Source organism: Euprymna scolopes, chromosome 45 (assembly GCF_053919585.1).
Source record: "Euprymna scolopes isolate OS-2025 chromosome 45, ASM5391958v1, whole genome shotgun sequence".
Lineage (NCBI taxonomy): Eukaryota > Metazoa > Mollusca > Cephalopoda > Sepiida > Sepiolidae > Euprymna > Euprymna scolopes.
This window is the reverse complement of record NC_136526.1, coordinates 30,837,309-30,909,397: the sequence shown is the minus strand read 5'-3', so window position 1 is coordinate 30,909,397 and position 72,089 is coordinate 30,837,309. Positions and strand designations below refer to the sequence as shown.

At 29.7% G+C, this 72,089-nt stretch overlaps 2 protein-coding genes and 1 long non-coding RNA gene across 5 annotated transcripts in view; all 3 read right to left on the bottom strand.

Moving 5' to 3' along the window:
* LOC145269350 (uncharacterized) overlaps window positions 1-2,894 on the bottom strand; it is a 20,376-nt gene extending 17,482 nt beyond the window's left edge. Inside the window, exon 1 of the long non-coding RNA XR_013864999.1 lies at window positions 2,579-2,894. This is a non-coding gene — a long non-coding RNA (uncharacterized LOC145269350). The remainder of the gene's footprint in view (window positions 1-2,578) is intronic.
* Window positions 2,895-21,333: 18,439 nt separating this feature from the next.
* LOC145269348 (uncharacterized) lies at window positions 21,334-28,154 on the bottom strand. The gene is made up of 2 exons (XM_080125049.1): window positions 27,690-28,154; window positions 21,334-23,466 (listed from the first exon to the last, which is right to left on the bottom strand). Exon 2 carries the CDS (start codon window positions 22,462-22,464, stop codon window positions 21,670-21,672), a length of 795 nt encoding a protein of 264 aa, XP_079981175.1. The 5' UTR covers window positions 22,465-23,466; window positions 27,690-28,154; the 3' UTR covers window positions 21,334-21,669.
* Window positions 28,155-30,117: 1,963 nt separating this feature from the next.
* Window positions 30,118-71,358, bottom strand: LOC145269347 (uncharacterized). 3 transcript variants are annotated; one of them, XR_013864996.1, is made up of 3 exons: window positions 71,266-71,358; window positions 63,057-63,139; window positions 30,118-31,256 (listed from the first exon to the last, which is right to left on the bottom strand). XR_013864996.1 is itself a non-coding variant. In XM_080125048.1 (3 exons), the coding sequence occupies exon 3, from the start codon at window positions 40,504-40,506 to the stop codon at window positions 39,592-39,594; it is 915 nt and encodes a 304-aa protein (XP_079981174.1). In that variant the 5' UTR covers window positions 40,507-40,732; window positions 63,057-63,139; window positions 71,266-71,358; the 3' UTR covers window positions 38,951-39,591. The 3 variants fall into 3 exon arrangements, 1 of the variants encoding a protein (XP_079981174.1); XM_080125048.1 differs by lacking the exon at window positions 30,118-31,256 and adding an exon at window positions 38,951-40,732; XR_013864997.1 differs by lacking the exon at window positions 30,118-31,256 and adding an exon at window positions 49,847-49,972.
* Window positions 71,359-72,089: the final 731 nt, after the last annotated feature.

The window sequence follows — 72,089 nt, the reverse complement described above, 5'->3', positions numbered from 1 at the left end:
TTTTTTATATAAAAAAAAAAACAAACAGAAATACATGCGTCTTTTTTTAGTACTTGAAACTTTAACTTTAACAAATGTATTTTTCATGATACATTTTCACTAAAATTTAAAAAATAATGAGTTCATTATATTTTATGATGGTAAATTAATAAACACTGAAAATGTTATTAAAATTGCCTGATTTCTTGAATTTAGGTCAAAATATTTATGTATTTCACGGATCAGCCATTCAGTTTGCACGTACCTTCTTTATAGCAACCATAGTTAGATTTATTTAGGCTTTTGCCACCCTAAAATAATAATGGAATCACTTTGTGAAATATACAAAATTAGAGCTAAACTTTTAAAACTTGCTATATTTTCTTTGAATTATTTGTTGGCAATTTTTCACTACTTTCAATTATATTTAGTATTAAATGATTAAAAGTTTATGAATTAAAATAAGAAATTGGTAAATTGCCCATTGAGAGATGTATCGTCATCTGTTGTTATTGTAGTTTTCATTTATTGTGTTTTCAAGCTATTTGGAATATATATATATATATATATATATATATATATATATATATATATATATATATATATAAACTTGAAAATTGTGATATTTTCTTCAAATTATTTATTTGCATTTTTTTTTTTCAATATTAAACGATTGAACTTTTAGGAAATAAACAATTTATCAGCTTTCAAATTGATAATACATGAAATATATATATATATTTTTTTTAATGGTGGACCTGCACAAGAGTGTCCAGCCCCTAAAAATGCACGTTCTTCACCTTTTTTAAGTTTTTCTTTTCTGGCGATTATCATAGTTTATAGACTTAAGTATCATATTAGCAGACAAAATCTTTTACCAATGTGTATAGTAGGTACGGGCAAAATGAATGCCGATGCTGAAAATGTATAAACATTTTGACCCTTCCCTTTAATTAAAAAAAAAAGTCTAAAAATCAGGATATTAACCATTTTTAATGAAATTTGCAGTATTTATCAAATAATGATCGTGGAATATAATAAACGAATTATTTTTTATTTAAATCTGAGTGGAAATGTATTATTTTGTTTAAACAAAAAATACCTTTACTAAAGTTATGGTTTTCAGTAGTAAATAAAAAACACAAGAATTTATTTTTGCTTTTTTTATGTAAATAAAGCATCGTAATTTGTAACAATAAAAAAAAAAATGTTTACAGGAACATTACGAAAAATGCCCCTAAAATCCGTATCAATGAAGTCAATATAGCTCGAAGAAAAATGAATTTCTCAAACTACCGATATTACCATTGAATCAAGCATTGTTTATTTAATATTTTCACAAAAAAAAATTATAATATCAAAAATATTTTTACTTTTTTTTTTTTACATTACAGGTTTCACATAATTTTTATACGCAAGATTTTAATAATTTAATTGCTCGCAAGAATGTGAAGCTTTCGGCATAAGATATTTAAAAAAAAAAATAATTTAAAAACAGGAACATAGAAAAATAATTTAAAAAATGGAAAACTTATACAAACGTTCAGAATAGAAATATACGGATGCACGCCTGGGGGAAAAAAAAGAAAACTATCACACCCCTTCCTCCCTTTTAATTATATGACGTCATTTTCACAGTCTTTCGACGTCCTGAAATTTTGGGCTTTCATATATTCCGTGTTTACAAAATTTTAGTTTGTTGCATTTTGCGAATGGCAGAATCACTCAGTTTTGGGCTAATTAATTTGTTTTGTACAAACAGGGTGTTTTTTTTTAATTCAATATCTTAGGACTTTACTTTACTAATTATCTTTGAAATAGACACAGAAAACAACTATTTATCTTTTAAAGGATTTTTACAATGAATTTATTTAACTTGTGAAAACATTTTCATAACTTTTTTTTTCACGTGTACAAATATTTTTTTTCCTTTTGGAAATTAATTTTAGTTTCTAATTTTTCAAATACAATCAAAAAGTAGTCGGAAACCTACAAAAAATGATGATAAATCGGCTTTCAAAACTAAGTTCCCTCTATTTTTGTCCGCCCATTTTTGCCCGTACCTAGTAGAAGATTATAACGAGAAAGTGAACCGAACGCCTCCTTAAAAGTCATGAAAGTTATTTTTTTCAATATTTTTTTTTCTGTTAATGTGATACTTACGTCTGTAATATATGATTTTTTTTTTTTTTAAGGTAAAAATACGCATTTTTAGGGGGTGGGCACTCTCGCATAGGTTCACCAAAATAAATAATAAATAATAAATAATAATAATAATAATAATAATAATAAAAAAAATGTTTTTCCAAATATTACCTTAATTGCATTTCCAGTTTTCTGATAAAACATTTTACATTTGTCTATTGTTTAACCAGAAACTTCCAAGACAACCACGAAAATGTCATCCGTTTAACGTGACCATCAGTAACGGGAAATAAAAATTAAAAATGATAAAACACATCAATTATTAGTATTATTTCTTATGGAAACGATCAAGTGTTGCCAGAAAATAAAATAGATTGGAATTTAATTTAGGAAAATACGAAATGTAAGCGATAAAAAAAAAAAAAACATATTTATAAATGGAAATTATACTTACATCGTGTTACGTACTTTTATCATTGAAATATTTGCATAAGAAAAACGGGGTGTTATTAAATAAACTAAAGACTTGAAATTTTGATTAATTTTCTTGTGTTGTTATTTGTAATATTTTGAAACCTTATTATGGTTACAGATTGTCATGGCGGACATAATCGTTATTACCCACAATGCAATGTTTACTTCCGCCAGTTTAATTAAGGGTATTTACTATTTATTTATTTGGCCCTGGCCTTCGGGACAACTGAGGATTTATTAGTTAGATTACGATCCATAGAGTGAATGAGATATTTTGGTAAATGTTGCGAGTCAAGAATAAGACTCCAAAGTCTACATTTATTACTTTTAATCACTGTAGTCACAAAGACCCTGAACCCCCCCCCCAATTTCTTGTAGGGCCTTGTGCCTAATTTTGTTGTTTAAAGATCTTTTGTTTTTTTACTTAATTGTATTTTCAAAATGTTTAAAAGCAATAAAATATATAAACAAGATCAAAGTGTAGTATCTGTTCTTCAGATGCTGCACTTAAGATAATTTGTACCAGTCAATGGAGGGGAAACCCTCTATACTGGGACAATTAATATTTTTGGTAACCAGAGTGCCCCCTTTTTGCCTACTTTTAGGGGAGCTGGTTTTTACCTCACATTAAAAACGGCCTTGTGCCTAATTTGCTCAGTGGGGGAGCAAATAAATACCATCTGTTCTTCAGATGCTGCAGTAGTGCTGGCACTGCACTTCAATTTGTTGTTCTCTGTCAGTGGAGGAGAAATCCTTCACGACTGAGACAATTTTTATTTTTGTTCCTTTTCTCCACGTTAAAAAACGACCCTGGTGTCTAACTGTCCCGTGGGGAGGCATTGTAAATAGGAACAACAATACTGGCACAGATTTTCACCCGTTATACTAGGAAATTAAAATCCAACATTGAAAACTTTAAAGTAGTACCACATGTTGGATTTGTGAATATTTAAAAAAAAAATAAAGAAACAAATAAATAAAAAAGTGCTTATTCAGATTGGCACTTATAGCGGCATTTAAAAATAACGAAAATACAGAAATATGTATCAGTCACGGAAAGAAGAGAAACATTTCCAAAAATTACGTAATTTGATCAAGTATTTTTTCTTTTTTTGCTTTGTTTTTCTTCTTTTGTTTTTTGTTTGTTTTTGTTGTTTTTTTGGCGCTTCTACATAATTGGGAGGAAATTTTCAGAAATTGTAAAACTGAATTTTACATGAAACAATGATATCAACGTATTCCTCGTATTTTTAAGGTCATTATATCCAAAAATTACGAAAATTGATTTGGTAGAAAATTATTTATTAAAGAAAATACAAAATAGAATTTGATGAAAACGATCGTAAAACACAGGAGAATTCCAAAGGAAGGTAATTTTCCGTTCGAATTAAACAAAGATGGCGGCAATTTTTCACCTGCTAACACAATTAAAGTTGTTTTTTTTGTGTGTGTTTTTAAATAATTCAGTAATATTCAGGTAATTTCGACTGCATAATTTGTAAGCTACCATTGTAATTTATTAGAATTGACAAAAAAATCAGTTGAAACCTTTGTTTTTGGATTTTTTTATCTGAAAACTTCATTTATGAACTACAAAATCTCGTCCCAATAATGTAGAAGCACTTTTATTTTTATTATTATTCAAGAAAATAAAATTTTACTCTGCTTTGATGTAAGTGAAAAAAGCATCAAAGCGTAGTATCTGTTCTTCAGATGCAGCAGCACTTCTATTTCTCGTTCTCTTTCAGTGGGGGAGAAATCCTTCACGACTGAGACAATTTTTATTTTTGTACCTTTTCTCCACGTTAAAAAACGACCCTGGTGTCCAACTCTGTCCCGTGGGGAAGCATTGTAAATAGGTGCAATCAACGAATCGGTGGACAAAGTGCAGACAACCTTAATACACGTGGAACTCAGGAACTGTAATCACTGATTGCCTCCCCTATATTATATTCTCCAGAAAAAAACAAAAAACAAAAAAAAACATTGCTTTGTTTCTCACTTATCGGTGAAAATCGGCAAATAAGTTTTTCGAAAATAAAAGGTAAAATACTTGATCAATTTTGTGGCATTTGGGTAACGCTTCAATAGGTGTGTCAGAATTTTGGGGGAATTTTTGACACCCCTAACAAAAAACTGCGAATAAAATATTAAAAAAAAACTCGTAATTTCTTTTAAAAATAGGTTGTTTATTTTCTTTATGGAATATACTTCCAAAATAAACTATTAAAGTCGTTTAAAAAATAATAAAAATATTATTTTTTATTTTTTAAAAAACAGTGTTCACAAAGTGCCTGTGCGCCTTCATGCAGCCATTTTGTTTACGTAATGAAAACAATTGAATTTTACGAGTTAATTTTCAATTTTTTCACTTTAAGAATCTATCAAAATTTTTCTATTGGTTCAATGTTTACGATATTTTCAGGATCAATGTGAAACGTTATGCTCTTTCGAATAAACCGAATATAATATTTTAGACAAGGGTTGTTTTTTTTAAATTCATCCCCCCCCATTTTGAAATGTCTATTAAAATGAAAATAATTAATTTTCTCACCTTAAATTTATACATCACAAATTGAAGATAAAAGATCAATAAATAAAATAAGCTTATTTAAGACAAACAAAAAATACAGTTATTTGCAAATTTACCTGTAAAGTCCAAAGTTTAAAACGTTTTTTTAAAAAAACACTGTTATGGAGTACGTAGCTGTGGCTATAACAAAGTATGTAGCTGCGACTACAACCTCCTGTGAAACTGTGCGTATGAAAACATGACTAGCTTTGCGAGCGACCATTGATTCAGCCAATAAAGCTGCGGCATATTCTTAACTCAATATCGGCTTTGTGTTCTCTCTGCTTCTCGCTACTTAACATGGTGTCAGCGGGATTTCTCTCTTCGGAATAACCCATATACACTCGTGAACACTTCCAACACATGATCGGCAAAACCCACGCAGTATAATACTCTAAACTCTAGTCTTACATACACCCTCGTCTCTGTACGAAAGAGACATTTATCGAACCACGTGGATTTAAACAAGCTTGGAATTTTGACAAAGCCTATTCATCAATAAACATGGCGTATGCAATTCCACCACCAGAAAAAATGGAAATCGATGGCGATTTGTGAGAAAACTGGGCGCTTTTCAAACTAACATGGGAGAACTATGCAGCCGCAATGGAAATTGGGACAAAAAAACAGAAAACGTACAGGTGGGCACACTTCTTTCACTAATTGGCAAGGATTGTCTGCAAATATACAAAAACCTGCCGATGTCGGCAGAGGAACAAGCAAACACAAAAAAATTTTGGAAAGACTGACAAATTACTTTGAACCCAAACAAAACATCATATACCAATGGTATACATTTAATTCCTGTATACAGGAACAGGGAAAAAACTTTGACGTGAATTTGATCAAACTAAGATACTTAATCAAGAAGAGACCAGTGATGACACAACACTACAGACACTAATAAAGATTACAAAAAAGCCTGAGGACAAAAACGGCACACCACTAAACATTAGAGAATACTGGCCATACTGTGACGAGCTGTGTTCTGAAAATGGTCTAGCATACTGAGGCACACGGCTTATCATTCCAACCAAACTCAGACCTGAGATGATCACTAGAGCACACAGATCTCATCTGGGCATTCAGTACACACTGAACACAGCTCGCGACATAATGTTCTGGCGACGAATGCATGTAGAGATTACTGAGGCAGTCAACCTCAACAACAGCGACAACCGCTGATGACCAGTACACCCATGGTAGTGTGTAGCCAGTGACTGTTTTGAACTAGACGGTAAATACTTTGTGGTATTGGTTGACATATACTCTAATTTTGTGGAGGTCGGCCTGCTCCCAGACCTAAGTGGGAACTACCTCGAGAAAGTGCTCAAACCCATCTTTGCTGCACATGGAGCACCAGCAGCAATGATAACTGACAACGCAACCAACTACACGAGCAGTGATTTCCGTAGATTTCTGGAATCATGGGACATTGAACCATACTAGAATGGCGCAATGCTACAAAACCTGGTATGCACAGCTCACCAGCACAAAAATTCTTTTCCAGGCGCATTCGCTCCATGCTACCCTGCAAAACCACAGATTACACTGCACAAGTGCAAGCAGAGGTACAAGATAGCCTCATAAACAAATGACAAATGGCGAAAACATATTATGACTGTCATACCAAGCCACTACCCAATTTCACCATAGGACAGCCTGTAAGGGTGAAATGCCACCCACAAATCCCTAACAGCAACTGGGAATTGGGCACAATCATTAGTAAAGTTGCTCCTCGCAGTTATGGGGTCGAAGTAAACAGAAGATGTTAGAGAAGAAACAGAATCCACATCTGCCAACCAACCACTCTCCCAACGAGTGTAGACTCCATACAACAACATGCCTCCACGCCACAGCATCTGAAACAAAGATTATCAGGCAAACCCAGGACTACAATGATCCCCAATACATAAGAAACAACTTCGTAGGTTTAAGCGGGTGATCAAACCCCCTGCATGATTGAGAGACTACACACCCTAACACACACACACACACACACACACACACACACACACACACATACACACAATCTATAATACACCACACATCTCGTTCAATCAAACCAAGAACCAATTAGGAAGAAGGGGGATTTTATGGAGTACGTAGCTGCGACTACAACCTCCTGCGAAACTGTGCATATGAAAACACGACTAGCTTTGTGAGCCACCATTGATTCAGGCAATAAAGCTTCAGCATATTCATAACTCAATATCGGCTTTGTGTTCTCTCTGCTTCTCGCTACTTTACAACCATGTTGATTTTTTTTTTTAAAGTGAAACCTTATAATCTTTTTATATTGCACAGAAAGTTTCATTTTATTGCAAGAATTATTTCTGTTTCATTCAATTTTTTTTTTTGGGGGGGGGGGATATTTAAAAAAAAAATTCACTCCATAAAGTGGAAATACAATATATTAAATCAAAAACTCATGTATTTCTTTGAGAAAAGAAAAAAAAAATCTTCGACTGTTTTTTTTTTAAAGGCAAAAACTTATTAAGTAAAATGTGACTAGTTTTCAGGTATGGAGACACAAATTTCTTCACGCACAGGCTAGACAGCTAACGTGAACTTGTGGTTTTTACATCCTTATGTTCATCCGTAGTTCAAAACAAAAAGAAACATGTTCGGCATTTGGCTAACACCATAATAATGCTTACGTAATGGTGGGGTTTTCAAATAGGGGTTTAAAAAAATTCTTTTATTTAAAAAATACATGAAATTTAAAATATAAATATGGATAAATCCTTAACAATGAAGAATGGAAGTACCCATTGAATAGTATTGTTTTATAAGTAAGTGATTTTTTGGCATTTATATATACATATATTTTATCGAAGCAAGTTAAAATATGTTGATTTCTTTAAATCCTTTTTAAAGAAAACCGATTTAAAAAAACAAATATTGCATAATTTGCTATTAAACCTGTTATTTTTTTTTAATTTGGCCTTTGCTCCTTTAATTGAAAAAAAATTAGGGTTTGAATTACATTTTTCAAGTAGTTATAAGCTTGGAAATATAGGAGGTTGAATTATTCAATTTTTATGACACATTTTTAATATCAGTTTCTTACACTGCTAACGCTTCAACGGAACACTGACCATTCATAGTTGCTTTTTTTAAAAAGGTATTCAAGGTCGCTGACAACGAATCTGATAATCAAACCCGTCACAAATTTACCGTTTGCATGGTATTAAACCCTGAACCCAGGGACTATTTTCCACCATTTTACAGCTTATGTTTACACTATGCGCGTGCGCGTGGTAGCATAAACGCTGGCTGTTAAATGTGCCTTCGCGTAGCAAACAGCCTTCTCACATGGCATACGAATCTTTTCGCCGTAACAAGTAGGTACAAAAAGGTTTTCTTCATTTTTGTTTGTCGCTATGAGTGCTAATCTAAATAAGCACTCTCCACCCACCCTCAGAAATAATAAAAGAAAATTTAAAAAAAGATTTGAGATTCGGTTTTGATGAAACATTTAAAGCTAATAATCATAGTTTGACTATTGTATAAAAGGAAAATAAAATGCAATTATTAGTGAATGTATTCTTAAAACATGCTGCAAATAACTTCATTAGTATTATTAAACCTTTTTGATAATATAGTATATATATTTGGTAGATTTGTATTAACATCAATAAATATGAAATTCTACTTTTTTAGGCGATTACATATGAACGCACTGAAAAAAAATTGGTGGAAAAGGGAGAAAACAAAATGTGAAAAACAATAATTTAGACTTGACAGTGGGAGATCAATCTCATATTTTTACATTTAACATTAAACGATTCCTCATTTCCGGACTAGCGTTTTAGAACAGTCAGTTATTTATTTTATTTATTTGTTTGTTTATTTATTTGTTTGTTTGTTTATTTATTTATTTTTGTTTTTTTATTTATTTAGTCATTTGTTTGTTTATTTATATTTGTTTGTTTATTTGTTTATTTATTTATTTGTTTTTTATTTGTTTATTTGTTTGTTTATTTATGTATTTATTTATATTTATTTATTTATATTTATTTATTTTTGTTTATTTATTTATATTTATTTATTTGTTTGTTTGTTTCTTTATTTATTTATTTATTTATATTTGTTTGTATATTTATTTATTTATATTTACTTATATTTATTTATTTTTATTTATTTATTTATTTATTTATATTTATTTATTTATTTATATTTATTTATATTTATTTATTTTTAATTATTTTTATTTATTTATTTATTTATTTACTTATTTATTTATTTTATTTATTTATATTTATTTTTATATTTATTTATTTTTATTTATTTATTTACTTATTTATTTATTTACTTATTTATTTATTTTTATTTATTTATATTTATTCATTTATTTGCTTATTTATATTTATTGATATATATTTATTTATTAATTTTATGTATTCATTCATTTATTCATTTATTTGTTTGTTTGTGTATTTATATTTATTTGTTTGTTTGTTTGGTTATTTATTGATTTGTTTGTTGTTTATTTATGTATTTATTTATTTGTTTGTTTGTTTATTTGTTTATTTATTTATATTTGTTTTTTTGTTTATTTATTTATTTATATATTTATTTATATATATATATATATATATTTATATATATATTTATTTATATATATATATATTTGTTTGTTGTTTATTTTTTTATTTATATTTATATATTTATTTATTCATATATATATATATATTTATTTATATATATATATATTTATTTGTTTGTTTGTTGTTTATTTATATATTTATTTAAAAAGAAAAGCAGACGATCTTCTGGTGGTCGGGATTGGTAAAACGATGGAAGAAGCAACAGAGGACCATGATAGAAAACTCAGAAGGCTGTTGCAAAGATGTCGTGATCGTGGGATGCGATTGAATGCTGAGAAAATGAATTTACGGCAAACATCTGTATCATTCCTGGGTCACAGGATAAACAGTGAGGGTTTACTTCCAGATCCTGAGAAAATAAAAGCCATAAAAGATATGCCACGGCCAACAGACATTAAGGGAGTGCAACGATTGGGAGGATTCTTGAATTATTTGACAAAGTTTGACATCTCTGATGTGATGGCTCCAATTCGCAACTTAACAAAGGTGGATGTGCCATGAAGAAGCTTTTGAAAAAATCAAAATGTTTGTGAGTGAAGCACCAGTATTGAGATACTATGACCCCCAACAAGCCATTGGTCGTTCAATGTGATGCAAGTGAGAAAGGAATGGGGGCTTCATTGCTACAAGAAGGTCAACCCTTAGCATATATTACCCGAGCACTTACAGACACAGAAACCCGATATGCACAGATTGTGAAAGAACTATTGGCAATCGTTTATGCCTGTGAAAGGTTACACCAATACACACTTGGTCAACAGGTTACAGTACTAACTGATCATAAACCATTAGAAGCAATAATGAAAAAGGAATTGGGGAAATGTCCAAAGCGACTGCAAAATATGTTAATGCAGTTGCAAGTTTACAATGTGATTGTTCTATACCATCCTGGTAAGAAGATGTTCCTAGCAGACACATTATCAAGGGCATACATTCATGGAATGAGCAATGAATGTATCGATGATGATGATGATGATGTCCAGGAAACAGAATATATTCCAGTAACAGAGGAAAGGTTGCTCGAATTGCGCTCAGCCAAAAAAAGAAGACAGATTTATGCAGATGTTACAGCAAGTAATTGTGGAAGAATGGCCAGAAGACAAAGTATATCTTGACTCAGAGGTGAGACCATATTTCAGCATCCGGAATGAAATGATTGTACAAGATGGTTAATATTCAGAGGAAACAAAGTAGTAGTACCAACAACACAGCGAACAGTGTTAAAAAAAAATTGCATTCCACACACCTAGGGGTCGAAGGATACTGCAGAAGAGCAAGAAAATGTTTGTACTGGCCAAATATGAATAGTGACATCAGAGACTTTGTCTCAAAATGCCCGACGTGCAGGAAATATGAGGTAGCCAATCCTGCAGAGCCTTTAATGGTTCATGAAATTCCGGAGAGACCCTGGGCAAAAGTACGAGTAGATCTCTTTAGCTTTGCAGATAGGGACTATCTCTGCACCGTTGATTATATGAGTAATTTCTTCAAAATTGACCATCTCCCGACTACACAAGCTAGAACGGTGATCACTAAGCTTAAGCATCATTTTGCACGACATGGGATACCAGATCAGGTGGTCACTGATAATGGACCACAGTTTAGTAGTTAAGAATTCTCCACCTTTGCAAGAAAGTGGTGTTTTGCACATACACCCGTCAGTCCTTACAATAGCAAGGCAAATGGAAAAGTAGAATCTGCTGTAAAGATGGCAAAAAAACTTTTCTGGAAATCAATGGAAGATAAGGCTGATCCATACCTAGCGATGCTGGATCACAGTGATACGCCAGCCAAGGGTCACTTATCACCTGTGCAGAAGCTAATGTCAAGAAGAACAAATACACTTCTTCCAACCAGAGAGGACCTACTCAGACCAGAACTACACAAAAATCTAAGCAAAACAGTTAAGTGGGACAACAGAAAGCAAAAACATTATTTAAACTGGAAAGTAAAACCACTTCAGCCAGTGCAACATGGAGATGTGGTATGTATTAAACCACACATAAAAGGTCAGCGAGAGTGGAAGAAGGCAGTTGTGTGGCAGAGACTGGATGAGAGGTCATACCATGTCAAAGTTGATGGGGAGTTGGTCCGACGTAATAATGTGGATTTTAAAAAAACAGCAGAATTACTCCCATCACCATCATTGATCCCTCAGTCATTCAAAAGGCCTAGCGAGGAGGCACCAATAACTGAACTGCCAAGTACAGAAGGGGTTTGTAATTTGCAAACACCTCGGCTCGAAAGTAATAGAAGAGAAGGAATGAGGCCGGCAACACCATCCCCAGCAAACCAAAATACTGAAGGAATGAGGATGACACGTTCAGGGAGACTAGTAAGGAATCCGGCTGGATTCAAAGACTATATGAACTAATTGAGTCCAAGTGAAAAGGGCAGAATAATCCCCGTTATGCCGGAGGGTAGTCAGCCCAGTGAAGGCCTAGGTCACAAGGACAAAGCATTGTTTTGTTTTTGCATTTTAGTTATTTTGTTTTTGTTATTGGATCTTTTTTCTTTGTTGTTGTCTTAAAAGGGGGAAGATGTTGCAGAACTAATCTCAGGTTACACCGCTAGAGTAATGTCCCTTGGCGGTGACGAACCTGTATTGGAGATCATGGCGCGAGAATAAATAAGATGCTAGTAAACCATGTGTACGCGTTGTGTTGTTTTCATTAATGGGAATCTGCATGCAAAGATAATGAAACACTGTGGAAATAAGGGGGGGATAACCGTTTCGCTAATGTGAGCATGTTGTGCATTGTGTATGTGCTGTGTGCATGCAAGGCTGAAATAGTAGTTCAACAACAACACATCACTTTAGCAGTTGTCTTTACTACGACTGCTGATATATTTGTCGTTGATCCTGTGTAAACTGTGTGTAGTTCTTTCTGCTCCATGTCTGCAGCAGCACGTGTATGTCCTAATCCAATAGCTGTGGCTTCATCCAGAACTTGTTATAGTGTGGAAGAACCTTTCTTCTAACTTTAGAAAATACACATTCCTGTAGAATTTGGGCCAGAATCTTTTGGTCAGTATTTTTAAAATCGCACATGAAAACCAAGGTTCGTTGCTCTGCAGGATATGAGTCTAGATTTTCGTGTGGGCTTTCTCCGTCTAAAATTGAAAATTTCGTATGAAGTGTTTTCTCTGAAGTGTGAAATGGTCGGTTAGCAACTTTTTTAGCACCTCATATTCCTTTGGTACTAACGAGTCATCTTCTGTGATAGTGGTCGTGCCTAACCTTTCTTGTGCTATATAAAGTTCAAAGAAATGCCAAATATTTCAACCGTCTGCGTAATGTCGAAGGGTTGCTTTTATTGTCGTTGTCTATGTCTAGGGCAACAAATAAATTTTCGAATCTGTCCATTTCTTTCAATGCATGCTGTGTTCTGATCAGCATGTACAGTGACAAATCGGAAAACCGGTAAAAACATCACATCGTTTAATTTCTTCCCATATGATTGCAGGAAAAAAGAGAGTCGCCAACCTGATAGGTCCTGAACTGTCATCTAGGCTTCAACCTCTGTCCCATCGACGAGATATTGCATCACTCTGCCTGTTCTACAAATATTTTAATGGCGAATGCTCTGACGAACTGTGCCTCCCCGACGTAACTACCCCCGACAAACCCGACAAGTTACTAAGTCTCATCCCTTTACAGTAGAGATCCCTAGGTGCAAGAAAGCCTTTTACTCCAATAGTTTCTTCCCCAGAACTGCGGGTCTTTGGAACTCCCTTCCGGGGTTCTGCTTTCCCAACTGCACTGATATGCAGAAGTTCAAGTGTAATGTTAACAAACATCTTTCTACTCATCTCCCTTCATAATGACCCTGCTAATTAAGTCCCTGATAGTAGTGCCCTGCTTCAAAGTGGCACTGTGTCTTGTTTGGGGTGAAAATCGAATTAAAAAAAAAAGGAAACAATTTTTCATCCTGATTTTTTTCCTAGAAAAGAAAACCATCTGTTATAATTATTTTTCTTCAAAAAGACTACACATGCACATGAGACTTGTTTTAAATCCTTAATATATATATTTTTTTAAAACGACCACTGTGAGAAAACTGGGCGCTTTCCATAATTGCAAATCGAACAAGTGAAAGGACTGAAGGGTTCATTGATTAACGACATGAAATAAATGAATTCGCGAGCATGATAAATAATATTTTAAGCCAACAAATGGAATTAAAAAAAACATTAAGTTCATATTTTCTAACAGGAAGAGAAGTTATATTCTTGGTGATAAGACTCAACATAATGACTAGAAAATAAATATGAGCAGCAAATTGTTTCATGTCAATCGACGTCCAAAGCGAACTGTTGCAATACAAACTTGGCAGTTAAAACACGCTTTAATTAATCTTCCAAATTAAAGAGCGATGTAAACCATCTATAATATAAATCTAACTTGTATGTTAAATGTCTGTCTGTCTGTCTGTCTGTCTGTCTGTCTGTCTGTATGTATGTATGTATGTATGTATGTATGTATGTATGTACGCCTAAAACTTTCGATAGAGGCGACATGTTGAATTTTTTTTGTAACAATAATGGTGCATCTCTCCTGTTTACATTTATTATTTTTTATCTGGTTCTTGTATTTGATTTTTTGTATTTTGTATCTATTTTTATTTTTAGTTTCGTATATTTTGGGTTTGTACGAAACTCCTCTTAATTTGGAGAAATGGGAAATGCTAGCTCCGTGATGACGTCACGAGCCCAGCACATATTTCACCCTCTTTTGAAATTCTGTTGACGTGGAGATTGGACGTTTGTTTCATTGCCCGGCGCTGAAAATGGAATTTTGACGAGCCTCCTTCAAGGAAGACCCTCCCCCGGGTATGTGACGAGACATACTTCTTAAAAGTATCTATGTGACTACGGTTTTGCACATATTTTAGAAGGAGTGAAATTATTTTAAAGAAAATGCCTTATTTTATGTGACAAGAAATTTTGGAATCTCCTACAAAGAAGAAAACACGATAAAAAAAAAACCCAGACAAGCGACGAGGTCTTGCTTCTGAAATCCATCTGTATGTCTATGGTTTGCACGCAAACATGGAGGGAGAGAAAATTCTAAAAGGACTTTAAACAAAAACAAAAAAAGAAAAAGGCACGTGCCTGACTGGCTTTCAATTTGTGAGCACGTTCCTAAAATTTATTTTATATGCGAGTGTGATTAGGAGATACTATTTTGAATCTTATTATTGTATTCATTAATGGATACAGCATCTTCATTATAATAACCAGTGTTAATTTTTTTTCATATGTTACTTTGGCGTTTCATAAGTTTAATGCCCGCAAATGGAAAAATTTGCAAGTAAATTTATTTTGAATAAAAGTTCGTTTTCGTTTCAAAGCAAGGCCTTTATATTTCATTCTTTATCCCCCCCCTTTTTATTCCATGCTGTAATTTTTTTTTCAGGTTAGTTACTTTAGCGTCGAATTTATCTGGAAGCAAGATAAATTTCCGACGGACAGATTTTCACAGGATCGGTATCGTTTTTAAGCTTGACCTTTCGGAGGACAAATATTGAAATATTGGCTAAAAACATTAATTCCTTCACCCTCAACTGGACAATTTTCTACAAGGAGAGGGCTGCTTTATTTGCAGATATTTTCGAAATTAACAAATCAAAAATTAAAAATCCTGTGGCAACGTTTATTTGAACTAAAGAATTAAAAATATTAATTTATTGCAGATTATTTTCTTGTTTTAGGTCCTGGATATGACCTTAAACTATATCCGATGGTGAGGCCCCAGCTTACAGGCTTTGGGGAGTGTGGAGCCACCCTTTAATTGCCATTGCTCCCAGGTCCACTCTGACCCGGACTGGTAGTACCTGTTAAGGTCCCAACTATGAGTTAAATAGAAATCGACTTAAAATAAAACAAGTATACTCTATTAAAAAAAATTTTCTTCAAAATCACTGGATTCGGCATTAAATAACCTGAAAAGGGTTGATATGCCATAAAACAAAAACAACCAACCAAATTGTTGTTTTACAACGTTTCGGCCAACTATTCCTCTGGCCTACGTCAGGTGGTAACCCTGACAGGATAGCAATTCCGAATCTCCTAACTGCATTCTCAGCAATTACTGCCATCCATAGTTGTTGTCGTCTCACCACGTTCCTGTCGCAGTTACCACTTGACGAAGGCCCGAGGAATAGTTGGCCAAAACGTTGTGAAACAACAACTAATAAAGATGAGAATAATAGTCCGCAATAAATAAATTAATATAAATGATATTATATCAATAATGAATTCCAATTAAATAATATGAATTAAAAATAGTTTTAAAATAAATATGCAACTGAATATATTATCGGGCAAATAGCATTGCATTACTTGGATGTCCACCATCCAATACCCTTTACACAAATAATAAAGTCACATTGACTGAATGTTTCATTCAGAAATTTTTTGTATTGTCCGAACAAATTTGAATGTTAGGATGGTTTTTGCTTGATGTGTTCCATGTGTTGTGGTTGTTTGTGAGATGTGTTTTACATGTTGCTTGTGAGTTTCACTCTTTCGATATCACTGTTTATGTGAGCCTTACTTTTGCTTTTGGTGTAAGACTTTCGATGGAAGTTTGTAGAGCCTCAAGTGGGTAAATTTGAAGGGTCAAAATTTCCGTCGGTCAAATTCTAGAGAATACATTTATTTTTTAATAAGCAGATTTTTGGAGTAGACCATAGATACGTTGAACGGAAATAGGTATGTAGTTATTATTTGCCATGATCTCCCTGGAATTCAGAGTCGTATCAGCTCTTTTAACTTTGATTTGGCTTTATTCTTTAGTAGAGCTCTCAGGGGTGCTATGAGATCCAACAGATATGGGATGAAGAGTGTCATGTAGGAGATGATGCCCAACAACTTTTGTTAATCGACGACGTTCGTAGTGCTTTGATTCCACTCAACTTGCTTAAATAGGACTTATTCAATGTCGTTTCACGTTGCATTTTTTCAATATTAAAACGTTTTTGTAATATGTATCAAGTTCTGCAAGCTCATATCATGTTAAATTTTGGGTTTGCCGACTAATCTTAGAGTACGAGCCTATTTCTTAGTGTCATATCTATTTTCTGCATGAAGAAATCTTGCAAAGGAGGCTTGCTCGCTGAAGCATTGGGTCATGCCTGAAGTACAAGAAAGGTCAGTTGAACAGTCAAACTCTTGAAAATAAAAATGAAATCTTCTACGAAAAGCATTAGAAAACTTTAGAAATATGCATTAAACAAAGAGAAAAATAACTAACACAATTTATACTGAAAAACTAAAACTAAAATAAATATTAAAAACTGTTTTCCATTATCTTTGCTGCTGCATGGATGGCTGTCAGGCTTTAGGACAATATATTATTATTTTCTCTCGAAGTTTCGTAGTCGGTCAAACTGGATAGATATTGGCTAGTTGCTATCTGGATCTTCTCCAGTTTTATTTAATGTGACATGTTTATTCAGCTCGAAAAACATAGTGTTTTCCAATGTATTTGAAAATTTAAAATGGCGCCAGATTCTCTGTTGAAAACGGTAAGTTTGGGAAAATGATTTAAAAATAAAAATAAAAACTAGACAAAATACTGAGTATAACAACGCATGCATAAACGTGCAATGATATATATATATATATATATATATATATATTTATTATTTTTTTATTTTATTTGTTTATTTATTTTTTAAAACAGTAATCTATGGACACGCATGTTTCGGAGACCAACTCCTCATCAGCGCAGCTTGACTGTTGGTAGGATTCGAACCTTGGACCTTATGTATTTCAGTCCAGCGCCCTAATCCCCTACGCTATGATGCCATAGACGATTTAACTGCTTTGTTTTTATCGTTCATCTTTTTACGTGGTTTTGTTGATTTTTTAAACGATATTAAGGTTTTTGCATTTTTTAATAAAGAAACAATTTTTATTTATTTTTTATTCATTCAACATCTCGGCATTTAGCGAGAGGAACGCACTCTTTTGACCTGCCGTTTGTAGGTCACTTCATCATCATCGTTATAATTCTCTTCCAGCAGTCTGCTACTCCCTACTACCCTCTGGAGGGGGGGAGGAGGAAAGTTTTTTGCCCGTTTTCGTCAGTTCAAACCTAGCCGGCCAAGAAGAAGGATTTTTTTACGTCAAATTCTTACGGTTTTTTTCTCTCCTTCTTTGGAGAAAGACATTTGTTTAGAACTCCATTGGTAAGTACCAAACTGTTAACGTTAATTTATTCTCAGTCATTATCAGACAACAACGGCTGGAAAATTAGTATCAGTTATTAAAAGGCAAACAAGAGTCTTACAACTGGTAAATTATTATTCTCAAAGGATTAACAAAGGAAATCGCCGTGTGTTGAGGAATTCTTTTCTGTAAAGAACAAATATTAATTTCGCCAAACGAGACGAGCAGAATATCGTCCCTAGAAAGAAAATCCCCTCTTTGTTCTAGGAACTTGAAAGATTATTCAACCGAAGTTTCCTTCAGAAAGGAAATCTTCCATAATACAAGAATTTACCCCATATTTGTACACATAAAGCCTACCAAAGTGGCTTTATGGTCTTCTGTTTCTCCCCTTTGAATTAAAAGGCACTTGAGCATTCACAAAGGGAAAATATTTACTTCTTTCTCCCATTTTATGTCAAAGAAACTTTTTGTTTGTAATTCCTTTCGGAAAAGAAAAAAAAACATTTTGTCAAAAGGACTGAATTCAAAACAAGGACTGTTTTCCGTTGTTTATATGTTCTTTTCTTTCAGCCTTTCTTGCAAGTAAGGATTGACGTCTTTTTTGTATTTTTTATATGTATTTTATTTTTATATTTTATTTTAGTTTTTATATGTATTTAAATGTTTCTTAAGGGTTTTTTTTAACCCTAGCTTTTGGAAATAAAGGCAATCGATAATCTTTTGTTTGAATAAACTTGGATCATTTTAAACTTATTCGGGTCTGTATTTCTTTTGCTCATTTCCACTAGTTACTCTTTTCCGAGAAATTTGCCATAAATGATTTTTTTCCCTCTTTTTTTCTTTCCTTTTTGTTGCCATGAAAAACGGATTTTGGTGACGAACCATATTATCTTCACGCATATTAAATAGTAGTCAAACATATGGCATACAATTTTAATTTGCATTTATTAAACTGTTGGGATGAGGAATTACTTTCTCTGTTCTTCCTAATTTAGGAGTTATAGTAGAGGATGTCATTGGGGTTCCAATATCAAAAAGCTACGAATGTATTCATACAAACAAATAAAATTGTTATTGAGAAATGTCAACTGGTGCTATTGATTGTGAACTCGTTTGAGAAATAAAAAAATATTTACACATTTAAAATGAAATCAATTTTATTTTTAATCATAATATTTAAAAACTTTGATTTAAACAATTTTCAAACTTCTTTCAAAATGCATTTACTTAATGAAAATGATTTATTTTTGAAACTTGATTTATTTTTCTCATTCTTACAACTATGCTAATCCACCAAATATCCGAAATATACCTTTTAAAACGATGTTATAAAATTATTTATTTCTCACTAAATATTTATCTATTTCTTTCGAAATCGTAAACGATGGGTACGACAGTAATGACACTTGGTATGATTTTCTTTAATTAAAATTGATTTGAGAGGATTGCAGTATTGTTATGGCGACTAAGATTAAGCATTCATGACCTAAAAACTTCAGTTTAATGTTGTTAATATTTTCTAATATTAATAGTGTTTGACTAGAAGAAAGCTATACATGTGACTAACGTGCATCATACGCGGAGACGTTCCATTCAGCTTTGATATAATGCATTGAGATTTGTAGGGCAAAAATCTGGAGCAAAAAAAGTTGTTCATTTAATTAATACCTTTCACGACTTCGGAACTTTTCAACTGCAGTAAATAAAAATCGAGTGTTTTGTTTTGAGATGCCCATCTTAATTTGAACTCAACAAAACTTTAGTAACTGAAACTTTTACATTTGTAACAAGTCAGCGAGGATAATTTAGATGAAGTGATAGTGCTTTCGTGATAGTTTTTTTACTTGGTTTTGTGAAAGGTAAACTTAATTATAAAGGGAACTAGTATAAATAAGTGTACGTTTTAGCTGTATAAAAATTTATTGTTTATTCTTTAAACACCTCAAACACAGTAATTCTTTAATTATCAGCTTAAAACCATTTTCAGGATGACTGAATGTTTGACACGGCAAATGAAATGTGGCTAGAAAAGCAAGTCGAGATTTAAAGCCGATCCTGTTTATGAAAAGTGTAGCAGAAATAAATGGAACTTTTTTCTTTCATGAATCAATGCCTCTCCCCTGTGTGATTTGGCCACATACTGACCAATCAGGGGTACGGCACATTGATCCTTCCTATCCTCTAAGGAAACAGGCCAGCATCCGGTTTGAACAATAAGAACTCTTCCTTACTGAGAGAGAGAGAGAGAGAGAGAGAGAGAGAGAGAGAGACCAAACAGAATGGACCCCTTTTCTTCGCTCTCTCCACCTCGGTGTTATTTCATCCGGTATTGACGATTCCACTGGGAATAACTACCATGATAGCACCAGGTAGCCGGAGTCCAGTTTTTGGCAAGGAACATATCACCCGATGAACATTCTCCTTAATAAACCTTTTCTGTGACCTTTTATGAAGTTGTTGCGTTCGTCATTTCAGAAGCTTGTATGGAATTGTTTATTTTATTAGGTTGTGCCCTAAAAGCATTGAAAATACTAAAAAAGCATACGTCTTACTGGTTATCAGCACAGCCTTACTACAGTCAGTGAAATCGAAAGGATTCAATAAACATTTGTAGCAGAGGACATTGCTTTAAAATGTTATGAGAAAATGCGTTGGAACTACTAGATACAAGACATTTCATTGATGAGTGCTTTATGCAAGATATAGACTGCTTGTGTAGATTTTCGTGGTCTTACTCTCCATAAACCTGTGTGTGTGTGTGTGTGTGTGTGTGTGTGTGTGTGTGTGTGTGTGTGTGTGCGTGTGGTTACATTTTACTCTGAAAAGATTTGTGAAGCGGTTTGTACGTGTGTGTTTGTATTTAACATTTAAAGGATACTTATTAAACAGACATTCTAAGAGTGAAGCATACATTATTATATAATATAAAACACTAATATAGTGTTTACATGTCTTGAAACTTTAATCATATATGATATGTTTTCTCTCTGTATCTCTGTAAAATGTAAGAAATGATTTAAGTTAAGCATATACAGTTGGTGTGTATTTAATTCTGCATGATTTCTTTGTAACTAAGAGTAAAGTATTGTATTAGTATAAAGCGCTGTGTATATGTACACAAGTGTAAAGATTTCGTGATAATCATTTATCATAGTGTTCAAAAGTGTTCAACTTTGTAAAACGTAGTAAATCATTTGTCTTCAATATTTCACTATAAAATCTGATCAAATTAATAAAATTCTTTGTAAGGTTTGCAGTATTGCATTGGTTTCATTTTCTTATATAATATTTTCATATATTCAACTGCTTTGATTATAAAAGCAGTTCCGCATTCTTAATAAAAAAGAAAAGGATAAAACATAAACACAGTTTCGCATTATGAACTTTACTATGGACTTGGATTCTTAATAAAAAAGGAAAAGGATAAAACATAAATGTTAATGAATATAATTTCTGTTATCAATTATTTACAATGTTAATCCATAGTAGATATTCTAGAGAATGACACGTATTGAATATGAAAATCGAATTTGTTTAGTGTGTATTTCTATGCACTCAGCAAACTTTCATTTTCAAAAATTATCAATCATATAACGTGTCAAGAAAGAATTATGCCAGACATGCTTCTCTCAAATATTATTTCATATTCATTACAAAATGTGAATCCATTGAAAAAGAAAAATACTTTTTACAAGAACACGGTTTCTATACATTGTGACTTTTGCTATGCCTTCTCAAATGATGTTTCAACGAAAATGATTTACTGCACACTTCACATGAATATTGATTTCTTTCAGTGTGTTTCTGTATATGATTTTTCAACGTTGATGTTTGTGTAAACGAAACCCCACAAACTTTGCAAACATATGGTTTTTCTCCACTGTGTATTCTCATATGATTTTTTAAGCTGGACTTCTGTGTAAAGGAGGCCCCACATACTGGGCAAGCATATGGCTTCTCTCCAGTGTGTATTCGCATATGAGTTGTCAAGGAAAATTTCTGAGTGAAAGACGTCCCACACACTTCACAAGAAAATGGTTTCTCTCCTGTGTGTGTTCTAATATGGACATTCAAGGATGACCTGAGTGTAAACGAATTTCCACATTCATCACATGAATATGGCTTCTCCCCAGTGTGTGATCGTATATGTTCTTTTAAAATCCGACTTTGTACAAATGCTTTACCACATACTTCACAAGTATATGGCTTCTCTCCACTATGGATTCTCATATGATGTTCCAAGTGTGATTTCTCTCTAAAGCAACTTCCACATATTTCACAAGCATGTGGTTTTTCCCCAGTGTGTGTTTTGATATGTCGATTTACACTCTGTTTTTCTGAAAACGATCGACCACATATTTCACAGGCATACGACTTCTCTCCCGTGTGTGTTCGAAGATGACGATTCAGATAACGTTTCTGTGAAAACGATCTTCCACATATCTCACAAGAAAATGACTTCTCACTCGTTTCGTCCATATGATGCTTTAAATTTGACATTTTAGTAGAATGTGCGTCCTCTAATGTTATAACCAAAATTCTAACACAATAATCTGATGCCGGTGTAAATATTAATATTCACACAAGATAAAATTGATTTTTCTCCATGTACCACAACATAAGAACTGTTTAAATAATTTGATTGAAATTGTATTTTTATACAAAATGTCAAGTACATTCTGTGTCAAATATATATATATATATATATATATATATATGTGTGTGGGGGGGGTGTTTGTCGGCCAGCACTAACCCCATTAACTGGCTTCCTCCAAAGGAGGAAGTTTCATGGGAGTATGAAATTCACAAGCGGTCTCCAGTCGCATGTATATCCCCACTAGAGAGGATAATGACGTTAGGTTTTTCCAACTCTTGCAGGGAGATGTTGACGTCCTCCTACATACAGCACCTGGAATTCCAAAATTGATCAACCATTTGAGTAATAATCAGGCTCAACATTGCTTAACTTCGGTGATCTGACAGTAACTAGTGCGCCAACGTGTGTGTGTGTGTATGTGTGTGTGTATTATGTGACAGTGGTACAATATGTCTTTGTTAAAGGGTCATGAGCATTCATCTCAGCCGCTTCTTTTTTTCGTACACTCATGTATTTACTTTAACAACGTTTTAGACTTTGCGAACATCCACAGAATCAATTTTTAAACAAACACCTTTTTAAGTTATATAATTTTATAGCCACACCTTCATGGATTTTAGCTTTTTTATAGCCACACCTTCATGGATTTTAGCTTTTTTATAGCCACACCTTCATGGATTTTAGCTTTTTTATAGCCACACCTTCATGGATTTTAGCTTTTTTTATAGCCACACCTTCATGGATTTTAGCTTTTTTATAGCCACACCTTCATGGATTTTAGCTTTTTTATAGCAACAACTTCATGGAGTTAGCTATTTAGCTTTTGACATTTCATTTTATGAAGATCAAGTTGAAATTATCATCGATTTACATGTTTAAAAACTGTATCTTTCGACCTCGTTTATCTGTAAAAACAAAAGAAAATGAACACATGATACAGTTTCCAAATGTTGATACGAATATAAAAATTCTCAAATGATAATTTCATTTTATGTAAAAATTTATGTTCATATTTTTAGACAGTTTTAAAGTATCGAATATCCATTCAGATATTGAAAATTTAATGTTTTATAAAGATTTTATACTTATAAAAATTGATTTTATATTTTAAAAAATTGGTTTTATATTTATAAAAAATGATTTTATATTTATAAAAAATGATTTTATATTTATAAAAAATGATTTTATATTTATAAAAATGATTTTATATTTATAAAAAATGATTTTATATTTATAAAAATGATTTTATATTTATAAAAATGATTTTATATTTATAAAAATGATTTTATATTCATAAAAATGATTTTATATTTATAAAAATTGGTTTTATATTTATAAAAAATGATTTTATATTTATAAAAAATGATTTTATATTTATAAAAATGATTTTATATTTATAAAAATGATTTTATATAAAAAATGATTTTATATTTATAAAAAATGATTTTATATTTATAAAAATGATTTTATATTTATAAAAATGATTTTATATTTATAAAAAATGATTTTATATTTATAAAAACTGATGTTATATGTTCCAAACGAAATACTCTGCATTATCTTATTATTAAATTATCTTATTTATATTTCAATATAGGATTTTATCAATGTATAATCGAATGGGCATTTTACTTTTTAAAACAGTATTCCTTTAATCTGTCATTTCTAAATGACTGCTTTGCTGAAGGCAATATAATCGTCTTGTTTTTTTTTTCTTCTCCTATGTTTATCGTTTGGGTCAAGCAGATAATTCCTTTCCAAAAACATTTTGAAAGAACAACACATTTCATAGTGACTGCTTTCCTGATGGCAATATAATCGTCTTCTGGTCCACTGACAGAAAATTCTTTTCACAACCCCCAGTTCTTTACCCCCTAACCCTAACCCTCATTTCTTTTTCTTCATCATTTTCAATTTTCTACTATCATTAAAATGATAAACCATCATTCTAGTAAAAATTAATTTGGGCCATTACAAAATGCAAACTGATGAGTAGGGCTATGACAACAGCATATTATTTTCCTTGTTTTGATTCTCAGGTATGTATCCATTGATCAATTGTATCTAACTGTATTGGATATATACTTGAGAGTAAAACCAATGAAAAGAATATGCTGTTGTCCTAGCACTACTCATGAGTAATAAATCTTACACACACAGTATCTATATATATATATATATATATATATATATATATATATATATATATATATAAGGTATGTGCAAAAAATTGTGGTAGTTTGTAGACAGTAAAAAGCTACATGTTTTTATGATTTCATTACTTTCTGGTTATGTTTGAAATATGAAATGCTATGGTTAATCTCTAAAAATAGAAACATGTATAAAAAAAAATGAAAAATGTTATCATGGCGGGCAAAAAAACTTCAGCTAAATTTTAAATTGGAATAAATCAATTGTAAAAATCCACTGAAAGATAAACATTATTTAATGAAACATTTTCCAAGATAATTACCAAATTAAAGTCTCTAGTAAATTAAAATATTTTATACTTTTTACTAAATATTGCATTATTATACAAAACATGTGAGCTTAGTAAACAAATGGATTATTGATGAGTAGAAATTGTATGGCAAAAAATGAATACACAAATTGAAGCTATATTTCAAAGGAGTCCATAAAATAAAATAATTTATAATAGAATTGTATGGTAGCAAAAAAAATGCATTAATATTTTGTTGTACTATTCTTTATATGAAAGAAAAATAGTTTTGTAATATTTTACAGGAATTGAAATATTATTATGCATTAGTTTTATTTAGGAAAATTAGAAAAAAGTTTATTTTAGTATTCTAAAAAAATACTTAAAGTTTTTCTAATTTTCTAAAATAAAAAATGCATATTTCACTTTTAAAAAGTTAAATTATTTTAGTGTTCCAAAACAAAAAAAAATGGGTAGCGTGACAGCACTACTGTCTAAGAAAAAAGTAAGGTGCTTACTTCCCTCCCCTAGTCTGTGGTAGATATTTGAGCAAGGTCAAGAACCCATTTTACCCCTATCCACCGATCCGAATAATGTGAAGTCCTGGACAGCAGGTGACTGAAGAAATACTGAAGCATACAGTATGGCACTGCTCCGGCAGAAACAATCTGCAAGCTACTATCTGTACAACTGCAGAGAAAGTCGTGGTAATATATCAAACTCTTTATTCGAGAACCAGCATGAATGAGGTTCTGAATCAGTCGGGAAGCTGAAAACAACAGCGAGAAACACAGGTTGAGAGTGTAAACACTTTGACAACATCAAAAATGATGAGAAACAATGAAATCATGAATGCCTCGGGGGAAAATATGGTGAGAGACCACTCGAAGTAAATTAAATAAAAATAAATTCCATAAATAAATTTTCCATTAGAATATAAAACAAAACTTCTGTAAAATTTTGTTCAAAACATTTTTGGGGTTTGTATTACTGTACACATATATTCAAAAAAGTTGTCAAAGAACAAATATATAACAAATAAATATTATCAAAGGCAAGATAAGTTACTTTTCTACCAAACTGGATACATTTTTTTTGTTTTTATTCAATGTAACATGTTTATTAAGCTCGAAAAACATGCAGTGTTTACCGATGTATTGGAAAATTTACAATGGCGCCCGACACTCCCTTTAACATGGTAAGTTTGGGAAAAGGTGTTATAAATAATAAACTAGACAAAATACTATTAAAAAAACACCGAATATATGTCAACTTATGTCACGGTAACATATGATGAGCGAATTTCTAACAGTATTTTGTCTAGTTTATTATTTATAACATCTTTTCCTGAACTTACCCTGTTAAAGAGAGTGTCGGGCGCCATTTTGAATTTTCCAATACATCGGTAAACACTGTATGCTTTTCGAGCTGAATAAACATGTTACATTGAATAAAAACACGAAAAAAATATATCCAGTTACGCAGAAAAGTAACTTATCTTGCTTTTGATAACATTTATTTGTTATATATTTGTTTTTTGACAACTTTTTCGAATCTATGTGTACAGTATTACAAACCCCATTTTTGTTTTTTTCTATACGAACTCTTTACTGCATCAATTGTATAATAAAATTGGAATGACACGGATTGGGACGCAAGTCCAGTGTATTTATTGCTTCCGCACCGTTTCCATTTTTAGAAATTATTTTTTGTGCTGAGCAAAGATTTCATTTTTTTCTTTTCTTTTTAGAATTTTTCCATAGAAAATAATTCGTACTTGATGTTCATACATTTATATGTGCAAGAGAAATATGAAAATATTGTTTTTTCAATTTTCCCGAAACTTATTAAAATACCTTTAAATATTTTTTAAAAAATTCTTTATTATATAAAGGCCAAACGTCTGTGTGCATGTATGTGTGTTTATTGTTATGTCCAGCTAAAAATCAACAAAATAAAAAAAAAAAGACCACCATGAACATGGTACCAACTGAAAGAACAGAGATCCGGATGTATGATATCTAAAAATTAGTAAAAATCATTAATTTTTGAGGTACAAATCTCGTTTCATTTGAAATTTTGGGCCTTTGTATATTCTGTGTTTACAAAATTTTAGTTTGTTGCGTTTTGTGAACGCCAGAATCACTAGGTTTTTTGCTAATTAATTCATGTTTTGTACAAACAAAGTGTTGTTTTTTTAAATTTAATTCAATATCTTAGGACTTTACTAATTATCTTTGAAATAGACCCAGAAAACTAATATTTATCTTTTAAAGGATTTTTACAATGAATTTATTTAACTTCAAAATTTAGCTGAATTGGGTAGCTCGCCGTGAAAACATTTTCATAACTTTTTTTTTTTTTTCACGTGTACAAATATTTTTTTCTTTTGAAAATCAAGTTTAGTCCTTAATCTTTCAAATACAATAAAAAAAAAACTACAAAAAAATTCTGATAAATCGGCTTTCAAAACTAGGTCCCCCTATTTTTGTCCGCCCATTTTTGCCCGTACCTATACTTATGAAATATATATATATATATATATATATATATATATATATATATATATATATATATATATATATATATATATATATATATGTGTGTTTTAGTAACTTATCTCATTTTTGTAGGATTTATTTGTTGCATTTTTTTTTTTACAGTAAAAATGTCCGCCGCCCATCTTACCTTTCATTCCGGAAAAGAACGAGTTTTTCTTTTCTTTTGTATTCTAAACATAATATTTAAAACAGTTTGTTGATGTTTCCATAGAAAAGCGATACAATGTCGGGTTTGGGTGTCCGATTTAAGAAAAACAAAGCATTTAAAGATATAGAAGAATAAAAATAAAAGATAACTAAAACACGATTTAAACGCGAAAGAAAAGCAATTAGTAACGAACAATGAATTAAGTCATCATAAAGCGGTGTAATCACCAGTTCGTTCCTCGTTTTAAAAGACCCTTTCATTAGTTAAGCGTGCGTTATATTTTCCTACCAATTTATATAATGTGTGTCCATGCTTACGGCTTAAAAACTAAAAACAAACACTTCATATAAACAACTCTAAAAAGAAAAAGATAGCATAGAAATGAACATCTAAAAGCAAAAAGTAATAATAATAATAATAATAATAATAATAATAATAATAATAATAATAATAATAACTAGTTGAACCAAGAAAGAACAAAATTTTAAAATGTCAGAGTTCATTTAATGTTTGCTTGGTACTTATACAGTTTAATGACGACATTAAAAAATGGAAATATTGAAAAAAAATTTTTTTTGTACGTACCTGTTATAGACTGAAGTTCTTCGAAAAAAAATTTCACTTCATTTGATCAAGTAGTTTTTTTTTTTTTTTTACAGCGAAAAACAATTATTTATCACGGCTACGTCAACGTGGCCATTTTGGAAATGTTATTGCAGCGCCCAGGAATTCCCTAAGGGCAGGTAACTTTCCCCAAGGGCAGGTAACTGCCCTACGTAGCAGAATACCTCCATTTTAGGCCAATCTAGCCCTTTTTTTCCACCAGAATCAGAATTTTTTTTTTTTTTTTTTTTTTTTTTTGCGAAGACAGATGCCATTTTTGGAGTGGTTTTTTTTTTTTTAATTTGTAACAGAAGAAAATAAAATAAAAAAAATATTAGAAAAATTAGAAATGTGCAATCGAAATTGTCGAATTAAAAAAAAAACTTAGGGTTTGTATTACTGTATATGGATATGTTTTTAGTGTTTTTATTCAATGTAACATGTTTATTCAGCTCGAAAAGCATACAGTGTTTACCAATGTATTGGAAAATTCAAAATGGCGCCAGAGTCTCTCTTTAACACAGTAACTTCAGGAAAAGACGTTATAAATAATAAACTAGACAAAGTACTGTTAGAAATTCGCTCAATATATATTACCGTGACATAAGTTGACATATATTCGGTGTTTTTTAAATAGTATTTTGTGTAGTTTATTATTTATAACACCTTTTCTCAAACTTACCATGTTAAAGAGAGTGTCGGGCACCATTTTGAATTTTCCAATACATCGGTAAACACTACTGCGCATGTTTCGAAAATAATTGCGTAAAAAATTTTCAGTTCTTTGCATTCTTCAATTTCTTGGCATATTCAATAGTATTCTGCTTTAAAAATTTAAAAAAAAACGGAAAAAAATTGCAGATGTGATGTGCGTGTGCGCATCTCATTCTGGCGAAAAAAAAAGGCTAGATTGCGAAATCTGGCCTAAAATGGAGGTATTCTACTAGGTACATTTACAAAATGGGCACGTTGACGTCGTCGTGATAAATAATTGTTTTTCGCTGTAAAAAAAAAAACTACTTGATCAAATGAAGTGAAATTTTTTTTCGAAGAACAGTTACGTGCAAAAAATTTTTTTTTCAATATTTCCATTTTTTAATGTCGTCATTAAACTGTATAAGTACCGTTTGCTTTAAAGTACATGACATGACACACAGCCGAAGCCGAGGAAGATATTCACATGGACAGTTCGCAACATAATACTCTTTGTTATAATGCTTAATACGGTTAAACAGTTAAATTAAAGGTGTCCCCTGTGTCATGGCAGCCAAATTCGACCGGTGTTAGCGCCAAAAAAGCGTTTTGCCGTTTTTTTAAACTTGCAAAACAATTATTTTCAACAAAATGCTAACTTACCAATCAATAAATAATGAAATAAAAAATATTAAAATACAATGAACAGTAAAGTGCGATGTGTCAACACTTCGTGTCCGTTTTGTCACGTTTCTATTAATAACAACAGGACAAGGATATCATCGTTCAGACTAACGTGGCCGACTGACCAAGTCTCGTTTATTCACGTTTTTGTCCGAGAGTTTACATTATGAAACGCTGAACAAAGGGGGACAACTCCCACCAATCCAAGGGACATAACATCTCCCCTTTTTTTTTTAATAATGTTTGATGTCCTTCAGTATTCAAGCTATATGATCTCTCTCTCTCTCTCTCTCTCTCTCTCTCTCTCTCTCTCTCTCTCTCTCTCTCTCTCTCGATATAATATCTATAAAAAAGAGTTCATTTATATATATATATATATATATATATATATATATATATATATATATATATATATATATAGCTCTCTCTGATTCTCTCTCCTCTGATCTCGAACGAGTGGTTCAAGACGTGGCTGGTTACCTTTAATGCATCTAAAACCAAACTCCTATCTTTACGTCAGCTCTAATCTCCATCTGGCATCAATTGAAATGGATGGCTCTCGTCTAGGAGAAGCCCCATATTTTGACAAGCTTCTGGGCTTGACCTTCATTCCTGATCTGAAATGGAACACGTACATCAAGTTTCTTGCCAAGGTCGCTGGAAAGATGGTGGGATCCTTCTACCGCTCCAGAAGATATCTCACTATTGATGAAATTCTCTATCTATATAAAAGCCAAGTACGCCCAAGGATGGAATACTGCTGCCATATCTGGGAGGGAGCTGCTAAAAACAGCCTATCCTGCTTGACAGAGTACAAAATAGACTTTGTGGCTTAGTGGGGGATGCCCTTTTCTGTTCCCTGCAACCTCTCTCCCACAGAAGAAACATTGCAAGGCTATCTTTTTTTTATCGTTATTTCTATGGCAGGTGCTCGTCTGAACTCCAATCTCTGGTCCCCCCTCGCCAAGCTTTTACAAAAAACACCCGTCTAGCTGAATCCACCGTCAAAAACCTTCCTCACTCTTTATCTATGCCTAAATCAAAACGTAGATTCCATGAACAAAGCTTCTTTCTTAGAACTGCACGCCTGTGGAACTCTGTTCCGTCTGCCTACTTCCCACCTAACTACAACCTGGATGTCTTCAAGTCCAACATAAACAAATTCCTGATGAACCACCCTCTTAAGTAGACACTTTATTAAATCTCCAAACTAACGTACTGTACTCACAATAACCTTTATCCCTGAGTGGCTTCTGGGCCTTGATAAGTGGTGACCCAAAAAAAAAGGTCTAGCTTGATAGGTGGTCTTTACTGACGTCCAGATCTGGTTGTTGTATACTCTTGAGAGGTGAGGGTGGGGCATGCATTTCTGACTGTTTTTTCCCTTCGTAGATGACAGTCTTCATGGGACTCCGGTGTGTGAGCCTCGACTATTTCTGGTGGTTTGGGTACGATGTGTTGTGGATTGCGTCGGATTAATGTCCCTTCATTTTGGTTTGTAGAATATAGGAACGTTGTCGGAATCTTATCTTGTTTCCAGATAAATTTGACGCTAAGGTAACTAACCTGAAAAAATATGACAGCATGGAATAAAAAGGGGGGTAAAGAATAAAATATAAAGGTCTTGCTTTGAAACGAAAAAGAGATTTTATTCACAATAAAATAAGTTGCAAATTTTCCCTTTGCGGGCATTAAATTTATGAAACGCCAAGGTAACATATAATGAAGAAAATAACACTGGTTCTTATAATGAAAATGTTGTATCCAAGAACGAATACAACAATAAGATTAAAAATAGTAGAGTCTAATCACACTCTCTTATGTAGTAAATTTTAGGAGCGTACTCACAAATTGAAAGCCAGTCAGGCACGTGCCTTTTTACTTTTTTTTTCTCGTTTAAAGCCCTTTTATAAATTTCTCTCCCTCCATGTTTGCGTGCAAACCATAGACATGCAGATGGATTTCAGAAGTATTGCCGAGTCGCATATCCGGGATTTTCTTTAACGGGTTTTCTTTTTAGGAGATCCCAAAATTCCTTCTCACATAAAATAAATTCTTTTTTTAAAAATAATTTCACTCCTTCTAAAATACGTGCAAAACCGTAGTCATATAAATATATATAAAAATATATATATTTATATATATCTATTTATATATTTATATATATATAAATATATATATATATATTTATATATATATAAATATATATGTATATTTATATATATACATTTATATATATATATATAAATATATATGTACAAATATATATATATATACATATATATATAAATATATATACATATAAATATATATATATATATATAAATATATATATAAAGATATATATATAAATATATATATATAAATATACATAAATATATATATATATTTATATATATATATATATGAATATATATATAAATATATAAATATACATATATATAAAAATACATATATATAAATATACATATATATATATATATACATATATATAAATATATATATATAAATATATATATATATAAATATATATATGAATATACATATATATAAATGCATACACATATATATATAAATATATACATATATATATATATATAAATATCTCTCTCTATATATATAAATATATATAAAAAATATATACATATATATAAATATATATATATAAATATATATATGTATAAATATATATATATAAATATATATATAAATATATATATATACATAAATATATACATATATATATATATATAAATATATATATATATATAAATACATAAATATATATATATAAAATATATATACAAAAATACATAAATATATATATATAAATATATATATATATAAATATATATATAAATATATATATAAATATATATAAATAAATATATATATAAATATACATACATATAAATATATAAATATAAAAGAATATATATAAATATATTTAAATAAATATATATAAATGAATATATATATAAATAAATACATATATATATAAATATATATATATAAATAAATATATATATATGAATAAATATTTATATATAAAAAAATATATACATATGAATAAATATATATATATATATAAATATATATGTAAAGAAATATATATATAAATATATATATGAATATTTATATATATATAAATATATATATATATAAATATATATATATGAATAAATATATATATGAATAAATATATATATGAATAAATATAAATAAATATATATATAAATATATACATATGTATAAATATATACATATATATAAAAATATATACATGTATAAATATATACATATATACATATATATACATATATATAATACATATTTATAAATGCATATATATATAAATATATATATAAATATATACATATAAATATATACATATAAATATATATATAAATATATACATATAAATATATACATATAAATATCTATAAATATATACATATCTATAAATATATACATATATATAAATATATATATATATATAAATATATACATATATATAAATATATATAAATATATACATATATATATATAAATATATGCATATATATATATAAATATATACATATATATAAATATATACATATATATATAAATATATACATATATATATAAATATATACATATATATAAATACATACATATATATATAAATATATACATATATATATACAAATATATACATATATATATAAATATATACATATATATACATATATATAAATATATACATATATATATATACATATATAAGTATATACATATATAAGTATATACATATATATAAATATATACATATATAAATATATACATATATATATAAATATATACATATATACACCTATATAAATATATACATATATATATGAATATATACATATATATATAAATATATACATATATATATAAATATATACATATATATATAAATATATACATATATATATACATATATATTTAAATATATGCATATATATATAAATATATACATATATATAGAAATATATACATATATTTATATATAAATATAAATATATACATACATATATAAATATATATACATATATAAATATATATGTATGAATAAATATTTATATATAAATAAATATGTATATATGAATAAATATGTATATATATAAATATATATGTAAATAAATATATATATATAAATGTATATATGAATATTTATATATATATATATATATAAATATATATATGAATAAATATGTATAAATATATATATAAATATATACATATGTATAAATATATACATATATATAAATATATACATATATATAAATATATACATATATAAATATATACATATATATACATATATATAATACATATATATGAATACATATATATATATATATAAATATATACATATAAATATATACTTATAAATATATATATAAATATATACATATATATATACATATATATATATATATATAAATATATGCATATATAGATATATACATATATATAAATATATTCATATATATAAATATATTCATATATATATAAATATATACATATTTATAAATATATACATATATATATATAAATATATGCATATATATATAAATATATACATATATTTATAAATATATACATATATATAAATATATACATATATATAAATATATACATATATATATAAATATATACATATATATACGTATATATAAATATATACATATATATATATATAAATATATACATATATATATATGAATATATACATATATATATAAATAAATACATATATATATAAACATATACATATATATAAATATATACACATATATATAAATATATACATATATATATATATAAATATATACATATATATATAAATATATACATATATATATATATAAATATATACATATATATATAAATATATACATATATAAGTATATACATATATATATAAATATATACATATATAAATATATACATATATAAATATATACATGTATATAAATATATACATATATATAAATATATACATATATATATATATAAATATATACATATATAGAAATATATACATGTATATATAAGTATATACATTTATATCTAAATATATACATATATATATATAAATATATACATATATATATAAATATATACATATATATATAAATATATACATATATATATATAAATATATACATATATATATATATAAATATATACATATATATAAATATATACATATATACATATATATAAATATATACATATATACATATATAAAAATATATACATATATATATAAATATATGCATATATATATAAATATATACATATATATATACATATATATTTAAATATATGCATATATATATATAAATATATACATATATATATACATATACATATATAAATATATACATATATATAAATATATACATATAAATATAAATATATACATATATATATAAATATATACATATATATATACATATATATTTAAATATATGCATGTATATTAATATATGCATATATATATACATATATATATATAAATATACACATATATATATATACATATATATATAAATATATACATATATATCTATAAATATATACATATATATAAATATATACATATATATAAATATATACATATATATATTAATATATACATATACATATTTATATATAAATATATACATTAATATATACATATACATATTTGTATATAAATATATACATTAATATATACATATATATATATAAATAAATATATATACATAAATATATACATATATATAAATATATATATATAAATATATATACATATATATTAATATATATGTATATAAATATATACATATATAAATATATATTTATAAATATATATATATATAAAAATATATATATATATAAATATATATATATATACATAAATATATATATGTATAAATATATATATATAAATATATATATATATAAATATATATATATATAAATATATATATAAATATATATAAATATATATATAAATATATAAATACATATATATAAATATATAAATATGTAAATATATATATAAATATATATATAAATATATATATATAAATATATACATATAAATAAAGGTATATATATAAATATATATAAATATATATATATATATAAATATATATAAATATATATATATAAATATAAATATAAAAAAATATATAAATATATATATAAATATATATATAAATATATATATATAAATATATATATACAAATATATAAATATGTATATAAATATATATATACAAATATATAAATATATATATATATACAAATATATATATAAATATATATATACAAATATATAAATATATATATAAATATATATATACAAATTTATATATATAAATAAATATATATATAAAAATATATGTATATATATATATATATATATATATATATATATATATATTTAAATCCTCGAAACAGTGTTCCATGGCAAAAAACTCATGATCTTTTTAAGAATATTCGTAGTATTATTTGTTCATGCAATGAAAACTATTCAGCGATACAGAAGATTAATTGAATTACTGATAAAATAATGTTTCAAGAACAAATTTTATTTTTTTCCAGTTTTAAAGAAACTTCCATAGATTATATATATATATATATATATATATATATATATATATATATATATTAGCAGGGAAGCACGAACTGAATTGAAGGATGATATTCTTATTATCATCAAAATTGGTAAATTCACCCATTTTTCAATCAAATAGATTAATTACCAGCACTTTCGCAATGTACAGGGAGAACATTTCACATGCCTCCCCACAGTAACTTAATCCACAATTCATTGTATTTTAAATTGTACTCTAGAGAATTCACTGTTGATTTTATAAAATTATTTTTATATATAATGGTTTGAATTAAAGTTTAAAATACAAAAGTCAAATATCATGGTTGAGTTGTGCACTAAACAAAAACATTCATTTCAAACTTCTGTCATATGAAAATAACCTACTGTTGCTGTTATATATCTGATTGTATGGTAATAAAACTTTTGAAATACACTTGTGGTGTTAGGCTGCATAAGGTGTTAACTTTGGTCAAGATCGCCTGTCCCTTCTTTTATCAGATGTTTTCGAATATCGATACTTAAAGAAATTCTGATCTAAGCTTATCCAAGAACACTGCCAGATACATAAAGTAAATTTGTGTGAAATGCCATAAAAATCGGCCCAGCTTTTTTGGAGTGAATAAGCAACTCACACACACATAGTTCGATTTATATCATAGTAAAATAAATAAATAAATTATTTATATATATATATATATATATATATATATATATATATATATATATATATATATAGTTCGGAAACAATATACAATAATTAAGGTACACAGTTTCCCATGTTTTATCCTAATAAGGAATCCTCAAAGAATGAAACTTCACTAATTCTACTAACGTATTGAGCAATTTTTATATAAATACTAAATATCAAAATATCACTACATAAAATATATTAACTTTGTTCATTCTTTGTAGATACATGAATATATATATATATATATATATATATATATATATATATATATATATGTTGTTAAACAGCACAGCATTTTCTTGTTTGACAATTTTCCGTTTTATTTTTTCCAGTTTTCGAATAATCCTTCTTGTGTTATATGTAAAATGGTGTAAAAGTGTTCCGTAGTCTGCGAGCGCTTTCGGCGTTTCCGCCATCGTCAGGCTGGTTATATAAAAAGTCGTTTTAAAATTATGTCGAATGATAAGGTCGTATTTTAAAATTACATCGTACTATAAGATCGTTTTTGGCTTATGTGGGCTATTTATATACAAATTTATTGGACAGTTTTTTGGGGTTTTTTTTATATATATATATTTTTATATATATATATATTTTTATATATATACATTAACAGAGGCATTTTAAAATATTTTTGCTGGATTCATAATTTATATTGTTTATTTTGGGTTGTCTCACTTTTATATACAATGCCTCCAACACCTTCAGTCTCCTAACGTTAGAGTCTGTTTGTAAAATTTTGGTATTTTCTACCATGATGTTTCTAAATTGAGAATGCTGGCAGCCATGTTTTTTTAAATGTTGTGCGATAGAGCTAGTATCGGAAAGATGAAGTGTTAGTCTCCGGGACAACGTGTTTGTAGTATGACCAATGTAAGAGGAACAGTTAGAGATACACTCTCCTATTGGGCAATTAAATTGATAAATTACATTGTTCTTTTCCAACACTTTGTCCGCTTGCGAAATATTGTTATTAATTACGAGATTAGTCATTTTCCGTTTTTTATAATAGATAATGAACTTCAACCCTCTACCGCTGCTGGGAGATACGTATCGTCGAATTATGTCTTTTAAGACCATTTCGTCTATGTGATAGTTTTTATGTAACTGAACTTATGCATTTATGACATGGATGTTTCATTACTTTGTTGCAGATATTGACGATATGAGACACTTAAAAAGATATTCTGTTATTGAATACTGACCAACATTCACCAACGCCTATTGAGTGTTTAAGCTGATTTCAGAGTTGATGTGCTGACTGAACTTCTGATATATGACCTAAAAGTTTCATCTCTTTATCCCAGATATTGAAGATGTTAGAGTGTAAGGACTCCTCGACATGGACGTACGTTAGAAGTAGAGATGTGTAATTAAAAGCAAATATATATTATGAATGCTTGTACCTAAATTGATAAACAAATTTCTTAGCACAAAAGGTAGTTTGTTTTTAATGGGGCAACTCCCGTTTTCATAGCTCTTCAACTTTTTTGGTTAAACAATAGAGAGCTTTACTTTCTGAACTAACTTTGTATATGCATATACTTGTGTGACATTATCAAACTTTTCACAAGTAACAATATATGATTAAAACGTCAATGCAGTGTATGTTAATCATTCTTAACAACTGACAGTATTCTACTTTTCCAAAGAAAAATATTTTCATGTAAGCGCTCCTAATAGTGTGCTTAATTTACGAATGTAGTTCATTTAGGGATTGGCTGACATGAGTATACTTTATGCTATCGAGCATTGTTTAAATAATCATTCCAATTGATACATATATATCATTGTATAAGTATCTGATATAAATCACTAATAATATGTTACTTATTATTTCTAGATAACATTAACAATTTCTCATAGAGTCTACAATATTTACAGTACAAAGTTAATTGTTTGTCTCCAGACGTTGCTATAAAAAAAGATTTCCATGAAATGAACAGGAATAAAGATTCTTTTCGTTATGCCAACATATATTATTCTTCTACATTGCCTTAACTAAAAAAGCACACAACTGAATTTGTCTCTGAAACAATGAACCACAAATCTATAAAGAAGGATTTCCATTTTCTATGTTTAACTACATCAATTCTTGTAAAATTTATATGAAAAGACGTACCGTATAACTAGGTAAAAAGTAAGATCTATTTATTCAAAAATGATTGTTCACAAATTTACAAGAAAAAGATTTTGTTGTTCTAAGTTCATGCTTTCAACAAATGCTTTTCCACATATTTTACAGGAATCTGGCTTCTTTCCAAAGAATGGATTCAAAGATATTCAAGGATAAGTACTACGTAAAAACATTCCCACGCACAACATAGGAAGTGTTTATTTTCTCTGTATGGTTTCATATGAACTTTCGGCATTTGTGAAATAGAAGTCTAACATACATTCATATGGCATTTCATTAGTGTCTTTTCAATGCCAATGCTTGCCATAGCAGAAGTCGCAGGTGTCTTTTAAAAGAATTCAAACAGAATAAATAATCTTTGGCTTCTCTCCAGTATGTTCCGTCTTATGAATTTTCAAGGCCGACTTCTGTACAAGACTTCCCACATAATTCACAAGCATGATTTCTCTCGAGTGTGTATTCTTTTATGTTTTAACAAAGCTGACTTCTCTACAAATGAATTTCCACATACTTCACATGAATATGGCTTCTCTCCAGTGTGTATCCGTTTATGTTTTATCAAAGACGACTTTTGTACAAAGGAATTACCACAGAATTCACATGCAAATGGTTTTTCTCCTGTGTGTAGTTTTATATGATAATTCAAGTTTGACTTTGTATTAAATGAATTCCCACACACCTGACATGAATATGGTTTCTCCCCAGTGTGTATGTTCATATGAATTTTCAAGTTTGACGATTGTGTAAAAGAATTCCCACAAACATCACAAGAATATGGTTTCTCTCCTGTGTGAATTCTTTTATGCTTTACCAAAACCGACTTCTGTGCAAAGCAAATTCCACATAATTCACATGCATACGATTTCTCTCCAGTGTGTAGTTTCATATGATCCTTCAGTGACGACTTGTGTGTAAAGGAATTTCTACACACATGACACGAATATGGTTTCTCTCCAGTGTGTGTTTTCATATGGATATTCAAGTTCGATATTTGTGGAAAGGAAGTGCCACACACTTCACATGAATATGGCTTTTCTCCAGTGTGTATTCTCATATGGTTTTTCAAGTTAGACTTCTGAGTAAAACTAGTCTCACACACATCACAAGCATATGGTTTCTCTCCAGTGTGTGTTCGGATATGTCGGTTTAAATTACCTTCCTGAGAAAATGCCCTTTTACATATTTGACAGGAAAATAATTTCTTCTCAATTTGTGTTCCTGTACGATTCTTCAACTTTGACATTCTAGTAGAATGCAAAAAATCGGATTTCAAGCACAAGCAATTACAAGTAATGTTAAAGAAAATAATATTTTCTATTGTTGAAATATCAATTTGTAAAAACATACCTTTCGACAGAAACAAGTATTTGATTTCTAATCACATGTGTTAATATTTACAAAAGTTAGAGTTTAGGAAATTACACTATGTATAATTTCAAATTGAATTATTAGTCATATTACAGCCAGACATTTTTTAAAGTTTGAATTTTCGATGTTTTCTCTTTTCCTGTGGTTTCACTTTGAAAAGATCGGCATTTAAATTTTAAAATATGTATTTTAAACTGGATTATCTGTAAAAAAAAAGGAGAAAATAAACAAACATATATAGTTTCTAAATGTTAGTATGATTGGTCAAATTCCCAAATTAGATTTTATTCAATTTCTAAACTTTGTTTTCTTAATGAGTTCTAATTTTCCTGTTTTTTGTTGTTTTGTTGAATGCATTTTTCTAAGTAGATTATTCGTAAAAACAAGAGAAACAAAACAGCCATAATTAATGATTAATTCTATGCACAAATTAAATTTTGAAAAAGTATTTGAAGAAATTTAATTAAATTTTGAAGAAATTTAATTAAATTTTGAAGAAATTTAATTAAATTTTGAAGAAATTTAATTAAATTTAAAATTGACATGAGATCATTTATTAGATTAGATTTGCATTCGACAAATAATTTACTAATTTACAAATTATTTGAAATACACTTTTATAACTCATTCTCAAAAAAAAAAATTTTTCGATGAAATAAAATTGCAAATTTTGCCTTTTCACAAATAACTTTTATGATTTTGAACATTGATCTTATGATGAATACATTATTAAACTACAATATCTAGGATAAAGTTGTCGACTGTCACACGAAAAGTCTAGTTTCATTGACTTTTGTATGAGAAAGAACCATTGCTATCCCAGGATTATACACCTTCTTGATTCCCACATATGAATGTTTTTTTTTCAACTGGGATTGGACACCAGTCTTGCGACCTATTAGCAAGCACTAACCATTATGACAAATGGGTTGCTATGAAAAATATATTTAAATATAAAATAATAAAAATTTGTCATAAAATTATAGAAATTAAAAAATACAAAAGAATAATTACTAAACAGTAATAAAAGTAGGTGTGCAACAAAAATTGACAAAATATGAGTTATTCATTTATTGCGAATATATATAAAAATAAATTAATTAATAATACTCGTCATAATAAATAAAATAATACTTATCTCAATAAACATTCCAATTAATTAATATAGACCATTCGGTATGGACCCGACAATGGAAGATCAGATATAAACGTGGATTTATATGACCCAAAAAGTCCAACCTTGATCGCTCTTCTGGGCCCGCGGCACAGTGGATAGAGACCTTGGATCCCTACAGTTCCAGGTGAACATTATCTGAAGATAGCAGTTTCAATCCTACCCAAAGCGTGCCAGAGGCTTAATTGGCCAAAACGTGATAAGACAAAAAACTATGGAAGGCAGTAATTGCTGAGAATGCAGTTAGGAGATTCAGAGTTCCTAAATCATTGCAGTTACCACTTGACGAAGGCCAGAGGAATAGTTGGCCGAAACATCGTGAAACAACAATTAAGAAAGATGAGGATAATAGCCCGCAATAAATGAAAATTAATATAAATAAAACTCATCTCAATAATGAATTCCAATTAAATAAATATAAGTTAGGTTTATTACATTTATAATTAGTGCTGCTTAATAAACAGACTTTGTATTATTTAAAATGATTCCTAATAAGCCTGAATGCCCTTATCTTTCTTAGGAAGTATATATTATTATACAAAGTGTAATTGTCTGTTTCTAGGAATATATAGTTGAATGGATAAATCTTTTATTTATTAGGTTATATGAAAACGAAGTTATGTTTCCTTGTAGATTTTTCTCAGCATATATAAAAGCACAATGTATTGTCTTAGTGTGTGGCTAGCAAGATGTTAGAATCTACACGGCATACACTAACAAGAATCTGTGAACGTCATATTTAAAAATAATTCATCATGAATGGACAGGGATGAAAGTTATGATAAAATCTAGTTTTCTTCATTCTTCGATAACATTTTATTTCGGTCAACTTTGCCGATCTCTGTGGCAAAAGAGATAGGAAGGACGAATGTTAAAAGGGGAAAGTGTGACAATTTATGTTGATGGATGTATTTCATTATTCTCTTGAAATTATTGCCTAAACAATATTTTCACACTTTAAAATCTAATATTGAAAAATATATTGACGATTTGAAGCAACTTGTTTGTGTCAAATTGGGTGCACATAGGTCAAAGGGTTGAAACTGATTTGTTTCTAACTCAGTGACTTCCATTGTCAATGTGCATGTGCACATGAATACTAGCAAAGGTCACAAGGCAAGTCAGTGCGTTTCGAATGCAAGCCAAGTAATGAGGGTTGCCACCCCACACATACCTCTTAAACTAAATAGGGGACGCACATGCATTTTCTAGACAGTCCACAGTTCAAATTCGTTACAGAGTCGACAATCTACAGTCTAGAATTGGTCACAGTTTCGAGAAAATCGAAGATTTCTCATGGGAGCGACGAGAAATAAGAATAGAAAGCAGATAAACCTATAACAACATTCCCCCCTCTTTCTAAAGATGAACAGAGAACAGAGAAGAGACTTCGACCATGAAGCTGAATAAAGTTCCAATTGTCAAGAGAAACAAGACTTGTATCTGTTGTTATGCATGAGATAGGTTTTCTACTTGGTGCACTGACTTCAGGACACAAACCACTCAATGACACGGTCAAAAGATGTGAAGAAGATATAAAAGGTACGTTCAGTTTCATTTTTATAAATTCCTCAAAAGGATTGATGTGGTGTAACACCCCTTCCCCCACACAACACATTTACTGAAATTTTTAATATGGCAAAAAAATTGGGCCTTCAGGTAATCAATAATGTAAATAACCATATAGATATGTAATAAGTGTGATTAATATGTACAGTAATATATATATATATATATATATATATATATATATATATATATATATATATATATATATACATATATATATATATATATAGTTTATTGTTTAGTATACAAGTTTTCTTATTGAGAATTGCATATGACACTTAAGATTTCAATTTTTGTTTAATTTAAAGCATATACGAAATGATTTTCATTTATTAAAGCAGGATGAAAATAGAATAAACTAAGAAATAAAAATAAAAAACGCTTTGCTACATTATTGTTTTTTTATTTGCGGATATAATTACAGATTATTAAATTATAAAGAATTAATGTAATAAAAAGTAAACGCTTTTAATCAGTTATTTATAATTTTAATACATTTTCAACCATCATGAAATCTTTTTTTTACTTTATAGTATATTAATTAAAAAGAAAATAATATTGTCATCCTTGATGAAGGATAATGGCAGCCCTGACTTATACAGCTGACATTGTATTTTTAACCATTGATGCAGATTGCACCAAGCTTTCTGCAAGAGTCTTGACTTCACACAGATGAATATATTGACAACTAAGATTTTCTATTTCTTGGTATCGACATGAAAGCAATGGCGCTGTCTCTTAATGGCCATATTTTGGAAGGTGTGCACCAATTTCTGTACCTTGTATATACCATTGTTCTATCCAGGCAGTGAGTGGTAGCGGTAGTTAGTTGAGTATTGCCTGATATATTGATTTTCTGTATCTTTAATAGTTCTTGCAGTGGCACCAATAGTTTAAATATTAATTTGTCATCGATCCACTTCTCCACTGCAAATTTGGTTGATTGAGAGAAGATGGCTATCTTTGACAAATCCCATCTTTGCCGCTGTGTTGTCAGCAAGTCAACATTGTCTAAATGGCTGCGGTCCTACAGCATCTTAACTGAACGACTCTGCCTTTTGTCTTATTGCAGTGATATTTTGGAATGTCCAGCGAAACACTCATCAATTATCTGCATGGCTAGCACAAATGTATTAGTAAACAGCCGAGGATTGGCACAACAACCATCAATGAGAACCTGAGAACTTAGTCAAGTTGGTGAAATTATCTTTTATTAGTCAGATCAGGCGACTTTGCTCAAAAGTGCCATTGTTTGGAATGAGTTTTGAGCCAGCGACAAAGGCTGTTTAATCAAACTAGGTGTATGTGTATTATTATTCATCTGACTACTGTTCTCATCTTGAGTGTGATTTTCACAATGTTTTGGTTAATATAACCTCCAACCTTCTTCGTGTATCTTGTCGAACTCGGGAATGTTTCAGAAATGTAATAGGTGGAACACTGTTGCAATATGTCATGAAGATGTAAAAGTTTCAGTCCATGAAAAGATCACAGGCTTTGTGGTTGGATTTGAAGAATTTTAGCATTGACCAAACTTGTTGTCACGAATGTTATGGAATAGAATCAATTAATACTGCTACTAGTAGTATCACAATTACTAATTTATTATACCGTACTGTTGCAGATGCTGTTATACTAACTAACATGGAAAAATGGTGTTTCTAATGATCCTGGTCATAGTTTGAATGATGGTATGGATGTCATATGAGAGAAATCCAATCCTTTGCTGATTATGATCTGATCGCTTTGTAAGGCACCAGCTGAAGATTTTGATTAGAAAAAAGATTACATTTCATTATTGCTTAAATAGTTACAAGTAGTGAACTTGTGTTAATAAAAATGATTCAAGTATGAGTATGGAGTATGCGATTTGGATTAGAAAAAAGATTACATTCCATTATTGTTTAAATAGTTACAAGTAGTGAACTTGTGTTAATAAAAATGATTCAAGTATGAGTATCGGGTATGCGATTTGGATCTCAACCCGTCAGATACTTTTAGTCTCTCAGCTAGTCAAGTTAATAAAAACCGTTTAAAATGCTGTTATGACTTTCACTTCTTTGTCCTCGGCCTTTTGCAAATTGTATTTATCTTGTAAGAACAGCTCACATTGTCTATACTTCAGATATTTTTCCTACTTATATCCCACTCCCATTTAAAGATTGATTCGCTTGTTTAGGTTATGAAATACACAGGAAATAATGGATGGTTCATAATTTAGAAAGAGCTGGGGGGGGGTTACTTGCAGATTCATTATTTTTTTATTTTCTCCATTATCTTAGTAAATGGGATTGTGATTGGGAATATTCTATTTAAGAGAAGACATGTTTATCATTATTGAATGACAAACGACATACACATTTATCTTATGTCTGATTTAGATTATATGTAAAGTTTTATATTTTGTGCAAGTAAATAATACAAAGTGCAGTATATGTTGCTACACTTGATATATAAAAATGTTTTCTAGACTGAGGAAAGTTTCAATTTTGCTTTAATCCAAGATGCCCTTTTAGGGGAGAGCTGATTTTTGCCTACATCAACAAAGACCTTGTGTCTAACTTTGCCCTTGTGTGAAGGCAAGTAAAAAGGAACATTTTTCTAAAAGTGTCGCCATTTTTAGAAATAATCTTAAAGTTTGCAATACAAACAAATGAATGAATTTTCTAATATAAAAACATTGGAAATTAAGAAATTGCATCAACAAACATGTTCAAACAGAAAGTGTTATACATAACACATTTGTGTATTACAAATAACATTGAAAAAATAAAAACAAACATAACCACAGGAAACAATAAAATAAGAAAAGATTAAAATATAAAATATTTTTGATTGTAATGTTTTTCTTCTTATTTTACTTTTTCATAAATATTAAAAACACCAGAAAAATTTAACTGAGTCTTGGGTAGAATTTGAAAAATAAAATAGTTTCAAAATTATACATTATTATGAAGTAAAGTGACGACCACATGTAATTACATGTAAACTGAAGATATGTATTCGATATGATAGTTAGAGTGGCCATCGTTTTCAATATTTGCAACTCGATTAATTGAAAATAAATTCAAGATACACAATATTAAAATGACAGATTCATTTTTTTTATTTTCCGATTCTAGTATGTGCTTATTACAAGACGAAAAGTAATATAGACTTAATAAGTTAAATTTAAACCTATTATTATTGACTTAAAAAGTAAGAGATGAAAATATATTGTAAAATATTATTTGACTAAACACTTGGGTTATATTTCCTTATAAAAAAAATAACGTATGAAGAAAAAAAAACTTTAACTTCTAGATCATTTATTTCGAAAAATCATAAATAGAAAAAAATGGGTAAAGAGAGTTATCTCCCTTACAAAATAATGGGATTAAGAATGATTATTGGATAGTAAGAATTAAATATATATATATATATATATATATATATATATATATATATATATATATATATATATATATATATAATACTTAGATAATGATAAGATTTAAGTTAAATTTAAAACTTAAATTAATGACATTAACGATAAGAGATGAAAATAAATTTTAATTAATATTATTTGAATAAACTCTTGAAGGAAAAACATCAACTAATAGATCGTAAAATATAAATAATATTATAGCAAACTATGGGAGATTGAGAAATGAATAGTCAAAGATATTAATAAAAATAAAATTTGAAATATTGGGGAAATAAATCAATGAAATAAAAAAAACTGGAAAAATGTATATTTTTAAAGAAGACATTAAAAGATAAATTGAATATAAAAATAAGGAATTGATGAAGTTTTATATAAAATATAGAAATACGAGCAGCTATTTTGGAATATTTTTAAATGATATGATATTTGAAATTGTCCAAATGGTTACGAAACAGTTATAACGCATGAGGAAATCGACCATGCTCTCATTTTATATTTAGTTGTCTTAATTTTGCAAAAATATTATATGAACGCTCGATTATTGAAACTAATAATCATGAAGCTTAATTGAGTCAATTAATTTTTACTTTGATTTATAGGTATTGATTAACACTACCGGAATTTTGATTTAATAAAATTTTCAAAGGAATCAATATTAAACGGAATTTCTCATTTTAAAAGTGAATACATTTGTAAATATAATTTCAGCATGTCCATATTTAAGCATCCCCAGGAAGCTATGGTTAGATACAATGGTTTTTAATGTTCGCTGGGTAACAAATTAAAAAAAAAAATACCTATCTCATTCTAAAAGATTTCTCTGATGAAGAGCAGGAAAAATGACTTGAACAGTTACTACATTTTGCTCTTTGCTCAACTCGGCTAACGATTTTTATCCTTGGCTCCCCAAATCAACAAAGATTAGACTATTCCCGTATTGACTTGATCCCTGTTGATTTCAGTTCAATGCTTGTTTTCTGTAGTTCTAGGCGGTTCATCTTCCTAGGCTTTGCCTTCTCGTTTTGAGAAGGAGTTAGTTTATTGGTAACCCCTTTAGGTGCCCTTACTGGGAATGCTGACAGAATTGCCCAAGAACTTTTTGGAGAGTTAATATGTCCCTCTTAAGGGGCGTTGACTTCTGAATCCCACTTTCAGACCCTGGTGTCTCAGAAATTAGACCCTTCCCCCATTACTTTCTTTTGGTTGATATCCTTGCGAATCAGTTTGTATAAAAAAAACGTTACCGTCTTGATTGGGTTGAGCAACTTTGTCTTATACGTACAAATATATTTGCGTGCGTCTCTTTTTGCATGGTAGTTTGTGATTGCCATTTCAATGAGAGAATTAAATGCCTCTTTCAGATTTCTCGGCTAGAATAGACATTGATTGGAGTAGAAATCATGTTAAGAGAAGATGAGGCGAATTGGAAGACATTTGTCAGTCTGTGTATATCTGTCTGTCTGTCCCTCTCTCTTTCTCTCTCCTTCTCTATATATATACAGAGAAAGCGAGAGAGAAAGAGAAAGAAAGGGGAATTTTTTCGATTGCATGGCTGATTTATGACTACAAGCAAACATATCAGCAAATCTTCAACCAATGTCATATTATGTTTGTTTATATATATATATATATATATATATATATATATATATATATATATATATATATATATACAGGGTGACCCAAAAATAATGGACCCCAACTCTAATTAGGCCCCGTTTCTTAGTGTTTTGTCCAAATTAAATGAAATTTTGGTCATAACTAGTTTCTTATATTCAAAACATCACATAAAAACACTAGGGTCTTTTGCCTTTTTTTTCTCCATTCTGCAGCATATGTTCTGGATGGCCTCCATTTAGCTTTTGTTCTTTTGGGGGGTTACCCTGTATATATATATATATATATATATATATATATATATATATATATTATATATATATATGTTTATAAATATATATATATATATACATATATATATGTTTATGTATATATATATATATGTTTATACATATATATATATATAAACATATATATATGTTTATATATATATATATATGTTTATATATATATATATGTTTATATATATATATATATATATGTTTATACATATATATATATAAACATATATATATGTTTATATATATATATATATATATATATGTTTATATATATATATATATATGTTTATACATATATATATATATATATATATAAACATATATGTATGTTTATATATATATATATATATATATATATGTGTGTGTGTGTGTGTGTGTGTTTATATATAAATGTTTTATTTTATTGGTATTTTAATTATTTTATTTATGACTTTTGTGAGCGGTAATTTTGTATTTATATTCTAAGTTTCTTATTCAATTATTTTTTATCTATATAACCTATTTTAATAATTGTTTCTTATTTATCTAATTTTGTTTATTTCAATTGTTCGATACTTATTGAAGACATTTCAATACAAAACCTATCTAAAAATGCGTCCAGACGTATAAAGTAAAAAAAAATCGGGCCAGTCATTTCGAAATTTATAGTGAACGCACACACAGACATAACATATATACAGTACAGCTTCCCTGTATCATCGCAAATCCGTGCGGCTAGACCAGTAACTACCTCAACACAGGATGATTATTGCTTATATTAATTAAGAGAGAGACCCAATGTTGCCCAGGATTGAATGAGGATTAATGAATGGACAACACTTTCAATACTTATATTGTCATTGAAACCGGCCATCTTTAAATCAAACCGATTAAGTGCCTGGTCTAAAAAAAAAAATGAAAAAACGCTGTGGTGCACTGGGAGGAAGCTTTGAATGCGTTTTTCACATTGATTTAGTCAACAATACATTGTAATCTACATTACACAATAGAGAACCTACTGTTCATAAAATGATTTTTATATAATGACTTCAATTAAGGTGTAAAATGTAAAAAGTCATGCATCATGGTTCAAATATGTTCTAAACAGACGCATTCATTTTAAATGTGCCTCCGTCTTATCTAAACACATACTGTTGATTGTATATGCCGGACACTTCTGCTTGTGCAGTAATAAAACATCTCAGATGCACATGGTATGTTAGGTTGAATAAAAGTGTGCCTTTTTAATCAAATTTATGATGATGAATACTTACTGAAGACATCCAATATTTTTAATACTTATTGAAGTCATTCCAATACAAAACCTATGTAAGAGCACTCCCAGACACGTAAATTAAATTTGTGTGCTATTTCAACAAAATTGGACCAGCCATTCCTGAGTTCATAAGAAAGAAAATCACATAAACGCAGGTACATAATATAAGATAAAAACATTAAAATTAAGAAATCATTATTTGAGTAAAAAATAAAATATTTTAAAAAAATAAAATACTTAAAAAAACAAATAAAACACATTTTAAAAAATAAAATACATTTTAAAAAATAAAATACTTTAAAAAATAAAATACCTTTTAAAAGATAAAATACCTTTTAAAAGATAAAATGCCTTATAAAAATTAAAATACCTTCTAAAAGATAAAATACCTTTTAAAAGATAAAATACTTTTTTTACCAATCAAATACTTTTTAAAAAAGTCAAACACTTTTTAAAAAATAAAAATACTTTTTAAAAAATAAAAATACTTTTTACATCTTTCAAACTGCTTGGCCTAACGTTCACAGGAAACATGAGCTGAAACAATTATATTGAAAACATTGCCAGGGCCGCTGCAAAAAAGGTAGGCTCTCTCTACCGTGCTAGAAAACTACTAACACCTGAAAGTATCCTGTATCTCTATAAGGCCACCATTCGCCCATGTATGGAGTATTGTTGTTACATCTGGGCTGATGCATCTACTACTAGTCTCTCGCTCCTAGACAAGGTTAAAAAAAGAGTCGCCAATCTGATAGGCCCTGAACTGGCATCTAAGCTTCAGCCTCTGTCCCATCGACGAAACGTTGCATCCCTCTGCTTGTTCTACAAGTATTTTAATGGTGAGTGCTCTGACGAACTGCAGACACTTGTGCCACCACATCGCAGACACCCTCGACAAACCCGACAGGCAGCTAAATCCCACCCCCACACAGTAGAGATCCCTAGATGCAAAAGATCCTTCTACTCCAGTAGTTTCTTCCCCAGAACCTCTAGACTCTGGAATTCCATTCCAGGATCATGCTTCCCTAACTGTACTGACATGCAGAAGTTCAAGTGCAACGACATCTTGCTGCCCAAATCCCTACATAGTGCCCCCGTAGTTGCTGACCCTGATAGTAGCCCCTTACACCTGAGTGGCAATGTGCCTTGTTTGGGGTGAAAATGTAATAAAAAAATACTTTAAAAAAAATAAAACACTTTTTAAAAACTAAATTACTTTTTAAAAAACAAAATACTTTAAAAAAATAAAATACTTTAAAAAAATGTTTTTAAAAATAAAATACATTTAAAAAAATAAAATAAATTGTAAAAAATAAAATACTTTTAAAATAATAAATTACTTTTAAAAATAAAATACTTTTAAAAAATAAAATAGTTAAAAAAAATACTTTTAAGAAATAAAATACGTTTAAAAAAATAATATACTTTTTAAAAATAAAATACTTTTTAAAAAAATAAAATTCTTTTAAAAAATAAAATACTTTTAAAAAATAAAATACTTTTAAAAATAAAATACTTTTTAAAAATAAAATACTTTTTAAAAAATAAAATACTTTTCAAAAATAAAATACTTTTAAATAAAATTCTTTTAAAAAATAAAATACTTTTAAAAAAATAAAATATTTTTAAAAAAATAAAATACTTTTTAATAAAAGTTAAATACTTTTTAAAAAATAAAATACTTTTTAAAAACTAAAATACTTTTTTAAAATAAAATACATTTTTAAAATAAAATACTTTAAAACAATAACATATTTTTAAAAAGTATTTTATTTTTTAAAAAGTATTTTACTTTTTAAAAAATATTTTATCTTTATTAAAAAATAAAATACTTTAAAAAATAAAATACTTTTTAAAAAATACTTTAAAAAATAAAATATGCTTTAAAAACAAATGTTAAAAAAATAAAATACTTTGTAAAAAATAAAATACTTTTAAAAAAATATACTTTTTAATGAAAATAAAATACTTTTTAACAAATAAAACACTTTTTAAAAAATAAAATACTTTAAAAAAATAAAATACTTTTAAAAAATAAGATACTTTTTAAAAAATAAAATACTTTTTAAAAAATAAAATGAAAAAAAAAATAAAATACTTTAAAAAATAAAATACTTTTAAGAAATAAAATACTTTTTAAAAAATATAATATTTAAAAAAATAAAATACTTAAAAAAATAAAATACTTTTGAAAAATAAAATACTTAAAAAAAATAAAATACTTAAAAAAAATACTTTTAAAAAAATAAAATACTTTAAAAAATAAAATACTTTTTAAAATAAAATACTTTTTAAAAAATAAAATACTTTAAAAAAAATAAAATACTTTTAAAAAATAAAATACTTTTTAAAAAATAAAATACTTTTTAAAAAAATAAATACTTTTAAAAAATAAAATACTTTTAAGAAATGAAATACTTTTAAGAAATAAAATACTTTTAAGAAATAAAATACTTTTAAAAAAATAAAATATTCTAAAAAATAAAATACTTAAAATAAAGTACTTAGAAAAAAATAAAATACTTAAAAAAAAATAAAATACTTAAAAAAATAAAATACTTTTAAAAAAATAAAATACTTTTAAAAAATACTTTTAAAAAATAAAATACTTTTAAAAAATAAAATACTTTTAAAAAATAAAATACTTTTTAAAAAATAAAATATTTAAAAAAATAAAATACTTAAAAAAAAATAAAATACTTAAAAAAATAAAATACTTAAAAAAATAAAATACTTTAAAAAAATAAAATACTTTTTAAAAAAATAAAATACTTTAAAAAATAAAATACTTTAAAAAAATAAAATACTTTTTATAAAATAAAATATTTTTTAAAAATAAAATACTTAAAAAAAATGAGTTAATCCACATTATCGCCATATCCCATTACTAAAATAATAACTTTCAGACATTGTATGGCTGGGTTTTTTTTTCATTACAAACACACCTATCAAGTTACTCACATTTTACCATTTTTCATAATTCTTGGATATGCTACTAATTTCGAGAATTATTTTTAATAAAGTAACCCAAATAATCGCCCCCTCATTAACCGCCATGATCCCGTTCCTCTTATAAAAATAACAACTTTGATACATCTTCTAGCCTGTCTATTTCATTATGAATACACCAATCAAATAACTCACATTTAATCATTTTTCATAATTCTTGGATATGTTACTAATTTCGACAATCATTGTTTAAGATTTAACCCGCATAATCGGCCCCCTCTTACTAAAATACTTACTTTCAGACAATATCTGGGATGTTTATTTCATTATAAATACACCAATCAAATAACTTACATTTAATAACTTTTCATAATTCTTCGATATGATACTAATTTCGACAATCGTTTTTCATGATTTAACCCACATAATCCCCTCTCCTCTAGCTAAAATAATAACTTTGAGACTTTGTCTCTGGTTATTTCATGATAAACACACCAATAAAATAACTCATGTTTTATCATTTTTCATAATTCTTAGATATGTTACAAATTTTGACAATCGTTTTATTTTATTTAACCCACATAATCCCCTCACCTCTTGCTAAACAATAACTTTGATATATTGTCTTGCTGGTTATTTCATTAGAAACAGACCAATCACCTAACTCACATTTTTTAATTTTTCATAATTCTTGGATATGTTACTAATTTCAACAATCATTTTTAATGATGTAACCAACATAATCGACCCACTCTTACTAAAATATTAACTTAAAGACTATATCTGGGCTATTCATTTCATTATAAACACATCAATCCAATAACCTACATTTAATCACTTTTCATAATTCTTGGATATGTTTCTAATTGCGACAATCATTTTTCATAATTTAACCCACATAATATCATTTCCTTTTGCTAAAATAATTACTTTGTGAGATTGTCTGGCTGGTTATTTCATTACAAACACATTAATCAAATACCTCACATTTTATCATATTTCATAATTCTTGGATATGTTACTAATTTTGACAATCATTTCCCATGATTTAACCCACATAATCCCTTTTCCTCTTACTAAAATAATAATTTAGAGATATTATCTGGCTAGTTACTTTATTACAAACACACTAATCAAATAACTCACATTTCATAATTTTTCATAATTCCTGGATATGTTACTAATTTCAACAGTCATTTTTCATGATTAACCCCACATAATTTACCCTGTCCTTCTAAAGAAATAACTCTGAGACTTTTTCTCGGCTGTGTATTTCATTATAAAAACAGAAATAAAATAACTTACATGTCATAATTTTTCATAATTCTTGGATATGTTACTTATTTCGACAATCATGTTTCATGAGTTACCCAAAATTATCGCCCACCTCTAACTAAAATAATACATTTGAGAAATTGTCTGGGCTGTCTATTTAATTACAAACACAGTAATAAAATTACTCACATGTCATCATTTTTCATAATTCTTGAATATTTTACTAATTTCAATAACCATTTTTCTTGATTTAACACTAATTATAGCCCCGTTCTTACTAAAATTATAACTTTAATACATCATCTTGGCTTTCTATTTTATTAAGAACACACCAAACAAATAACTCAAATTTACTCATTTTTAATAATTCTTGGATATGTTACTAATTTTTACGATCATTTTTTATCATGTAACCCACATAATTAACCCACTCTTACTAAAATAATAACTTTCAGACTATATATGGGCTGTTTATTTCATTATAAACACATATAGCTTACATTTAATCACTTTTCATATTTCTTGGATATGTTGCTAAATTCGACAATCATTTTTTCATGATTAAACCCACATAATCCCCTTCCTCTTACTAAAATAATAACTTTCAGACATTGTCTGGCTGGGTTTTTTTTTTCATTGCTGAAATACTAACTTTCAGACAATATCTGGGCTGTTTATTTCATTACAAACACACAAATCAAATAACTCACAGTTCATCATTTTTCATAATTCTTGGATATGTTACTTATTTGGACAATAATGTTTCATGATTTTACAACATAATCGCCACATCTTCCTATATAGGGTATTCTGTTATCACAAATATCCCAATATCTTATCTGATCCCAGGTATTCTCCTAGGAAATAAACCACCTATCTTATCCAATCCCAGGCAATGTCGGGTATTTTGCTAGTACGTATATCCACCTGTCTTATACAATCACCGGCAACGCTTGGTATTCTGCTAGTACAAATATCCAGCTATGAAACCACATAAAAGAGAGTTCACTGGCATATTACAATGGTTGCATATTAATCTAATGGTATTCAACAATAAAGCTACATCCAAGGGAGGTCACTTGCATATTACACCAATGATTGTATATTATTCTAATGGTATTCGAGAATGAAGCTACATCCAAGGGAGGTCACTTGCAGAATCTAATGGTAGTCGACAATGAAGTTACATTCAAGGGAGCTCACTCACATATTATAACAATGATTGTATATTTATGTAATGATATTCAACAATAAAGCTACATCCAAGGGAGGTCACTTTCATATTATAGTAATGATTGCATATTATTCTAATGGCATTCGACAACGAAGCTACATCCAAGGGAGATCAGTTGCATATTATAACAATGATTGTATATTATTCTAATGGTATGTGACAATGAAGCTACATAAACGGGAGGTCACTTAAATATTATAACAATGATTGTATATTAATCTAATGGTATTCGACAATGAAGCTACACCCAAGAAGGTCACTTACATATTATAACAACAATTGTACATTAACCTAATGGAATTCGACAATGAAGCTAAACCCAAGGGAGGTCACTCGCATATCATAGCAATAATTGTATACTTTTCTAATCGTTTTTCATGATTTAACCCACATGATCCCCTCTCCTCTTGCTAAAATAAAAACTTTGAGACATTGATACTGGTTATTTCTTGATAAACACACTAATCAAATAACTCACATTTTATCATTTTTCATAATTCTTGGATAGTTACTAATTTCGACAATAATTTTCGATGATTTAACACACATAATCCCCCTTTCTTACTAAAATAAAAACCATGCGACATTGTCTAGTGTGTCTATTTCATTACAAGTATGCACATAAAATAACTAACATTTCATAATTTTGCATAATTCTTGGATATGTTACTAATATTGACAATCATGTTTCATGAGTTAACCCACGTAATTCCCTTCCTCTTATTAAATTAATACATTTGAGACATTGTCTGTGCTGGTAATTTCATTACAAACACACCAATTACATAACTCACATTTCATACTTTTTCACTTTTCTTGGATATGTTACTAAATTCTACAATCATTTTTAATGATGTAACCCACATAATCGACTCCCTCTTACTAAAATATTAACTTTAAGACTATATCTGGGCTGTTCATTTCATTATAAAAACACCAATCCAATAACTTACATTTAATCACTTTTCATATTTCTTGGATATGTTACTAATTTCGACAATCGTTTTTCATAATTTAACCCACATAATATCCTTTCCTTTTGCTAAAATAATTATTTGTGACATTGTTGGTGTGTTATTTCATTATAACCACACCAACAAATAACTCGCATTTCATCATTTTTCATAATTCTCTGATATGTTACTAATCTGGAAAATAATTTTTCATGATTTTACAACACAATCGCACCATCTTCCTATATGGGGTATTCTGTTAGCACAAATATCCACCCATCTGATCCGATCCCAGGTATTCTCCTAGGAAACATCTCACCCATTTCACCCAATCCCAGGCAATGTCGGGTATTTTGCTAGTACATATATCCACCTTTCTTATAAAATCCCTGGCAACGCTGGATATTATGCTGGTACAAATATCTAGCTATGAAGCCATATCCAAGAGCGTTCACTGGCATAATATTACATTGATTGCACATTAATCTAATGGTATTCGACAATGAGGCTACATTCAAGGGAGGTCATTGCATATTATAACAATGATTGTATATTATTCTAAAGGTATTCGACAATGAAGCTATATCCAAGGTAGGTAACTTGCATACTATAACAATGATTGTATATTATTCTAACGGTATTCGACAACAAAGCTACATTCAAGGGAGGTCACTTGCATATTATAACAATGATTGTATATCAATCAAATGCTATTCGACAATAAACCTACATCCAAGGGAGGTCACTTGCATATTATAACAATGATTGTATATTATTCTAATGGAATTTGACATTGAAGCTACATCCAAGGAGGTCGCTTGCATATTATAACAATGATTGCATATAAATGTAATGGCATTCGAGAATGAAGCTACATCCAAGGGAGGTCACTTACATATTATGACAATAATTGTATATTAATCTAATGGAATTCTAGAATGAAGCTACACTCAATGGAGGTCACTTACATATTATGACAACAATTGCATATTAATCTAATGGTATTCGACAATGAAGCTACATTCTAGGGAGGTCACTTGCATATTACCCCAATGATTTTATATTAATCTAATGGTATTCGACAATGACGCTTAATCCAAGGGAAGTTGAATATTATAACAATGATTGTATATTAATCTAATGGTATTCAACAACGAAGCTACATCCAAGGGAGGTCACTTTCATATCATAACAATGATTGTATATTAATCTAATGGTATTCAACAACGAAGCTACATCCAAGGGAGGTCACTTTCATATCATAACAATGATTGTATATTAATCTAAGTGAATTCGACAATGAAGCTACATCCAAGGGAGGTCCCTTGTCTATTATAACAATGATTGTATATTAATCTAATTGAATTCGACAATGAAGCTACACTCAAGGGAGGTCACTTGCATATTGTAACAATGATTGTATATTAATATAATGGAATTCGACAATGAAGCTACATCCAAAGGAGGTCACTTGCATATTGTAACATATATACTGTGCAAGCACCTTCTAAATTTTTTAAATCGGACCTATAATGCACAAGTACCTTCAAAATTTTCACATCGGACATATACTGCACAAGCACCTTCTAAAATTTTCAAATTGGACCTATACTGCACAAGGACCTTCTAAATTTTTCAAATTGGACCTATACTGCACAAGCACCGTCTAAATTTTTCAAATCGGACCTACACTCGTGAACAAAAAAAATGGGCCATGATTGAAATTGGAAAGAAAACAATTTTTAAAATTTTTATCGCTTGTTTGCTAATAATTAGCTGTTATTTAGTATTTTTCAGATTATTAGTATTAAAGATGAGTCCAAGAAAAGTAAGACGACATCTTGACGAAAAAATTAAAAACTGAATTGCAGGATTACGACAGGCAAATTTGACTTACAAGCAGATTTTCGACATTTTGAAAGAAGAAAAGGTGGCAACATCTCTTTCAGCTGTGAAGAGAATTGGGCAAAGGTTCGAAATTGAAGGCACAGTGAGCAGGAAAGTTGGTTCTGGTCGCCCCAGAGCATCCACAATGAAGGATGATCACAGGCTTAAAATGACTGTTTTGAAGGATCGCAAAAAAACTTATGTTGACCATAGCAAACAATTCGAAACAGCGAAAGGAAATTCTCTTTCTAGAGTGACAATATCCAGAAGGATGAAGGAAATGGGATTTTCATCAAAAAGATGTGCAAAAAAACCTTTGTTAACTAAGAAGAACATCAGCGACAGAAAGACATTTGCATTATGTTATGGTACGAAAGATGCAGATTGGTTTAGAAATGTTTTCTGGTCGGACGAATCAAGATTTTGCCTTGTCAATGATGCCCCTGAACGTTGCATCCGAAGATCCGGAGAAAGATTTTACCCAAATTGCATAAAAACCACAGTAAAACATGGAAACGGAGGAATAATGGTATGGGGAACCTTTTCTGCTGCAGGAGTTGGGGAAATTATCAGATGTGATGCGTCAATTAATGCCAAAGAATACATTCAAATATTAGAAAGAGGTCTATTACCAAGCATCCAGAAGTTAGAAATGAACAATGACATTTTTCAACATGATAATGCCCCTGCACATGCAGCAAAAGTCACAAAGAAGTGGCTTACTGATAATTCAATTGATGTGATGTTTTGGCCTGGCCAAAGCCCAGATTTAAACCCAATGGAAAATATTTGGGCTATAATATCTCGTGCATTAGTTAGAAAAACTTTTTCCAACAAAGAAAAATTATGGGAAGCAGTACAAAGAGAATGGAATAACATCTCCTCTTCACAGTGCTCCAAGTTGGTTGAGAGCATGATAAAAAGAATTGATCTTTTAAAAAGATCTAAGGGCAATTCCATTCCATACAAATTTTTTATTAAAGTAAATATCTTGCTCTTTATATTTTTTACTCATTTTCGTTTATTATTTAATTGCATTTTGTGTAATGCAGCTTTTTGTGCAATAAATTGTAAATTTCTTTCCTGGCCCATTTTTTTTGTTCATGAGTGTATACTGCACAAGCACCTTCAAAATTGTCAAATCGGCCTATAATCCACAAGTACCTTCAAAATTGTCAAATCGGACCTATAATGCACAAGCACCATCAAAATTTTTCAAATCGGACCTATACTGCACAAGCACTTTCAAAATTGTCGAATCAGACCTATACTTCACCTATATCATACAATCCCAGGCGACACTTGGTATTCTGCTAGTACACATCCACCTATGTCATACAATCCCGGGCAACGCCAGTTGTTCTGCTAGTGCATATACACCTACTTTATACAATCCTGGGCTATGCCGGGTATTTTGTTAGTACAGATATCCACCTATGTAATCCATCCCGGGTGACGCTGAACATTTGGCTAGTGCATATATCAACCAATTTTTTCCAATCCCAGGCGTCGCCGAGTGTTCTTCCAATCGCAGGCCATGCCGGGTAATCAGCTAGTATATATGTCGTGCTAGTGCTATATCATACTATTCCGGGCAATGCTGGGTATTTTGCTCATGCATATGCACCAATTTTATCCAATACGCATATTTTTTTTTACTTGATCGTTTGGCTAAGATCAAAATGTAGTATCTGTTCCAGCAGATACTGCAAGCAAAGACCATATATGGGGGAAATCCCACATATAAGACCTTGGTCAATATAGGGGCAACCCTTCATACCAAGTGTCACTATCTAGCTCCCCTACTCCCCGGGGAGTTGGTCCCCATTCCCCCTTCACTCCATACATTAAAAATCGGCCTTGTGCCTAATTTGCCCAGTGGGGGAGCAAATAAATACCTCAAAGTGTAGTATCTGTTCTTAGAAATAAAGCGGTTTCATCTTTCGCCCCCTCCTCCCACTAACTCATAATATGCCTCTCACCTTCCTCAAAAATATATAATACGCATTTTTTTTTACTTGGTCTTTTGGCTAAGATCAAAGTGTAGTATCTGTTCTTAGAATTAAAGCGGTTTCATCATTCTCCCCCCCCACCCCCACTAAGAAAATAAGGAGAGAAACAAACGTCAGTCGAAAATAAGGATGGCCTTCTGTGATTTTTGGAATATGACATTTAAATATAAATTATGCATCTTTTTTTAATAGGAGATAATGCTCGGCAGAAAATTAAGCTGTATAAAACGGTTACTTGGTCTTTTAGCTTAGATCAAAGTGTAGTATCTATTCTTTGAATTCAAGTGGTCTCATCTTTCGCCCCCAACCCCCACTAAGAAAACTCAAAAATAAGGAGGATTTATATCACCAAATCCATTAACTCTCATTTCGTATTATATTAAAATAGGTTGATTAACTCATAATATGCCTCCCACTTCCTGCCTCCCCCCTCCTCTCTCTCAATAGAATTAGGTCGTAGTGTTACTAATATAAAAAAGAAAATGGCCGTTTTTTTTTTTTTGTTTTGTTTTGTTGTGCAACCAGGCATCGATCCTCTCAAGCCAAATATTTTTAAGCGTATTTTTTTTTATTTACTTATCATTTTTGCTTATTATTTTTGGTTTAAGTCTCGGATTTTACTACTTTTAACTTGCTAATAACTTTGGTAACGTTGTCATAGCGTAGAAGTTCATAGTTTAATTTGCATGAGTGTTACATTTTTTTACCGATAACAACAATGTTTTTATATATAGACTGCCATTACAGCTTGCTGACGTCAAGATCATGTTACATGACTCAGCGGTTTTTAAATACAAGGTGATCCAAAATAAACGGGCTCCGTATACACTTTATGTAGAAGAGTTGGGGCCCGTTTTTTTTGGGGGGGGCACTGATAAATCGATTTAAAAATATGTAATGTTTAACATTAAAATGTCACTTTTTGGCAGAAAATCGATCAGCTGACCCACTTATGATGGTCCTTTTGGGCCAATTTTTCGATATTTGTTGTCCGGAGGGTGGGGCTTTAATATGAGACCAAGTTTGTTAATTTTTGTTCTGTCTGTCGAAAGTTTTTAGCAGACATACAAACACACACATTTTGCCTTTTATATATATATATATAGATTGAATATTTATTAAAATACAATAGCATACAAAATATAAAACAAAACATAAGTCCTCCGACATATATCTCCATTGTACTGTATATTGATACTGAGTGAGATAACTTTGCACATTTATATCAGATCTACCTCTGCATTCCATGTTTAAAAATAATGTGTCCTCCATAGTATCAGACCTGATGGAATGGTTAATTGTAAGTAAAGACTGCTTCATACCCTCCAAAAATTCCAGCAACTACTGTTGCTACCAATTCACCGCTCTCACAAAAAGAGAAGTAACAAGTGAAACAGAGAGAACGAAAGCATGAAAGGGAGATAATTGGGGTATTTTATTGAAAGCAGACGAGTGTCGTACATTGTTATTACATATGTGTCTGTTATGTTTATGGGGCAAAAAATAAGACTGAAATTAAACAAAGAACAAGTGAAGTTACTGAAAGCCTGAAAAAATCATGGATTACAATAGAAAAATGCGAGCATGAAAAGTAATATGGTTAAGCTTAAACATGAAAAAGTAAAGGATTAGTTGTTAAAAATGGAAAAGAAAAGCACTAGTAGTATTATATTTATAATAAATTTCTAACTTAAAATATTGCAGCATGGAGAATTTTTTTAATTCAATTTATAACATTATATAATCAATTCTTAATGCTGTAATACTTTAAATTATATATTTATTATATTTTTATTAGAATACCTTGTCCCTTTTCTTCTCCAGTTTTAACAATTAGTCCTTTACTTTTCCATTTTTAAGCTCGCACTTTTCATGCTTGCATTTTTCTATTGTAATCATAGTTGTTTGTTTTGTTTCGTGACATCGCCATTTTACTGTGCCTACTGTCAAATAGATTCAGCAGACTTCAACCAGAAAACGGTTCAATCAGTGGTCAGGCTCCTATCAAAACTGCATGGTCGGTTATTGAGGCCCAGGAGGAGAAGAGAGCACGAGAAAATCGAATTACTCTTTTAAGGGTAGTTTCGATATTACTAGTATAAGATTCAATTTTTCATTTATTTGTTGCTTCATTCACAGCTGACTTCACTTCTCTTCTCTAGTTCCAGATTCTGCATGTGCAGCTGCATGCACTTTACGCATTAGCAACTTCTTCCAGCAGTATCTGCTCCAGCTCTTTTCTACACCAGCCCTTCTAATTACACCTAAGAGATGTCCACATTCATATCGATGTGATGTCATTCCATGCTGTCCAAGATCCAGCGTCTTCACTTCCATTACTGAAGTTTCTGTTGATCAAGCTTTTGCAAACTGGACCTTCCCAAGACATCTCATCACACCTAAAAAACGTCTATATCAATCTGTCAAGGATCCAGTTTCCACATTTCCAACCTTTCCAATTATTGCCAGATTTTCAATCGACCAAAGGGGGGGGGGCGTTTAATCAACACAAAGTATTAAATCTGAACTTGACGTCCATACAATGTTTCTTTTCAACTATGTGCCTACGCTTATCTTCTCTTCAGCTGACATACACCGGTTAGACGTCCATTGCAAAAATGGAGCTAGCTACAATAGAGGGGCATAAGCCATCTATAACTTTTTGTAGAATTTTTTGTAGCAAGGAGTTCTTTTTACAGGGTGAGAGTGCGGGCCTCACACCCAACCTTCCCTGAAGGTACATACCATACCTAGCCTTCCGAAATGGTCACCCATCTGGTACTGGCCAGGCTCAACATTGTTTAACTTCAGTGATCTGGTGAGAACTGGTGTGTCAACGTGATTGCGCCATATCTGAACTTGATGTGAAAGGAAAAAAGCAATGAAATTCTTACCTTGTATGGTGAATCCTTCACGACTTTTTTTGGTAAACGGGAGTTGCACCAAACTGCCTTGTTGCTTACTATGACAACTCATCCTTGTAATAATAACAAAGAATGCATTAAATCGACTAAACAAAAGACCAACCAACATATCAACTATATGGGGTGTTTTTATAACCTGCTAGTCGATCCTATATAAATGGTGCCACATCTAATCCACATCTATGGACAACAAACAGACAGTATAAAATCAGTCGATCAAGTATTTGCAAACTTCTTGCTTGAACGACTGCTACACAGAATTTTATTGAGTTCCGATAAGTAAAAATTACAAATTATCCCGTTTCCTCTTTCCTGCCGATTGCATCTTCACTGATGCCAGATGCAACATTTCCTTTTCTGCAACCTTCGAATATTTATGGCAAAATAACTACAATGTTTCTTTTCAACTATGTGCCTACACTTGTCTTTTCATCAGCTGACATACACCGGTTAGATGTCCATTGCCAAATAGGAGCAACAATGTTAAATGTGCCATCCTGTGTTTTTATTGTTAGGATGATAACAATAGCATATTCTTATCATTGTTTTGACTTTCGAGTATATATCCGACAGTTAGACACAGTTAATCAAGCAAGAACCACATTACCCTATAAAAAAAAGCATATGAGCTATCAACGAGTTAAAACAATGAAAAGAATATGCGGTTGTCTTTGCCCTATTGATTATTTCTTTGTTTCCATGTTGTTGCTAAATGGATTTTGCGATGGTTTTTTTTATTTAAGAATTTTTGATATCCACATTATGCATTTCTTTAATTAGTAAGAATTAAGGTAGAAAAAAAATATGTCAAGATTTGTAGTGCTCAGTTTCTAACTCCAAACCATTTCAGAAACACTCAACGTTTTTAGACCAAATTTTGTGAATTTACCTGTTTATTTTAAATATTTTGGCCTTTTTGTAGAATTTTGCTTGAAATTTGTGCTTATCTGTTTTTTTTGTACTTAAGCACTTATGTTACCATGCTGAAAAATAATGTTATTGTTTAACGAACAGTCCTCTTATAAGTGTCATCTCGTCCAGGCACACACTACATTGCATTGTTGATGCAAGTATTGGAAATACATAACAGAAATGTATTTAAGTAAAAATAAAATAAACACGTGTGTAGAAAAAGGGGTGTATCAATTATCCTCAAAGAAAATGAAAGAAATTTAGTTGAGTAAATGAAACAATGAAATTCTTTACTCATGCGTAATACTTGCAAGGATCATTCATTAACCAAAAAATGTGTGTGTGCACGGTTCCATTTCCAAAAATGTTGACAATTATTTTTACTCAGTGGGAAAAACTAAATATAAATTTTTAAAAATAAGGCGAAAGGATGAATGCTAACGTTTTTATCTAAAAAAAAGAAAACGAGATTATAGTTAGAATTTTTTTTTTAATAAGCAATTTTCGAATTTCATTATCTGACATATACAATTTCTAAATTGACAGGAAAATTAGTGCAAGTCCAGATTAGCACTTGTAGCAATAAACAAAAATAAAGAAAACCATTTATCATGTACCTATTGTCACGGAATGAAGATGGTTGTCAAACCGAGTTTTCAATTCAATGCCGTCACTGTTTTTTTCTCTTATTGAAAAACAGTGAAATTTTTTTTTCTTGAATAAAAACTTTATCAAATTATGTAATTTTTTTTTTATTTCATCTTTGTTCCATGACTGGTACATACATCATAGACTTTTCTTTATTTTTTTACTTTTAATTACTGCCATACGTGCTAATCTGGACTAGCACCAAATAATTTACAGGAAAACTCTTTGGTATACTTACATGTATGCATAGATTCTGATACAATAAATCGATACCCTATATTAAAACCACTCGACGAGAACAGAACAATTTTCGTTTTAATAATTATTTTGGTTTTAATAATTATTTTTGTTTTAATAATTATTTTTGTTTTAATAATTATTTTTATCCAAAAATAAAAAAAAAATTGAATTGTTCAAAACATGCTTTTCCCAAAACTTGTTGGGAATTTTCATTTCTGTCAAATTATATTTTGTCAAATTATATCTTGTCGAATTATATCTTGTCAAATTATATCTTGGCGAATTATATCTTGGCGAATTATATCTTGGCGAATTATATCTTGGCGAATTATATCTTGGCGAATTATATCTTGGCGAATTATATCTTGTCGAATTATATCTTGTCGAATTATATCTTGTCGAATTATATCCTGTCAAATTAGATCTTGTCGAATTATATCTTGTCAAATTATATTCTGTCGAATTAGATCTTGTCGAATTAGATCTTGTCGAATTATATCCTGTCGATTTAGATCTTGGCAAATTAGATCTTGGCAAATTATATCTTGGCAAATTATATCTTGTAAAATTATATCTTGTAAAATTATATCTAGTCAAATTATATCTTGTCAAATTATATCTTGTCAAATTATATCTAGTCAAATTATATCTTGGCAAATTATACCTTGTAGAATTATATCTTGTCAAATTATATCTTGTCAAATTATATCTTGTCAAATTATATCTTGTCAAATTATATCTTGTCAAATTATATCTTATAAAATTATATCTAGTCAAATTATATCTAGTCAAATTACATCTTGTCAAATTATATCTTGTAAAATTATATCTTGGCAAATTATATCTTGGCAATATTTATACAATTGAATGGCCACTTGATGTGTGATTCCATTCAAACTTGCGGAATTGTCACAGGTACTTGGGCAACAAAATCAAACATTGGTTGTAATATATTGATAATGTTTTTAAAAAGTTGCACTCTTTATAGAATTTCTTTTCTTTACATTTCCAACATCTTCAGCAAACTTTATTATTTTTTGCTGATGAATAACCCTAAATGGACATGGCATGCCGACATGAACACAACTTCTTCTGAGCAATTAATCTTTTGGATTGAGTATACTGTAAAGCTAAATCCCCATAAAACTTTTTGAATAAATCCAATCTGGGGCTTTCTGAAGAAATAACCATCTATAATATAAATCTCACCTGTCTGTTTAAATGTATGTCTGCCTAACACTGTCAACAGAGGTAATGGATTTTTATGAGATTGGTATCATTTTAAAGCTCAATCCTTTGGACGACAAATATCAAAAATTGGCCAAAAACATTAAATCCTTCACTCTCAACTGGGCACTTTTCTACCGGAAGGGGTCGCTTTTTTCACCTATTTTTTCGAAAGTAATCCCCACTTTACGATTGACTAGCCTTGATTTAAACCTATGTCACTTCCGGTTTGGCAATGGACACAACAGCAAAGATGTCACGTTTTATTTTTCACATTCTTTTCCTCCTTCATTGTATGGGTTCGAGCCTGCCTGCCTACTACCACTTTTTATTTTTTTTGCACTCGCAATTTTCCTTTTTTTTTTGCTCAATCAACACCCATACACACACCTCTACTTTCTTTTCAGCCTGGGTTCGAGCCTGCCTGCCTACTACAACTTTTGTTTTGCTCAACACACACCTGCAAACACCCGGGCACCCAGACTAGTTAATTCTAAATAACTTATTTAAAGCAAGGGTCTGCAGTTTTGTATGTGTGTTTCTGACGTTAGTGGAATTACTTAGTTTCTCTTGGGCTGAATGTTGGTACCTGGTGTTCCTTATTGATTTTTGTTAAATTCAACAGTGGCAACTTTAGTGAGTCAGTCCAGACTGTAAGATTTGGTCAGTTAAATCATTCTCATCACATCTGTACATGTGAAATCCCTATTATCTACTGCATTTATTAGCAGGTAGGGCATATCTACTTAAAGTATCCCTAATATGTATGTGTATACTCAGTGACTAGGTGACCTGATTGGTTAGGGTCGAGATGCAGTAAAAGATTTGAAAACAAATTTGGACATTTGGGTGTGGGAAATGATTGGTAGGTTGCTTATTAATAAAAAATGAAAAAAAAAAATTGTCCAGTAAAATCTTTTTTAATGTTGGGTGACGAAACTCTTAGAAGTTTTGGGGTATGCTGAACACAAAAATCACAGTTCAATTTAGGCTGGCAAGTAGTTTGACTGGATTTTTCAAAAATTTAGCGCCCGCCGAACAAGACTTGTAACTATTAGCATTTTTCAATCTTCGTGTATGGGCACTGGTTCCAAACATTAAAAAACAAGTAGAAACACTTCAAACATTGAGGGAGGTACTTAAACCAATAATTACAATAGTTTACCTGATATTAAGACTTTTATTATCAAGATCTTTATATCAGGAAAAGTATTTGTCTGACTCAGTTTTAAATGTGATATTCGTTTTCAGCAGACCTAAAAACCTGAACAAGTCGTCATTTTAAAGGCGAGTGTTGAGTTGGAAAGAAACTTAAAATTGACCATTATAAATTTTCTTTTTTGACCCATTTTGTTAAATTGTTAGATCAAAATACAAATTAGTTAACAAAGACCACCTTTCACATGTTAAGAATGGTTTTCTAAATAGCATTATTATTTATTAGGCTTTTTATTTGCTAAAGAAAAAATAGCATGGTAACATGCATAAACACCAAATTTTTTTTAAGTCGACTTTTTGGAGTTGGTGTTAATATGAAAATTTACCTATTCATATAAAATAATCCAAAAAGCTCCCAGTTCAACCATAATTAACCCTAACCCTAAGGATTGTCCAACGCCAATAATGTTGCCTATCGTCTTCATTTATGTGTAACTACCACCCCCACTGAAAAATGGTACGGTCCAGTGACTTTATTGATAAGTGAGTGAAATGAGATTGTCATTGTGGAAGAAAATAGTAGTGCCCATGAATTCCAGTGATGAAGTCTGACACAGTCAGAGAAATCGGAGTTTATTGTTCAATGTAGAGGAAGTGCTAGATATTTTCAATGATTCTGATGACAATTATGATTCTGGGAGTGGAAGTGATGTTGAAAGAAATGATTTTGAGTATTCTGAGACTGAAACTGATGATATTTGAGAAAACCAAGTACGACAACTTGAAAAAAAATTATGGTACTCATGCAGAGGGTAATCCGTGCCGAAATAATGTTATTATTTAAAAAGACATTCTTAACATGGGGAGAGGAGGGTGTTTTGTACCTATTCTGTACTTTAACCTTACAATTGAATAAAAAAAACATATCATAAAACTATAATTAAACGTGGAAATAAGATTTAAAAAATAGCGTGGATCATTCTCTACATTAGCACCAAAATTATTCCTTCTGTGGAAGCTGAGTACAATGCCGGTATGGGTAGCGGGTCAATGTTTCTGACCAAATGACTGACACCTATGCTGCAGAGAGGAGGTCTGTAAAGTGCTGAAAGAAAGTGTTCTTCCATTTGATAGACAGAACTGTGATAAATGCCTAAAAAATGTACAAGATCCAAACATTGATGGCCAAAAAATGACCCATCACGAGTAATGATGTAGTTGAAGGACTGATTGGTGGTTGCCAGGAGCTCAAGAAAAGAGCAGCTCATCCAAGTTTGGCTAATGACCAAGCCAGATTCACAGCACAACACTTCTGTGAGACTATTCCAGGTAAAAACGAAAAATGTGTTTTTGTGAAAAGAAGACAAGACAAAGACACAAGGATTACAACTTGGTGTCATGAATGTGGAGTCGGACTATGTCGAAAAGAATGCTTCCAGGCATACCATTCATAATACATGAGTACATATAGGGCTTCTTTTTTTTTTTTTTACACAGGCATCACCACATTATCAAGGCCAAAAGGCCACTCGAGGATAAAGGTTCAAGAGTGTACAGTAGAAATTGGACAATATAGTAATCAATTCGGTAAATTTGTTAACTTATATGGAACTTAGGGACATTCTATACTCAAGAACAGACAGTTTCCTAGAGGTAAAAATGGGAATACTTCATTTTATTTTAGTATCTTAAAGCGTTTTCATAAGTCACAGAATTCAGCACTTTTGGCCCCAAAATTGATTGAAACCATTGTGTGTTTGGGTGTTCTGGACTGACCAAAGGGTTTAAAAAAAGGACGGCTAAATTCACGAAATCGTCGAGTGGTTCCAAAATGAAGAAGAAATAATAACAGAGCATGGCACGTTCAACATTGTAGCCAGTGTCTATTTGGCAATGGGGGCCTGACTCGTGTACGTCAGCCTTCTCTTCTTTGGCACAGGTTATATTTTGCTAGTGTCTACTTTTTAAATAGTACCATCGATTAGCCTGCTGCAACAGGCTGTTTTGCATGTATTTTTAGCCATTAGATAAAATAAAGGTAGGTAATAAAAATAAATGTCTATTTGCAACGATGGCCCTCTTGCACTTTAAGTAAATGGAAATTAGGAAGATAAAAAAGGAACAGCAGTCGTTTGACACCGGTTGAAAGAATGCAATTTGATTGGATAGAGAAATATTGACGTCATTACTATGAAATATTGATAAAATTTAAAAATTGAAATTGTTAAAAAAGAATTGGAAAATAATTTAATAACTAAGTATTTAATAATTAATAGTAGTTTTAGAATTTAAATTATTTAATAATAGTTTTAATAATAGTATTAAAATAATTAATGTAGAAGCATTTTTAAAAGAGTTCAAGTAAGAATTCGATCGCTGATTTATAGTGAACTATTTCACTTTTATTTTAAATTAAAAAACGTTAATTAGCACTTCAGTTAAAAGAATTTTTTTAAGTTCAGATAGAATTTAAGAATTGAAAGTATTGTAAAAGAATTTAATACATATTTCATAATTGTATAAAAATAATTGAAAATGCAAGGAATTTGGCAACAAATTGCTGAACAGATATTAATACCGCAGGCATTGCATGAGGTTAAATGGAATTTTTTTACTATTATTGAGAGATTGTTTGCAAACGAAGTCCAGATGGCAGCATCAATAGGCCTAATGCGCAACACAAAAACATGTGAAGCCAAATACCAATGTGCTGCTTTAAAAATTCATCTACGACAGACGGGTGCATGTGGAGGTGCAAGTCATGTAAATCAATATGCAGTATTCGTGATGGGTCGTTCCTATCAGGAAGCCATCTCCGTATCAGACAAATAATAATGCTCTTGTTTTGTTGGAGTATCGAATTGAAGCAGACTACGATTCATGATCAAATTGAGGTGCAGAACACACCATCGTCAACTGGATGCAGTTTATAAGAGAGGTCCGCGAACAAGATTTATAATTGACCATCCCATAATGTTAGGTGGGATCGATGAGAACAATCTGCCGAAAGAAGTAGAGATTGAAGAATCTTATTTTTGAAAAGAAAGTACAATAGAGGCCAAATAAGAGATGATGTGTGGGTGTTTGGTGCTATAGAGCGTGGGCCGAAGCAATGCAAGCTGGCAGTGGTAGACTGCTGAAATCGGGAAACGTTGTTCCCAATAATTAGGGAATGGATACTCCCGGGCATCAGAATAATATCCGATGGCTGGGCAGCATACGAAGGCTTTGAACACTTCGATAGGAACACGATAAAGTGATTCATGAGGATAACTTTGTTGATCCCCATGTTGAAACTATCCACACACAAACCATAGAAAGTTTGTGATCACACAGAAAAAGAAAACTGTGTAGCCTATTGGGAACTACAAACGAAATGTTCAATCTTCATTTGTTGGAATTTGTGTGGCAGAGAAGGAAATTGAGACAAATATTTTCGCATATAATAATATGTATCAGAGAACAATATCAGTTCTTGTTTGGTTGGTAAAAAAAATCTGTTTTATACTAAATAAAAATTGAAAAAAGTACTTCACGGGATATGTGGACCCTGTGTAAACAGTTTTTTTGTTTTTTTTATCATGCGTGTTTATTTCTAAAGAAGTCATTTATTTTTTTTAAAAATCTGTTTCTTTTTATCATTTCTAATTAATTAAAATTACGCTTAAAAATTGTTTTAAAAAACACTTTACGCTTAAAAAATCGTTTTAAAAAAATCCTGAATTAAAAAAAATCATCTATTAAAAAAAAAAATCTGTTAATATTGTCAATCCATTTTATTTATAAAATGACGTCATAATTTCTCTATCCAATCAATGGCATTCTTTCAACCGGTGTAAGACGATTGCTGTTCCTTTTTTTTATCTTCCCAATCTTCATTTACTTAAAGTGCAAGAGGGCCAAAACAATTTCTTTATCAAAAACAAAGGGAATCATAATAGTTTATCTGTGCTTTCCTGGGGAGGGGGAGGCATAAAAGCGTACTAATACTTACTATTTGTTTGACGAACTGCTTTCAAGAAAGAAACCATGAAAAGACGTGTTCATGTTAAGCGGGTTTCATGGGTGAATGTCTAAATTTTAGATGGCGAGCGCAAAAAGGCAGGTTCGCAGAAAATTAAAGCAGATATTAATTTTAATAAAACATTTCGTACATTGATCTTTTCGGTGAATATTACGCACAAAATTATGGTAAATTTTTACGACATGCCCCAGCGTATTATAAATATCATAACCTCCCCATGCTTTCGGAATACCCCCCCCCCAAGCCACGAAAGCCATTCTAATCATGAGAAGGTTGGCAGTCTTGCAGTTAAACCCGGCAAACTCGAAAGTAAATTCGACAACACTAGAAAGGTCACACAACACATCAGTATTTACACCGTCAAATCGTGTTATTTTGTTAAGAAAATTATATTGAACGAATTGAAAGTAACCACTTGATTAAATAAAGTAAACGAACAAAATAGACATTTGTATATATTTATAATTTATTTAACAGAAAAAAGAAACAATTTTTAGAAAGTGTATTATTTTCTTAACAGAAAAAAAATATATAATTTAATAAAAAAAAAACTGAAACTTTGTCGTGTGTAAAGAGTAAAATGTGAAATAAAATATTTAAAAGAAAAGATTTTTAAATATCTGAATATTTAAAAAAAATATTTGAAAACATTAATAATTCCTAATATCGTGATAAAACTTTACTAATTCGTAATATCGTGATTTGACGGTTTTATCCTCAAATTAAATTTTAAAAATATTAAAATATTTTTTAAAACCGTGAAACTTTGCTGTGCGGAATAATAAAAAAAAAAA

Coding starts and splice junctions, on each gene's coding strand:
- LOC145269348 (XM_080125049.1), bottom strand. CDS start 22,464: ATGTCAAATTTAAAGCATCATATGGACGAAACGAGTGAGAAGTCATTT.
- LOC145269347 (XM_080125048.1), bottom strand. CDS start 40,506: ATGTTTTTACAAATTGATATTTCAACAATAGAAAATATTATTTTCTTT.